The following is a 72,089-nucleotide window of genomic DNA, read 5'->3' as shown; positions in this document are numbered from 1 at the left end:
ATTAAATTTAGAATGAAGTGCAACACTGGAAAGATAAAAAACAGAAATACATTTTCTTTTACACTGAACACAATACACAGACATCAACCATGAATATTTCCCATAGCTATCTGAAATGTAACCAATAGAATCTTCTTTTTAGGTCATCAGATGTGCTTTCTGTATCTTAATCACTTTTAATCAATAAAAACATGTGCATAGCTTAGGCAACAATTTCAAAATTTTAATTGTTACTTAGCACTCTTCATTGATTTGGGTGCTCTATTCATACGCTTTGGTTATATGCTTTATTCATATGCTTTATTCAGTGGCGTACCTAGGGTATGTGGCACCCGGGGCCCATCATTTTTTGACACCCCCCCCATGAAATGGAATAAATGGTCAGAATAGAAACAGGCAGTGAAAATTTTCTTTTATTGAACCTCATTTATGTAACCATTATTCCAAACATAACATAACATAAATTATGTCGGAATTGTCATGACATCAGAAGTACATATGGAGTAGTTGCAGGTGATGCTTGGGACAGTTCTGATTATGTTAGTTTGGTTTTATGTGTTTTTTGAATAGAAGGGTTTTTATTTCTTTTTTTAAGGTTTTGTAGTTTGTGGTCGAGGTCAATAGGTTGTAGAGTTGGGGGTCAAGTGTTGCAGCTCGAATGGCTAGGAGGTTGTCGAACAGTTTTTTTCTTTTGACGTTTTTGGTTGGAGGGTGTGTGAATGGTGCGTGAGTTCTCCTATGTTTGTTTGAAGTGGATTGAATTATTTAGCTGAAGAAATTAGTTACCCCCCCATTCCACACACATTAATTCTCTTCCATTTTTGTTCCCATTATAAAAAAACACTGATAAGTTCCCAGGAAAAAATACATTAAAATAAGAAGTGAAAACAAAGGCCCCTACAGATGAGAACATAACATAAGAATAGCCTAACTGGGTCACACCAATGGTCCATCATGCCCAGTAGCCCATTCTCATGGTAGCCAATAGTGCTGCCCGATTCAGAGAAAAATATTTCATTCGATTCGATTCACCCTGTTGAATCGATTTTTCGATTAGATTCACTGTTAATGACACCGCTTTTTAAGTTTAAACAAAGTATAACAATAAATTTCACAACAACAATAAATTTCACAAAGTACTTAAAAAAAAAATCACATTTTTCCATTAAAGCAGTTCTGGAGACATTTGCTTGAACAGTCTTTTTTCCCAGTCCATAAGCAAGCAATATGAAAAAGATTTCCTTAATTATCTACTCAAACATTTTTGCTATTTACTTTCATTGTACCTAGACTATTATTCAGTAGAAAAAATTTAGTTTGTTCAATCAAGCAGAACATTCACTCATAGAAGTCCAATGTCCACACAGGATTTGATTGAACAAACCATATTTTTTCTACTGAATAATAGTTTAGGTATACTGAATAGCAAAAATGTTAAAGCCACACAGAAAAGCAGTAAAAGTCAATAGGTTCTCCAAGTGGGAATAACCTGATGTCTCAGCACTTGAGGAAAAGACCACGTAATAATGTTTATAAGATAAATCATATAAATGATTATACTGAAGCAGGGTGTCCTCAGCGTGAGAGGTAAGCGAGAGGAGAGAATTCTCCAGTGCTTTACACAATAAGGCTCCTCTGCCTGCAGTGCACACCATCATAGGACACCTCAGGTGTGCTCAAATTAATCAATGTGATAAATTAAACAGTGATAAACAATTGGTCAATCACAAGAGTGCAAGATCAAACAGGTTGTTCCCACTCAGAGAACCTATTGACTTTACTGCTTTTCTGTGTGAGCAGATAATTAAGCAAATTTCTGATAGCCTACAGAACTGATTCTCACCTTCCATCCCCAGCCCCCCAGACTTACCAGACCCCCCCTGCCGATGCATTTACTTACTGCCTGAACTGGATATTAAATCGTGGGGAAGAGAGGAGAAATGCGGGGAAAGAGCCAGCCAAAACTAGTATTTGTTGCTGCTGAGTGCACCAATCCAGGGCAAGCAGACGCTTCCCCCATGTCTTAATAACAGACAATGGACTTTTCCTCCAGGAATTTGTCCAAACCTTTCTTAAAACCAGCTACGCTATCTACTTTTAACATAACTTCTGGCCACTTCATTTTTAAGCTTAGATCTTTCCTTCCAAACAGAGACCTTGCTAGATGTCAAATACAGCACAAGGTAACTTCACATGGACTTAACTGTGCAGGAAATGAATCTCCTCATACACCCACCATATAGTGCAAAAATGTGCAAAGGTCTGTTTTTTTCTTTCGATCACTACATAGCCTAATGCCACACAAGCAGCGCTGTTACAAACATATTCTGAAGGTCAATGCTAAGGTTGACAAAGTTTCCTTCCTTGGACCAGAAGGAGATACTGACAAACCACTGGAAGAGATTCTAAAACAACTACCCAGAAATAACACCCAAAGACCCACTCAGTGTGTGAACCAGTTGAGTGGAGTGGACTAACTGGGGGTGGAAATGGGCCCAGAGTTTGCTCAGCAGAATTTCCCAGACTACCTCTTCCTCTCAACACACTGACATGCTACCACCACCACCAACACTAGGAACACCTCACCGAGTATGCCAGCAATGCTTATAAACTTTATAAAACACATTATTATATTTTCTTATAAAGCATATATTTTAACTGAACTCAGCCTTGCCATTCACAAAAATAGAAAAGTTCCCATTTCAAGCTGTCTCATGTACACTTTTCAAATCTAACATATTGTAATCACAAAACAGAAAATAAAATTATTTTTTCTACCTTTTGTTCTCTGATCAATATTCAAATCTTGTTGGTCCCAGGCTCTTGTTGTCTTGCTTGCCAGGGTCTCCTTTCTCCGTGCTAACCATCCGTCTGCCATCTCTGTTCTCCCCTTCCGTTTCCCTTCCCTCTCCCGGAGATCTGGCATCTTTCCTTTTTTTTGTCTCCATCCACAGATTCACCTTTTCTCAACTCCCCACCACCCCAGGATCCACCATCTCTCCCTTTCTGTTCCCAACTATCCTCCTATCCAGTATCTCTATCCCCCCTCCACACCATCCCCTGTTTCCAAGTTCTCTCCCTTTCTGTTCCTTCCCTCCCTAAATCCCATTATGCACCATCTCTCTCCCACTCCTCTGTTTTTAGACCCATTATTTCTAACCCCCAAAGTCTGGCATATGCACGTATCTTTGAACCCCCCCTTCCCTCTCTCCCTCTGTGTACTTTTACACCAGGACCCCCCCCCCCGAAGGTCTGTCCCCCCTCAGAAGGGCTACACCCCACCCCTGAAGACCTGCACCCCCCGAAGGACTTTACCTCCCACCCGAAGGTCTGTCCCCCTCTGAACGCCTAAACCCCACCCCTGAAGGCCTGCACCCTCCCCGAAGGATTGTACCCCCCACCCGAAGGTCTGTCCCCCCCCTGAAGGCCTGCACCCATCCCGAAGGCCTGCACCCACCCCGAATGCCTGCACCCACCCCGAAGGCCTGCACCCACCCCGAAGGCCTGCACCCCCGAAGGCCTGTCCCCCCCCCCTTGAAGGCCTGACCCCCCCTTGAAGGCCTGCCTGCTTGTCCCCCCTTGAAGGCCTATCCCCCCTTAAAGGTCTGCCTGTCCCACCCCCTTGTAGGCCTGTCCCCCCTTAAAGGTCTGCCTGTCCCACCCCCTTGTAGGCCTGTCCCCCCCTTGAAGGCCTGACCCCCCCTTGAAGGCCTGCCTGCTTGTCCCCCCTTGAAGGCCTGTCCCCCCCTTGAAGGTTGGCACCCCCCCAAAGGCCTGCACCCCCTTGAAGGCCTGTCCCACCCCCTTGTAGGCCTGTCCCCCCCTTGAAGGCCTGCCTGCTTGTCCCCCCTTGAAGGCCTGTCCCCCCCCCCTTGAAGGCCTGCACCCCCCCTTGAAGGTTGGCACCCCCCCCAAAGGCCTGCACCCCCTTGAAGGCCTGTCCCACCCCCTTGAAGGCCTGCCTGCCTGTCCCCCCCTTGAAGGCCTGCACCCCCTTGAAGGTCTGCACCCCCCCCGAAGGCCTGCACCCCCCCGAAGGCCTGTCCCCCCACTTGAAGGCCTGCCTGCCTGTCCCCCCTTGAAGGCCTGCACCCCCTTGAAGGTCGGCACCCCCCCTGAAGGCATGCACCCCCCCTGAAGGCCTGTCCCCCCTTGAAGGCCTGTCCCCCTCCTTGTAGGCCTGCACCCCCTTGTAGGCCTGTCCCCCCCCCCCTTGTAGGCCTGTCCCCCCCTTGAAGGCCTGCCTGCCTGTCCCCCCCTTGAAGGCCTGCACCCCCTTGAAGGTCTGCACCCCCCCCGAAGACCTGCACCCCCCCTTGAAGGCCTGCCTGCCTGCCTGTCACCCCCCCTCCCCCTTGAAAGTCTGCCTGCCCGCCCGCCCGCCCCACCCTGAAGGCCTGATGCCCCGACCCACCCCGAAGGACCATTCGCCCCCCTGGCCTCCCCGCACTACCTATGAAGCAGCCGCAGCAGGATCGCGACGTCAGCTATCTTTGCGCTGCTTAGGAGCTGCTTCCTGCGCCGGGCTACCTTAAGCTACTGCCCCCCCCACGCCCGAAGGACCGCTCGCCCCACTGACCTTCCAGCACACCTATGAAGCAGCCCGCAGCAGGATCGCGCCGTCAGCAATCCCTCAGCTGCTTGGGCGCTACTTCCTGCGCCGCGGTCCCGCCCCCTCCTCTGACGTCAGAGGAGGGACGGGACCGCGGCGCAGGAAGCAGCGCCCAAGCAGCTGAGGGATTGCTGACGGCGCGATCCTGCTGCGGGCTGCTTCATAGGTGTGCTGGAAGGTCAGTGGGGCGAGCGGTCCTTCGGGCGTGGGGGGGGACTGAGCGGCAAGGCCGGGAACACCCCCTCAGGGCTGGTACCCGGGGCGGCCCGCCCCCCCCGCCCCCCCCCTAGGTACGCCACTGGCTTTATTTATGTGGTTTAATTAAATATTATCATAAATTTCAATTTTTAAATATGCTTATAAAGCACTCATCTGTGTGCTCTGTTCTGCTATGCTGACTGGGGACTATCTTCACCTGATATGTTTGACCCAATGGTTGTTTCAAGAATGCCCCCTGTGAACACTGTTCGTTCTACTTCTCTCCGCATTCCTAGAAAGGTTTCTAATCCCTCATACTCCCACAAAATCCTTAAGATCTGAACAAAAATCTTTCCTTTTAGTCCCTTCATTAAAATTCATTTATTCAAGAAGGGTTTTCTGTTAAGGCTCCTCAAATTTGGAACTCACTCCCGATTAATATAAGAGAAGAAAAATTACTTTGTAAGTTTAAAAGTCTTCTGAAAGGCTGGCTTTTTAAGGACACCTTTAACTGTCATTCAAATTCTATTAAATTAGGATACTTTACAGTGGACTAATAGTACTGGTAAGCGAAAATTAAGCAGGTAACCTTTCCTAACCTCTTGTTTCACTACTTATCCCTTTTTTATTTGTTTATGAATTAAATGTAATCCTTTCATTTCCCCCCCTTTTTCTCATGTATTGTTTTGTTAAAACTGTACCAATTGTCTGGTTTAATTAATGTGACTTTTTTTTTTACCCTGATTTTATAGCTATGTGTAAATCACATTGGATTTGGATGTTGCGATTAAATCAGATTTTTAAATAAACTTGAAAACTTGAAACTTGATATTGAACATCATTTCCCATAAATAACATATCCCAGTTAGAAAATTCAAAATTAAACATTTTCTAACTTTATTTGGATATTTCATTTTTTTCATTACGTTTCTCTTTTTTATTTCCCTGCCTTCTGCTAACTCTCTGCCTCTTCTTTTCTCTCCTGTTTCTTCCTGTCTTGTTCTATTCCCTCACTACAGTACACCTGTCTCAGACATAATGATTTTTTTTCCCCTTTTAACTCTTTTCAGTCTTGTTTTTTTTCTTCTTTCTACTCTTTCTGGGCTAGATGCACAAAACTCTCCGATCATGTACCAATGGCTGCTAAACCAGTTTGGGCACATATATCTTCACTGGCAGATACAACAATTTCCTCCCATTGCTGCCTGGTGGACCCTGAAGACTGACACGTTTCACACATGCAGAGGGAAGGTTCCAGGATTTACTGGACAGAGATATTGGTGAATTGTTATTTCTGTCAGCATCCCCTATAATGAAGACATGTGCTAAAATAGATGGGGGGGAGGGGCAGTTTGAGAAAGAAGGAAGATGTATAGAGTGAGGGATATAGAGTAAGGGATATGTCAAACCACAACAGTCATTTGCCCCAAGTGCTGGCCTTTGACAAAGGTACACTAATACTGAGCCCAAAGTGAGTGGGACCTTGCTTGTGAGCAGGGCCATCCTTGGCTAAAACAATACTACAGATGTAGCTTCCCATTTTTAAGCACAAATACAAATGCTTTAACTCCCATTAGCCTTGTCTTCATTCTCAGCTTCTGTCTCACTATCAACAAATCCCCACAAAAACTTACTGGAGGCTTGTTTTATTTCCTTTCAATTCATAGACCTCATTAATTTATTGTCCCCAAACAACAAACTCTCCTCATTTAATGGTCCTTTAAAAAAAATACTGCTGTAATAATTGGACTTAGTGCACGCTTTTCTTGGTCTTTTTCATACTAAGCTCATTTTCATACAGCCATAAAACTCCTTATTTTCTCTTAATTTGTTTTTATGGCCATGCATTAATTAAATATTTTTATTTATTAAAAAATATATATAACCCACATATCCTACATAGCACAGACCCCTATGATAGAATAATCGCAACACCAAAAAAGTGGGGAAAAAGAGACCACAGAATAAGTTGACGCACATAATTCAGCACAACAAATCATGCACAGTGGGGCTCAGCACAATCACTGGTCTCTTAAAAAAACCTCTAGAGTCTAATGTTCATAACTTCATTCATTCATCATTACAGAATAATCTTCTTAACCATAAAGAAGAACACTGGATTCATCTGGTGTGATATAGCATTAGCTGAGTTGAGTTCACCTGTTGGTAATATTGTTTGGATTGTGGGGTGGGGTGAAAGAAGGGGGGTAGATGATATGAGGGATATACAGTATATTAGGTGATGTTAAGGGTCTGCAGAATAAATATTTAGGACTCCAAATTTCTATCTTGGCATGTGTTTATTTTGGATGTGGGAATATTGACATTTCTGTGGTTGGGGTTGTGTAATAGTTATAACAAACTGATTAGGGACAAAAAAAAAAAAAAAGGAGTGTAGAAGAGAAGGTTAGAAAGGGTTAAAAGATAGAGCTTTTAAGAAATAAAGGGATTTGAGGTTATAGAGACGGGGTAGAACAATTATGTGACTGGTTGGATGTTTGTGGCAGGCTGGAGGAAGTTCTGTGAGTTATCTCTTCAGGGAGGAATTATCCCTCCCTCCCATACACATGTATAGTGGTAGTATGTTTTGTGTCAGTGTTTGGGGTGTGTGATTTTCAATCTAATCTAATCTAATCCTTAGGTTTGTATACCGCATCATCTCCACGTTCGTAGAGCTCAGCGCGGTTTATATTGGAAGAAATAGGAAGGAACTACAACAGAGGGTTAGAGTTAGAAGTGTGAAGAAAATTTAGAGGACTTGGGAAGCCAAGTTATAAGAGTTTCCTTGATTCCTAAAATTGGAGGGAGATTTACATTTTTGTGAAAAGCCAGGTTTTCAAATGTTTGCGGAAAACTTGGAGGGAGCTCAAGTTCCGAAAGGGGAGGTAAGGTTGTTCCAGAGCTCAGTGATTTTGAAGTGGAGGGAGGTCCCTAGCTTTCCTGTGTGGGATATGCCTTTTAGCGAGGGGAAGGATAGTTTTAATTTGTGGGAAGATCTGGTGGTATTAGGGTTTGAGGAATTCCAAGAAAGAGGGATAAGGGGAGGGAGGATACCATGTAGGATTTTGAAAGCTAAACAGGCGCATTTAGAGTGGACCCTGGTGATAATCAGAAGCCAGTGGAGTTTGGCCAGGAGCGGGGTGACATGGTCAAATTTACTTTTAGTGAAGATGAGCTTGGCCGCGGCATTCTGAATCCAGGTTTTTATGTGGATTTGGGTGGGTTTGGTTGAGCTTTGGAGTTGTGGCATTGGCCCAGTTGGATCTGGGAGATATAGGGGTGGTTCCTTCCTCACACACCTGAAGGTTAGCTCTCTCCCTTATGTCATAAAGCCTGAATAATCTTTCCAGCATGAACCATTGTCTGCAATAAATCTTTCCAGCATGAACCATGCAAGAAGAGAAAAAGAAGAAATCATCTTTGCTGCCTGCCAGATGCATTCTGGGTATGTTCAACAGAACTGTGTGTTTCTCTAGTCAAGGACATCTGACTATGCCTATATGCCCGTGTGAAGCTGATGGAGTCATCAACTTCTATGCTGTTCTTATCTAAGAAGGCGCCTCTCTCCCAAGGCCTGTATATGACTTTACACAGAAAGGCTATTGATTCAAGTTCTGTTTCTAGATTGGTTCTGAGAGGTCATCTGATGAAAACTAAGGAGAAGGTGCTTAATTAATTAATATTCTGTGCTGAGGTGTAAGGGAGCTTGGATCTTAGCATAGTTTTCTCTGCACACCTTCTATAATAATTAAGACCTGAGAAGTTACCTCTTGTGATTAGTAAAGGAACAGGACTTTAATCCAGACCTGGTTTCGTATCACTTAAGGAACTATTGCTGACAGAAGTTTACAGCTCACTTCAGTAAATAACGGACCCTAGCTGACCGAGAGAAATTCTACATCATGCCATGCCATGTCACGTGTTTCTATCTCCCTGAGGCTTGACCTGCAGAATGGTGAGCAAGGAATCATATTTTCCTTATCAGCTGGGCTAGGTAGATCTCTGATTGGCTACAGTAAAGGAGTTAATTGTTATTAATTACTCTGGGTGATAAACTGTAATAGATTGCTGCTAATCAGGAATTATTATAAGGAATTATTTATTGTGTAAGAAGTAGTTCTATTTACTCATTTATTTAGCATGTATTGTGTGACAATATGTACTGAGTTTCATATATGTATTCGGACATTGTGTGAACAAAAATTAGTTATTATTTACTGCTGGCTTATGAATTATATTTTTATATCTATAATAAAATTATTTCATAAAGCCCTGGTCTCTATTTTTGTATAATTGGCAAAGAGTATAGAACCTTGGGATAAGGAGTTTATGGTTCCCTAGCAACTAAGATACACGTGACTAGTTTATGTTACGCTAATTAGTATATAAACTAAATCCAAAATACCCAAGTGGTCCAAATTATAAATAATCATATAAAGAATATAACCCACTAAATATGGAAAGTGCAACACAAACTTAAATCCTAATCCATGAAAAGGCCTCAGAATTGGAGCCTACGCGTAGTCCTATCATGGACTGAACTGTCAGCGTAGTAAAACACTCTACGCTCCAGTCATAGGCCAAAAAACCTGGAGTCTATAAAGTTTTTTAACTAAATGTTAATTTTTTGTAAACTTTTTTCTTTTTTTCTAAGTTAAACCCTAAAAGTCCATATTAAAATATTCATATCAAAAATGTTCAATTAAATAATGTTTTAAATAAACCTTCAGGGTGTATATTCTGCAGTTACTTTATTCACATAGCCTCACTCTAACTAAATGTAGACGTTGCAGTTTCTTAAGGTTAGAGAAATGAAAGGCAACATAGTAGCAAATGGTCAAAAAGTCTCATAATGATTTTACAATTCACTTATCTTAAACGGTGTTCATTTGTAGCTTTAGGAGACAAGTCGCAGTCTAATGCCTGTGCACTGGCTATGCCGCCGACGCGGCAGCGTTTCGTGGACAATAATGTAAGTCCACTGCTTCAGGGCTAATAGCCAAAGTACATTAAGGCATTGCATACATGTCACCTACCAAACTGACATGTACGCAATTGGGAGATGATAAAGGGCTCCTTTTATAAAGGTGTGTTAGGGCCTTAACGCGCGGAATAGCGCATGCTAAATTGCCGCATGCACTAGAACTTAACACCAGCATTGAGCTGGTGTTAATTCTCAAAAATATAGCGTGGGTTTAGCGCGCTAAAATGCTGCATGCGCTAAAAACGCTAGCGTACCTTAGTAAAAGGAGCCCAAAGTGTGAATGCTAATGTTAATGTTAAGGTACTTCAGGACTAAATAAATCCAAACACGTGAAAAATGAGCCTAAAACAGGACATTTTGTAGTAGACTTTTTTTTTTCAATGTGGTGCAATGATTCAGAGAGGGATGTGGGCCAGTATTCTTGAAACAGCTGGTGAAATTGTTTGTGTAGATGAGTGTTTATTCATCTGTTAACTAAATCATTTTTTTACGTGCTTGGATTTATTTAATTCTGAAGTACCTTTATATTTAAGAAGATTATTCTGCAATTTTGAATTAACAAAGTTGTGAACATTAGACTCTGTGGAGTATTTTCAGAGACCAGTAATTGTGCACAATTACTTGTGGTGTTATGAGGGTGAACTTATTCTGAGGTCTCTTTTTCTTCACTTTTTTGTTGTTGCAGTTATTCTATCATAAGGGTCTATGCTATATGAGGCTCATAATCGAAAGAGAAAAACGTCCAAAAACCAGCCTAAGTCGGCACATAGACGAACATTTCTCAAAAACGTCCAAGCATCGATAATAAAAATGGGGTTTGGACGTATTTCTAAACGACCTAGGCCTTCATAGTGCCGCTCAACATTCAAAGGTAAACGGGACATTTTGGGAGGCGTGTTGAGGGCGGGAGTTGGGCAGGACGTGGGCTGGCTTAGACTTAGTCGTACAGCATGTATAACCGAAAGTTTAACAACAGAGCCTAGACGGAACTTGGTCTAAGTCACAAACACCCACCTAAACTCACCAGATAAGCACTGAAAACACATAACACAGACCCCCCCACACTACCCCAGTGATCACCCCCCACACACACCCCCATAAAAATTGTATTCACAAGTTTAAATTTCAGCCTCCAGACCATCATTACCTGGCCGCCTGGCATAGGAAAGCCCAGACATCCAGCCCAGAGGCAGCTGAAGTCATCTTGGGGGTGGGTTAGGGACCCATAGAGAGGAGGGCCCATGCCCATAAGCCCCTGTAATCACTGCATTGATACTTAAACATGTGCACTGCCCTATACACCCCCAAAACCCTTTTTTACTGGCCATAAGAGCTATTGGGGTGGTAGATAAGTGGGTCTAGGGGATTTGGGAGGTGGTTTGGGGAGCTCACCATCACTTATAAGGGAGCTGTAGTGAGGAGAAGCCATGACACCCTGTGAGGAGTTCACAGCAGTGCCCTGTAAGGTACCCCACTATTTAGGTGGCATGTCTGGGTGTGCAGTCCATCACTTTGCAACCCCTCCCACATCCAGCAGGGCTTGCTCTAGGCGCTTTGGACTTGGACAGAAGGTTGGATGGAAATGTGGTATAAAGATAGACGATTTAGTGGCTTGGACGATCAGATCGGCAGGACGTATAATTAGACAATTTTCGAAAGTAAAAAAAAGTTGGACGTATCTTTCGAAAATATGTCTTAGGCTCTTTTTAACTTTGGACGACTTGCGAGATGGATGTAAACGGACTTAGACGTCCCTTTCAATTATGCCCCCTCTACATATTTTGATTTGGTTGATTAGATATAGGGCTCCTTTTACAAATCCATGCTAGCGGTTTTAATGCATGCACCGGATTAGCGCGTGATGTAGTGTGCGCTAGCCGCAAATCTACCGCCTGCTCCAAAGGAGGTGGTAGCAGAAAGCGCATATGGTAATTTAGCATGCGCTATCCCGCGAATTAAGGACCTAGCGCGGTTTTGTAAAAGGAGCCCATAGTATAGTCTGTGTCTGTGTATGGCCATTTGGTGGAGGATGGGCAGGGGAGGGCTTCAATGGCTGGGAGGGTGTAGATGGGCTGGAGTAAGTCTTAACAGAGATTTTGGCAGTTGGAACCCAAGCACAGTACCGGGTAAAGCTTTGGATTCTTGCCCAGAAATAGCTAAGAAGAAAAATTAAAAAAAAATAAAATAAAATAAAAAAAATTTAAATTGAATCAGGTTGGCCAGACTGGATGGACCATTCGGGTCTTTATCTGCCGTCATCTACTATGTTACTATGTCATGCATTCATGTTACCATTAGTGTATGGCCTTTAAAAAAATTGCCACATCGGCACTATCTGCTACCTCTTTAGGAGGCAGTAAGGGCTCCTGAATTAACCCTAAACTGGAGGTGGTTTGGAGAGTTCTTCTGGTTCAGAAGTCACTCTGAGCCTGAAATCCTTATTGTCCTCTGCTGCTACCGCAGGTGGCTGGCAACCCTGTTTGTTAAGATTGATACTTCTGACTAGATAATGCAGGAGTTTCTGTGCAGCAGGGTCAAAAGCCAGCTCACCACAAACCTTAATGTATCTCTAAAGAACAGTGTTGAGAAACAATGGCAACAACTTCAGCATTTGAGGTGCAGTGCCATAATGGGGAAGATTTTTCTGTGATGGATTCTGGAACTGAAGATATGTCAGTGGTGCAAGGAGTGTACTTTCATTTTAAAATATCCCTTTAATTCTTCCCAATAAACCTAAAGATATGACAATAGAAACAACATGGATTTTTCTATCAGATCTAGTTAAAACGTTGTTCCCTGCTGTTAACAAATTTGTTCCAGTAATTAAAACATTAGATAACAGAATATCACAGCATGATACAGATTTAAAGCAATTAAAGTTTTCTGTTGAAAATCTACAACTATCAGAGCAATCCTTTGCACAGTTGCAAACAGCTCAGGCAACTTATATTTCAGATTTATCAAATATAAAGTTTAAGTTGGAGTCTCTGGAAAATTCATTGAGAAATATGAATTTAAGTTTGTTTGTTTTTTATTTTCCACACTCTCAAAAAATTACAACTATGGACTAGTTTAAAAGAAACTGTGTGGAAGTGTTGCATCTAATACAGGAAGAAGTTTCAGTTGTGCCCCCATATAGCTTAAGATAAATATTATTCAATACTCATACATAAGTACATAACAACTTTTCAAATTCAAAGTGATTACTCAGATAATGGCAAAAACTCTAGGGAGATATTTCAAATAATGTTTCAAATAATTAAATATTTTAGAATCCTGCACACTTGATTAACCTTTTGGCTTCAGTAGGGTAAATCTATCTTTAAAAAAAAAATTTTTTACCCTGAAGGATCTGCAGATGAGTGCTGTCACGGACAGACCTTGTACTGTGACTGAGCTTGGATATTGTTGTCATACCTGCTGGAATACTGGAGCTCACTGACAAGGTTTGTAGCTCTGAAGAGAAATTCTTCCCATCGGTTGCTGACAAGAAGCTGAACCACATTCAAATGGAATTTCATCTTGAACAATTTAAAATTATTTTAAAAACATTTTTATTCATGGATGTTTTCAGCTGACAGACCAATGACTCTGATCAGTACAGGCCTTGTAAGGATCAATCTGAATTTAGGAGCACACAATCAGTTTTAAATATTTTCTTTATTTACCTTTCTGTCAATTATGTAGTTCTATTTTCTGATTTTATTTAATTTTTACTAAATGTAAACCACATCGATGTTTTTATAAACTTGGAAACTTGGGGCTCCTTATACTAAGCTGCGTTAGAGCTTTAACGCGCGAAATAGCGCGCTCTACAATGCTGCATGCACTAGACACTAACGCCAGCATTGAGCTGGCGTTAGTTCTAGCCGTGTACCGCGGGGTTATCACGCGCTAATCTGCTGCATGCAATAATTATGCGAGTTCACCTTAGAAAAAGGAGCCCTTGGATTTTTCAGCAGTCATTTAGACCAGTGTTCTTCAGCCGCCGGTCCACAGAAATTTCTTGCCGGTCCACAGGGCCAGCACATGCATCAGGCCCAAAACAGTGTTCTTCAACCACCGGTCCAAGGTGCGATCGATGCGGCGTTATCTTCGAGCCAGCTCCCTCTTCCTAACTGATTCAATGCACAAAGCCACAATGCACAAAGCCACAATGCACAAAGCCATGCCTGAACCGGAAGCCTTCTCTCTGACATTGCAACGTCAGAGGGAAGGCTTTCAGATGAGGCACCGGATGTGCAAGGTGCAATTAGTACTATTATGGGGGCGGGGTCTAGGGTGGAGATTGGGTAGAGATGGGCGGGGGCTGGCCCACGACTTAGCCCCGTGTTCTTCAACCGCCTGTACACGGACCGATGCCGGTCCACAGAATAATTCTTTTATTTCTGCCGGTCCATAGGTGTAAAAAGGTTGAAAAACACTGACTTAGACAATAGTGTAGCCTTTAAAGGCTCTATTAGGGTTCTATAAATATGTTTTAGCCTAGGTTAATGCTTTAGGTTGCAGAGTGCATTCTTTTGCAAAGGCTTTGCATTGAAGAAGTTAGAAACTGCTTTTGTTCAGTTGCTTTTCACTTAAACAATAGTGCCTGATTAAAGGGAAAAGCTAAAAATACAGGGTGACTTATCTAGGAGGTATAGCTGACATCACTTTCAGTTTAGAGACACTTCTACAAAAAGGTGACCCAGAACTCAGCTGCTCCTTGTCCTAAAGAGGTGCTGAGTGAGTATGTGGTAGGGGTGGGGTACTCCACTGGAATATCCTACCTGCTAGCATTAAGACTTTGAAAAGGTAAACTTGATCTTCAGTAGGTTATATCATTGTGTTTCTTTATAGATTTTTTAATTCAGTACTCTATTTTTTTTTCAACAGTCAGTTTAGACAATAGTGTAGCCTTTAAAGGCTCTGTTAACACTTTGTTCAGATGGGGGATTAGGTCAAAGAATTGTTATCTGGTTAGTAAACAGAAAAATATCCCCAATGTTAATCTCTCGCTTTGCTAAAATGTTTTTTTGTATTTCTCCCCTTGAACCCTAATTTTATGTATTATGCATGTTCTTTTATACTGTATTGTTATTTTATTATGTTTTAAATTCTAAGCTGTCCTGAAGGTTCTCCCTATGGCGGGATATAAAATTTTAAATAAACTTGGAAACATCTGGAAGAAGTAGGAAAGCAGTGATCAAAACTGAAAGGAGCTATTGTAAGGGCAACAATCCATTTTGTAAGAACAGTAAATAAAAGTAAGAGGAAAAGAAGGCCACTTTGGGTCTCAAAAATAGTAGCTGAGAAGGTAAGATAAAAGAGATTAGCTTTCATAAACTACAAAAGATCACAGAAAGAAGGCACGCAAAAATAAAAATCTGGAGAAGTTAAAAGAGGCTGGTTGAATAGTTAGGAAAGCAAATGGAAGAAAAATAGCAAACTTGGAAAACAGGGTGGGAAGGTGGGTTAGATATATTAGAGATGCAAAAGTGCAAAATTGGCATTGTGAGACTCAAATGTGAAGGGGAGAAATTGATTAACAAATATATCTATTCTGTGTTCACAGCTGAACCCCTGGGAGTGGGACCACAGAAAACAAAATCAAATAGGGCTGGAGGTGTAGTAGACCCTGATCAATTTCCAGAGGATTGTGTTTATGAGGAGGATTAGACAAGGGCAGATGTGGCTCCTTTCCACAAAAGTGGAAGTAAGGAAGAAGTAGGGAATTATAGACGGGTAAGTCTGATCTCTGTGGTAAGTAAATTAATGGAAACACTTTTTAAAAAAGAGAATAGTGACAATTCTGGAATCCAGTGAATTAGAGGACCTGAGGCAACATGGATTCACTGAATTCAGGTCTTGTCAGCAAAATCTAATCAATTTCTTTGACTGGGTGACCAGATAATTGAATAGAGGGACAGTGCTAGATGTATTGAAATTAGATTTTAGCAAAGCCTTTGACAGTGTTACACACACAAGTCTAATAAATAAACCGAGTGCCCTCAATATTCACACCATCCAGGATGTCTACTCTATTACAGATTTTAGTATCATCTACAAAGAAGCAAATCTTACCTGACATCCCTTCAGCAATATTGCTTATAATAATGTTAAAAAAAACAGGCCCAAGAACAGAACCTTGAGGCTGTTAATTAAGCAAGGTTCTTTTTTCCTTTTTTGAATAGCTTTTGATTTTTTTAAGCTTCTGACTTATCCTCCTTAGTTGTATTGGATCCCTCAAATTATTATGAACATGAGATGGATATATTTGCTTTTTTTTTCTTTATATATTTTGTTTTTTGAAAAAAATATTGTGCTTCTTAATCATCTTTTCTGTTCAAGTGGAATTCTTGGTTGTTATAATTAAAATTTTTAAACAACAAAAAAATGTTTTGAAATAGAAATATTGGGCTCCTTTTACTAAGCTGTGATAGCAGTTTTAGCGTGCGCTTAGCGCATGCAGAATTGCCGCACACGCTGGACGCTAACACCAGCATTGAGCTGGCGTTAGTTCTAGCCACATAGCATGGGTTTAGCGTGCGCTAAAATTCTGCATGCGCTAAAAACGCTATTGCAGCTTAGTAAAAGGAGCCCATAACATAAATAAGATATGAATTAATGGAACCTTATCAAACTTTGTCATATCTAAGTTCTAGCATGCTCAACCAACATAATTTTAAAAGTAGAGAAAATGGTCAAAATTTAACTTCCTGGATTTCAGGAGTCTGAAAACACTTCTCTAGAAACCTTTGCCCTTCAATTCAATAGCTGAAAAGTACAATGGTCTTGAAAATCTCATTAATAAATCTGCAATAGCTGAAGTCTCCAAGATCCTATATTTTCCGAGGTTTGATCTTCCAGAGCATGGCAGTTAATTGCACACAAAAGTCCATAACTCTGCTGTAAGAGATTTATAAGGTAGTCACACTAACTACTCCACATTCTTGTTAAACAATATTGAACAGACACTTCTCTCATGTGGGAAATGTGTCTTCAAGAGCATAAATCTTTTCTGTAGTTTTCAATTATCTTAAGCCCTATTCAGAGATTCACTGGTTTTCTTTTTCCATACAAGTTTCTCCTTTCTCTACATAACCATCCTAATCTGTCTCTTGGGGTGTGCTCTGTCAGACAGTACTGCCAGAAAGAAGCTATAAGTAGTCAAGAAAAGCATGAAACACACTTTTTACTACCTCATTCTCCATTAGTCATTATTTTCCAGTACAGAGTTTTTACCAAGTGATTTTGCCTCTGTGGAATATGTCTTCTCAAATATTTTTTGGACTATCTTTCTAATGCTTAAACAACTAATTTTCTCAAACCTTATGCTGTTTCCTAATTTCTATTCTGGTCTATATTCCTATTTTTCAAGGTACTCGAAATACAAGTAGGCACATATGAGGGTAGTTTCCAGTTTTTTCATGTGTAGGAGTCAAGCTATTAAATGGCCTTGTTGACCAGATTCGAAAATGTGGAGAGAGGAACTAATTTAGGAAAATGTTAAAGACTCAACTATTTGTAGATACATTTCTTTGAACAATTGACTTTATGTAAGATTGAATCTGCCTGCTTTGGTTCTTATTTTGTATTGACTTTTAATATTTTATGTATATAACTCCTTGTAAACCATTTTGGAAAAAACGGTACAGAAATTTTTCAAATAAATAAATAAATTAAATAATAGGAAACATAGCTTACAAAAAACCTAGAAACTCACCGGACTATGGGCTAGATTCTGTAAAGGACATGATTTAGACATCCAGTTGAGCGTGATTCTATAGTACATAGATGCTCAGTGATTCCAAATGCGTCTAAATAGTTAGACGCCTTTTACAGAATCTAGGCCTAAGTGTATAGTTCTTGATAAAGATGATGTTGTTTAATTTGCACTTTTTTTTAACCAAACTATACAAACTACCCTTGTAGTTTTGCTTAATTATTGTTCTGGAAAAAAAAGATCCAGAGGGTTTTCTGTCTGCTCATTCTGTATCTAATTGTCCCTTGAAAAAAAAAAAAGAGTACATCTACGCTTCCCCCTCCCCATTCACGGTTCCTGCACTCGCGGTTTCATATAATCACAATTTTTTCTGGGGAGGGGGAAAATAAAAAAAACAGGCTTAATGTAAAAAAAATCCATCTTTTTTTCCTCCCTGCCGCCTTCCTGGCCTTACCTGGTGGTTTAGAGGGCTTTCGGGGCAGGAGCGATCTTCCTACGCTCCTGCCCCATGCAGATCGCCATGAGGAAATGGCTGCTGGGAGTTCCCGTAGTCTCTCGAGACTACGTCGGGAACTCCCTACAACCATTTCCTGATGGCGATCTGCACGGGGCAGGAGCGTAGGAAGATCGCTCCTGCCCCGAAAGCCCTCTAGACCACCAGGCAAGGCTGGGAAGGCGGCAGGGAGGTGGGGGTGGGTAAGAGCCGGATAATTGAGGTTTTTTGGCTTTTGCGGTCTGGCTCTGCCCATATCCCCTGCGAATGATGATGAAAATGCCACCTAACATTTTCTGCCTTAATTTGAAAATGCCACCTAATATTTGCTTCCGCAATTTGAAAATACCTTTGAGAATACCCCTTGTCATTAAACAAATGGTTTCAAATATTGCAGTCTATATAATGCAATGCACTTCATGTTTTACAATAGTTGTATTAAAAAAATAATTGTATGGATCTACCTAAATTCCAACTGTTTCACAAGAATAGGCCTATAATGTGAAGTATCAAATCAAACTAAGAGAAACAGAGAAACAGACCATAAAGCCTATATAGTCTGCTTAACCATGCTATCTACTACCCCTTTCTCTCCCTTAAATATCCAACATGCTTTTCCCAAGCTTTCTTGAATTCAGGTACACTTTTTGAACCGGATTCTATAAACGGCATCCCGATTTTAGGCAGCCAACTTTTGCCTAACTAGCCAATCGAAACGCACATTCATTAAAAAAAACCTCCCGAGGCAGGCTGCCTACACTGGAGGTGCCTACAGGAGCCTAGAGAGGCGTGCAAGCCTGCCTAAGCTTGCCTAAGGCTAGGCATGGGCATGGTTTGGCCCAGAAGTAGCCTTAGGCAGACCTAGGTGGCCGTACACATCTCCCTAGGCCAGCGGAAGACACCTACAAAGAATTTCTGGGTTACAATGTTATACAGAACTCAAACAGAATAACTAACAGCTCCTTTTACTAAGGTGTGCTAGCGTTTTTAGCGCATGCTAAAGATCAGTGCGCGCTAACCACTCGCTAAAGGAAAAATACTAATGCAAGCTCTATGGAGGTGTTAGCATTTAGTGCATGCTGTATTGTAGTGTGCGCTAAGTGCACGCTAAAAGTGCTAGCGCACCTTAGTAAAAGGAGCCCTAAATGTTTGAATGTCACATGGCTGATTGGACTTGTTGGGGCAAGTATGACATCAACAGCTGATATGCTGCCTGAGAATTGCATGAGAGCACGCCTACCTTTACTCAAACATCAGTTAGTTCTAGGCATGTTCTGAGCTTATGAGGGCAAGAATGACTTCCAACATCTAGCAAAATGCTGGCCTACATTGTAAGTACATGCTGCCGCTAAGCTTATCTTGGCAAGGGATGAGGGTTAGGAGGGATTTGGGTGGGGGGTCCAGGAAGGGTGGAAGTTCTGGCAGGAGGGATTGGGCACCCTCCTGCCGATTATGATTAGGTGGGGGGTTTGTGGGGGTTGGGGCTTCCGGCAGGAGAGATTGGGTACCTTTCTGCCGGTTTCATTTGGGTAGGGGGAGGGGCCTGTGGTTGAGTGGAGAGTTTCTGACAGGAGGGATTGGGCACCCTCCAGCTGGTTTCATTCGGGGGGTAGGGGGTTTCTGGTAAGAGGGATTGGGCACCCTCCTGCTGGTGATCTACATGGGGGTGTTCCATGCTGGAGGGACTGGGCTTCCCTCCTGCCAGGGGATGTCTGGGGGTTAGGGGGTTCCAGCAGGAGGGACTGGGCATTCCTCCTGCCAGGGGATGTCTTGGGGGATGGGGGGTTCCAGCAGGAGGGAGTGGGCATCCCTCCTTCCAGGGGATATCTGGAGGGTGGGGGGTTTCAGCAGGAGAAAGTGGGCACCCCTCCTGCTGGGGGAAGTCTTGGGGGGGTGGCAGGAGGAATTGGGCACTCCTCCTGCTGTGGACATTTGGGGATGGGGCAGATGTTCGGGGGCTCTGGCAGGAAGGACTGGGCATCCCTCATGCTAGTAGTCTTTGTGTATGTGGGAGGGGGGGGAAGGTTTCCCTGCCACGGCCGCTAAACTGATTGCGTCAGGGAGATTTCCTTGCTGCAATCAATTTAGCGGCCACATCTATTTGAAACTGTTGGCCTAAATTTCAGGTGCCTATCACGGCCTTAGGGAGACACCTAGGGCCACCTAAGCTCTCCCAAGGCTACTTCCGGGTGAAATACACCCTTGCCTAGCCTTGAGTGAGCTTAGGTGGCCCTACATATCTCCTTAGGCTCGCAAAATTGCCTACAGTATAGGTAACCTGCCTCAGGATGTTTTATTTTAAAATGGACATACAGATTGGATGGTTAGAGAGTGGTATGATGCCTACGGTCACCTATAATCGGGATGCTATTTATAGAATTTGCCCCACACTATTTTTGTACAATTTTTTAGGTCCATCCTGTGATCAATGAAAGCCAATTAATATAAGCACCACTAAAATCCATTTTTCTCTTAATATCAGATGATAATTTTGCACTGAACAGGTGATAATGCTATCATTATGCTATGGCCATAGATTAAACGTATAACTATAACTAAATCTACCACACTTTAACCATAACATATATTCTTCCAAAGACTTCTTAATTTACAGCAAATGACCTTCTAAGTGTACCTTTAAATTGTTTTGACTGTATAGCCAGCTTTTAAAGGATTAGCATCTTCATTAGATCATGAAAATATATTTTTTCATGCTTTCTTTAGAAATATTTCATTTTAAATTCATAAATTCAGAAGTAGATAAACGTATCTTTTTTATGAAGGTCCAGAACTTTGTTTCTCCTATTTACATATTATGAATTTCTGGAAATCAATTTGGGACCAAATTAATTGTTTATTAGATAACCCAGTGGCATTATCATATGATACTGTGCTATTTGGTATGGCAATGAGAGCAAAAAGTCAGATTTCTACAAACAATAATAAATTATTACTCATAATGACTGGTGTTGTCATTCAACAAATTACGTATAATTGGAAAGATTGGAGTAGATTAAATTATAATTTCTGGTGGAATTCTTTATGTCATGTTTATAAAATGGAGAGATTTATTGCAATACAGCGGGATGTTTCAGGAAATTTCAAAATGTGTGGGAGCCATTAACAAAATATTGTACTGTTTAGATGAAATTGTTTCCCTTAAATTTACAAGTTCAATAGTGAGGGGGGGAGGGGGGTTATTTTACTATTACATATTCTATAAGATATTTGATTATATGGTAGGAAAGGGTGGGAGGGGGGGTGATAAGAGTTTATGTTTTGTACCAATGATGATTATTAAGTGATGTATTTATTGTTAATTTGTTTGAACATATGTCACACTTATTGTAAGTTTGAAAATGAATAAAGAATTAAAAATAATAAAAAAAGACATATGTGAAAGAATTTCTAGGTTACAATGTTATACAGAACTCAAACAGAAATTCATAGAATAACTAAATGTTTGAATGTCACATGGCTTATTGGACTTCTCTGGGCAAGTATGACATCAACTGCTGATATGCTGTCTGAGAATTGCTTGTGAGCGCGCCTACCTTTACTCAAACATCAGTTAGTTCTAGTTCTAGGCATGTTCTGAGCTTGTGTGGGCAAGAATGACTTCCAACATCTAGTACCTGCACCTAAAGACACCTAATATCAGATAAATGTAACTTTACTTTATTCAAAGCAGTGTTTGAGTTTTGCTGTAGTACTATGGTATATTTTTAAGCTTCTAAATGCAGTAGCACGTTCATTAGGAACTGAGCATGGTAAACTAGAAGTAGAAAAACCTATGAAGTTCATCAACTGAGAAATCTACAAGGCCTGTTACCAGAGCAGTGAATGAATTTTGGCTCATTGGGCACGCATCATTTTTGATTACAAGGTCTAAGTTGCCTAACTGCAGAAAAATCATGAAGTATTTTTTGCATCTACACCATGATCAGGAAATGATCAAAAAGAGCATTTCAAATGAAGAAAATGTTTATAGTGTTGCTGACACTGTCACTGTATTTTAGCAAAAGGCCCACATCAAAACAAATCCCTGGCAGAACTGTATGCAGGATGTTATGGGGTTCATAATCAAAAGAGAAAAACGTCCAAAAACTGGCCTATTGGCACTTGGACAATCATCCAAGTGCCGATAATAAAACCGGATTTTGGATGTATTTATAAATGACCTAGGCCTTCTTAGTGCCACTGAATGACCATAGCTAAATGGGGCATGTCAGGAGGAGTGTCGAGGGTGGGACGTGGGCAGGCTTAGACTTAGTCGTACTGCATGTATAACCAAAAGTTATACAGCACAGGATCGATAGAACTTGGATGTTGTGACTTAGACCATTTAAAACATGGTCTAAAATCCCACCTAAAGTGACCAAACAAGCACTGCAAACACATAATACAGACACCCCCCCACACACACACCGCCAAAGTGATCACTGCCCCCCCTCTCCATAAAAATATTAATCACAACTTAAAAATTGTGCCTCCAGAACATCATCACCTAGCAGCCTGGCATAGGAAAGCCTAGTCGTGCTGCACAGAGGCATCTTAAGCCATCTTGGGGGTGGGTTAGGGACCCATAGAGAGGAGGACTCATACCCATAAGCCCCTGTAATCACTGCATTGATATTGAAACATGTGCACTCCTCTATACACTCCCAAAACCCTTTTTTTTACTAGCATATAAGTGGCTATTGGGCTGATAGATAAGTGGGTCTAGGGGATTCTGGAGGAGGTTTGGTAGGCTCACCATGACCTATAAGGGACCTGTAGTGAGATGAAGACACGGCACCCCTTTTGTAAAGTTCACAGCAGTGCCCTGTAAGGTACCCCACTATATAGGTGCCATGTCTGGGTGTTCAGTCCATCACTTTGCAGACCCCTCCCATGTCCAACAGGGCTTGTTCTAGGTGTTTTTGACTTGGGCGAAAAGTTGGATGAAAATGTGGTATAAAGATGTACGATTTAGCGACTTGAAAGATCAGATCGGCAGGACGTATACTTGGACGATTTTTGAAATGAAAAAATATTTGGACGTATTTTTCAAAAATGAGTCCTAAGCTGTTTTTTATACTTTGGACGACTTGGACGAAAACGGACTTAGACGTTCCTTTCGATTATGCCTCTCCATGTCTCTCTGGCATGAATGCAGTTTTTCAAAAACTAAAGGACATGAAAGTAATCCAGGAGGAAAAAAAAAAGGAAACTTTATTAAAAAGCTGGACACACTTTTGATAGTGGTGCTCCAGATGCCATTGAAACTATAGTGAATTCTCGACTGCTGTCAAGTAAAGACAAGAAAGCTGACATGTACTCCTACCTTGACCAAAGAGGTAAAAGACAGGCAACCATGTCAGGACATAACAAGATATTTGCAGCAAAAGCAGTGATGCAAACGTTTAGACAGAAAAATGAAAAGTGAAAGACTGGAAAAGAAAAGGCAAGGCTGCTTATGTGACAGTGGTGAGATGGATATTGAAGCAGGAAATACTGAAGAAAGTGACAGTATCATACCTTGAGAAAAGACCAAGGCAGCCGATCTCATAACAATTCAATTCCCATGGAAAATAATGCAATGCAATGAAATAACTGCTGCAGCTGACAGAATTAAACTATTCGACAATCAAACCACTCTCATTGTCTCAGCGGTCATTAAGTCTAGCAATGGTGACCTCAGCGTCTTTGAAATCTTGAGACAAACTAGAGAATGACATGGTGGATGTTACCTGCGGCTAGCCGCGAGTAGCCGAGGGTAACCCACCTAAATGGTACAGGGGGGAAAGGTGCTCACCGCAGGTATGGGGACAAGGCCATCCACCGCCCCGTGGAGCAGTTAATGGCCTTGTCCCCACAGTAAAGGGAGGGAATGTGCACAGTCACCGATCGCACGCAGCCCCCTCCCTCCTTTCTACCTTCCTATGAATCAATCTCTCTCCCTCCCTCCTCCTTACCTTTGCGGCGCATTTTAAGGTTTCAGAGTACTTGTTGAAAGCAGTCGGAGCGTACGTGCATCGTGTGCGTGTGTGGGCAGAAGCTTCTCTGATGCAACTTCATCGAACTTCACTCTAGTCTTTGTGAAACTTAATGCAGTAAAAAAAATCAATCCACTTGTATCCATTCTACACCACTCAGGACTTTGTAGACTTCAAACATATTTCCCCTCAGCCATCTCTTTTCCAAGCTGAAAAGCCTTAACCTCTTTAGTCTTTCCTCATACGAGTTGATCATGAAGTCACTGACATTTGAATTATATCTAACCACTGATGGTACCTGACAGAAGACGTCGTACCATTAAAACTGTTCAGCAATCATGCCGGTGCCTGAACAGTTTCATTGGGGAAAGCCGGTTTTCAAGCAGGTAAATCAAAGTACTTCACTGGGAGTCTTGGTTGGACCTGAATCACATTCCAGTGGACAGGTGGTCTGAAGATCCAAACTTCCTTACTGCTCCAAACAGTTTATCAACGCAGTAAAGGTGGTTAATGATACAGCTGAGTGAGGTGTTAAACTGATAACTTACTTTGCCTATCTTTGGGCACTATTTACTGAATTCAGCCCTTTGTGCCAGTTTAGGGAAGGTAGGAGAAGGGGAGGGAGGATGGGTAGATTGGGTTAGAAGACGTTGTTCTGGTTGAAGTATGTTTTCTTTGGATTCTGTCAACTTATTGTCACTTGTACACTGGGTTTTAATATGCCAATAAAAATGATTTAAATATAAGTGCCAGACACAAATGATGCATCTTAAATAAGTCCCATATGCTAAACAAAAAGATATCTTTATGCCAAATTAATCCAGGCATCCTGTTCTAAGATTAACCTCAAGAAGCATGGCAAAAGTATTTATACAATACCTTTTTTCCCTTGACTTGTACACTAAGCAGTTTGTGTTGTGCTTCTGTGAAACAGAATATATTTTGTACCTCAAATATAAATGAAATATTTTTATGCACAAAAGTTCTATACCGGTGACGGTATTTACGTATTCCTAACCGGAGCACCATTACTCCTTTCCGCAAAGCTAGCCACTTGTTGAAAAATGCTAATAGGTTTAGGTTGTTTGCCCATGTATTATATTACAAAAAAAATGTATACTTGTGAGATGTTGAACCTCATTTATCAGGAGAAACTCTGCTTTGTGGACATGACATCAATAAGGAAACACAGCAATATCCTGCACATCCTGCCAGAGACAGCAGCTCATATAGTGCATATTACAAATGGGCTCTCACAAAATAAGAAGCAGTGTTTACCTAAAGATGAATGGTGAGGCAGGAGAAATTGAATTGTCAAATCTTTTTTTCTCTCTCAATTAGAGGAAAAATATTCTTATGAGAACTCCAGCAATATAACTTGACCCACAAAAAAAAAACCCAAAGAATTCTGCTAAAAGGATATGATCAGCAAATATTTTATATTAATGGGCAATGGTTGGAATTGGAACCAGACAGATTGATTTATTAGGTATGTTTATTCAGGTTCAACCTCTGCTCTTGCATGCTCTTTTCAAGACAACCCTGTGCTCATGCTGTGAAAACAATAGAAATATTCTGCTTACTGCTGCTAAGGTTGGAATCTGATATTTATGTTGAGGGCACACATTCTTGTATCTTTAATTAAATAATGACATTGCTGATCTTATCCTGAAATTTTCAGCACAGAAGCTGAAACTCGGTATGCCAAATCTAGTACTTTTAATGAAAAGAACCGTTTATTTGTTCCTAGTCTGTGTTTCATGGTTCAATGTTATGAACAATTCAAGAAAAATATAGAAAAAAAACCCAGTTGCATAAAATCATGTGTTGTGGCAGCTGGCCACGACTGAATCAGAATATTCTCTTCAACAAGTGTAGGGGAAAGCAGATACAGTGGCCAAAGGAGTCTAGGCAAATATTATTTTTTCATCTAGTTTCCCTGCCATTCAAGGGAAAGGGGATGGAATTTGATGTACTTCCTTTCTGTGGTTATAATCTGAGCAGTTTACATATTAAACAGAGTTACTTGTTTTGTACCTGAAACAATAGAAGGTTAAGTGAAGTGTATTTTGAGCTAAGTACTATTTTTGATACTGATTTTTGAGATTTAGGTTGGAGCTTATTGGATATATATACATTTAAGTTAAAATTCACTTGAGAGCACTTTTGTGTTAAATTCACTACACACACGCGTATGCCTATGATGGTGTGGGCGTGGCTTGGAATATAGCCTGCCAATTTATTCAAGCCTTGACTTCAGCTTTGTGCGGTTGTCTTCATAGCTTTAAAATCACACTGAGGATACACAACACTATTATAAATTAAGTAGTCTATATTTTTACATATTTTATTGTTTTATATATTACTTTCTATATATGTCCTATTTGCTCCAACTATCTTCAGGTGCAAAGGTACAAAAGTTGTTATGAGAGGTACTTGATTGGGTATTTAAGAGTTGCCACATTTTCTGTTAGCACAGGTTATTGATGCATTAAGAGTTAATATAACTTAGTAAATATGTCCCAAAATGCTCATATGTAGCAATTTATCAATTTAGGGGTAATTATCAGACTTGAAGTTTATTTGAACACCAAGAAAAGAGAACGCTTCTTTAAATACTTGATTGATTTTTTTTTTTTTTTTGTCACATGTTTTTGAAGTACTTTTTTTAAGTTGTTGGAGAGTTTTTAGAATAATTTGGTGAACGTATTTGATGATTACAATTTTTGAGATCCGAGTGTCCTTTTTGAAACATTTCTTTTCAAAAAAGTTGTGAAATTATACTTTTTAATTAGTTATTTTACATATCTATATATTGTTTGGACTGGTGAAATTTTTCATATTTTAAGTCATTTTAGAAGCTATTTACTTTATAAAAGATACTTATGTGCAAAAAAGACTTCTTTTGATATTGCCTGCACTACAATGGTGTAAGAAAGCTTTGTAAATTCCCGTGTTTCTATGGATTTTATAAGTTTTTACCAAAACTCAGTGTTTTCACATGTACTAAAATGGCTTAAATTAAACCATTCAGTGTTTTATGTGAGACAAAATAAGGTACTGAATAGGATCAATAAGACTAATTCAGAATCAGTGTGTGAATTAATAAGTTAACCCCCTAGTGTCTTTTAATTGATTAATTAAAATCAGGTGCTTAAATAATTGAGTAACAAGTAAATCACCCTGCAGAGTAAATCATCATGTCTGAGCTTTAGGCATCCTGTCCTATGGTCCATAGAAATGTCAAAAGTGATTCTTCAAAACATGAATATATAATCATACAAAAAAAAACCCCAAGATGCTGGCAAACTTCAAAGGCATAAATATTAACTATTTAAATGTACAAGGGCTGTTCTACTATATTTCCACACATATATATTAGCAGATGTTTCATAAGTGTGGAAAATGTATAATCATATACCTCTTAATTCAAAATTGAATGCAACATTGCAAGACCATCAACAGCCTTTTGAGTACCCTCAAGCCCCCTCATTTCCTTGCCCATGACCTTAAGTACCTTGCTCCCTCCCCCAGCCCCCCTACAACTCCTCAGACCTACTTTCAATCCCTGATGGTCTAATGGAGGTGATAAGGGAAGGAGCAAACCCCCTCACTCCTGCCCCTAGTGGTAGCATTATCTTATGGCAGTTATTTTTTAGATCCTGCAACTAGGGACATTAAACATTGGAATGGGGGGCACAGGGGCCATGGATCCCCCAAATTGTCATGATCATCATCCAGAGCAGGGGCAATCCTACCTTAATTTGAAGCCCTAAGGGTATCGCTGGCAGCAGCCAATCACATATTCTGCCCTGCTGCCAGCATTGGCATCTTCTCACTACTGTGATCTGTGCTCTGTGCCATAATTTCCATTTCTGTATTACACAACAAAAAGGAAAATACATCCCCACGTATAGTAATGCAAGACACAAAAGAGAGTAGGGAAGGGACACAGTACATCAGCCACAAGGACAATCAACACTGATATCCCTCGTTCTATATCTGACCATGCCATGTTTTGTCATATAATGTTCCACCACACTCTGTCATACTGTTCACCATCCTTGTCCTACTATACACCATATTTACCATACTATGCCAACCATGCTTCAATCTCTCATGCCTTGTCTAGCACACAATGTGTGCCATGCCATACCTTGTCTACCATACAATGTGTGCTATGCTTCATCATGCATGCTTGCCTAATCATTTTTTCTAGTCATGTCTTACTATCTTATCCATGCCTGTAATACTATGTTTATCATACTATGTTTTGCTAAACTATACTCGCCATGCTACATATCACCATTCCATGTTTGCTATATTATATTTTTACCATGCTTTGTTAACTCTTGTTTGCCATCTTTGTCAGACAACACTTACCATGCTATCTTTTACCATACTAACGTCTGAAAATGTGGTGCAGAGGCTAAAACTCCCTGGGAGAATGATATAGAAAATTGAATAATTAAATAAATAGATATGAACTATTGTTACTGGAGAAAGAAAAGGCTTTGAATTGAACACAGAGGTAAAAAGAATGATAGGCTTATTCAGTCACCTGACTGTGGATGTCCTAGGAGATATAGAATGCTGAGAGCCAAAATAAGAAGGAGTCATCTCTGACAGACATACTTAGATCTATAGATATAGGTCTACAAATATTGATATCTTGAACAAATAGAAACACTGAAAAGGTACCCAAATAGCTTTATCTACATCTATAGATCTATTTATATCTATCATATCTTCCCCTATATCAAAAATTATGCATATACAATAGTACCTCAGAATCCTAATTTAATCCATTCCAGAACCCCATATGAATTCCAAAATGTTTGAGTTCCATGACAATTTTTCTCATTGAAAATAATAGAAACTGGATTAATCCATTCCTTGGTCCCACAAACTCAGATTTTCAAATAAATTTAACAGTAAACACACTGGCATAGACAGCAAGATCGGCAATGGCAACTGCAAGCGGTGCTCAGACCAAAGCTTCCCTCTGATGCGAACCGCCCAGGCTATGTCAGAGGGGAAGCTTTGGGCTGAGCAATGCTTGCAGTTCCCATACGTTCGGATTCCAAAGCAACGTTCAGATTCCGGGGCAAAAATTAATTTAAAAAATAGTTTGGATTCCAAGTTGTTCGAGTTCTGGGTGTTTGGATTCAAAGGTACTACTGTATATTATAAATATATGTTTAGTCCTTGAGAAAACTATACTATTCATTTTTCAAGGGTTTTCAAGCAACATTAAAGTTCATACAATAAACAGATTGAGGGGCATAATAAAAACAAAAACGTCTAAGTCCCCTTTTGTCCTAAGGCCCTAAATGTTGAAAGCAGAAGCAGGGAAAATGTCCATTCCTAAAAAAAGTCCAAAAGGAGGTTTTTTTTTATAATGGCCTGCCTCTACGTTCAGCTGTTTAAATGCCCAAACCACCACTACGTCTAAACTTATACCATATAATCAACTTAAAAAAGCCTAAGTCCCAAATGCCCAAAACAAGGGCTTTTAGGCAAAGGAGTTGCCAGTCCTTCACCTAAAAGCTGGATTCTGTAACCGGTGTCTGTCAAAAAGAACACTGGTTACGGAACCCCCAGCAACAATCGGGGCAGGAGGGAGCCCAAGTCCTCCTGCCCCGGCGACTACCTAAACCCCCACCCCGACAAGGATTGGGGCAGGAGGGAGCCCAAGCCCTCCTGCCCCGGCGACTACCTAAACCCCCACCACAACAACAATCGGGGCAGGAGGGAGCCCAAGCCCTCCTGCCCCAGCAAAACCCCCTACACCCCACCCCTACTAAGATACAGCAGGAGGGATCCCAGGCCCTCCTGGCCTCGTCGCACCCCTCCCCCATGATCGCCCTCAAATCCCCAATCGGTCCCCCACCCGTTGACCCCGTGACCCCCTGCCGACCCCTCGACCCCCCTACACCTCCCGTACCTTCTGAAAGTTGGCCGGGGTTTGAGGCACCTGGGCCAATCAGGCCCTAAGGCCCACCTTTCAACAGATGGCAGGCCTGCCAGACGCACGGACTTGGGATCTGTCTGTCTGGCCAACTTTCTGAAGGTACAGGGAGGGAGGGTCGAGGAGTCGGTAGGGGGTCACGCGGTCAGTGGGTGGGGGGACGATCGGCGGTTCAGGTGGGCAGTTGTGTATGGGGGTGCACCGAGGGCAGGAGGGCCTGGGATCCCTCCTGCCCATATCTTAGTGGGAGTGGGGGTAGGGGGATTTTACTGGGGCAGGAAGACTTGGGCTCCCTTCTGCCCTGATCACTTTCAGGGGTGTCGGCCTTCATCGGGGAAGGAGGGCTTGGGCTCCCTTCTACCCCAATCATTGTTGGAGGTATCGGCCTTCACCAGGGCAGGAGGGCTTGGGCTCCCTCCTGCCATAATCGTTGTCAGAGTGCCGGGGCAGGAGGGCTTGGACTCCCTCTTACCCCAATCATTGTCGGGGTGGGGGTTTAGGTAGTCATCGGGGCAGGAGGGCTTGGACTCCCTCCTGCCACGATCATTAGTGGTGGTGATAGGTAGGTTGGCGGGGCCGCTGAGCTCATCGCGACAGCGTGATCAGCTTAGTGGCCCCTTTTTCGGCAATTATATTTGTTTTGACTTGGTCTAAGTCAAAACGTATAAGTGCCAACTAGGCAACCTGCCTAAATCTTTGGTTATATCTGCTGTACGACTAAGTGTAGGTAAGCCCACCTCCTGCCCTTTCCCCTCCTCTAAAAATGCCTCTTTTTGCTCTATGCATTTAGAGGCAGGGGAAAGGCCTAAGCTGTTTTTAGATATGTCTAAAACCAGCTTTGGTTATGGGTACTTGGACTATCAAGCTTTTTGATCATCCAAGTACCCATTTAGGCCACTTTTTAGACTTTTTTTGTTTATGAGCCCCATTATGTATATCGATGTAGATATCAAAGTAGATGCAGATATTTAGATTGCAAGCAAAATCTGCATACATATACTAGCAGAATTTTAATAAATAAAACAAAAGCTCCACCAAGAGTATGATTTCAGTAATATAAAAATTCAGGCAGCGAGCCCTTTGATTTTTTATTAGTATTATTAATTGAAAGTATTCAAAATACATCACTCAAAGTGACAATAAGATAGAAGAAAAAAGAGGATAATATAAACATTAAAGGAAATAGATTCAATTCACCCACTAAATCAGGAAAATAGAAAATAGGAATCCAAGATTTATATCTAGCATTACAAGAAAGTGAAAACAAAAAGTAGGGCATTGCAAGTTTTGATGAATTCTGCTGCAAGGCCGATTGTGGTTGCTTCATGGATAGCCCATATTATGCCAATTCTGAAGCAGGTACATTGGCTTCCCATACAATACGAGAGTCCAATATAAAGTATTCTTGATTGTACATCAGGTTTTATATCATACAGCCCCTGGATGTTTTTGAGATTTGTTGGAGTTGTATTGTCTAAGAAGAGAATTAAGATCTGTACAGGATATGTGATTGTCATTGATGAAAGAAAGAAATGTAATACATACCAGGGTCAGGAATTCTATGTTTTCAATAGTAGGGGTAAAATTTTGGAACTCATTAACAGGTCAGTTACGATTATATAAACCCAGGGATACTTTTAAGAAACTTTTGAAGACACTTTATTTTTGTTCACATAAATACATTGACAAATAACTGTAAGTATTTATGTGATACTTTTAAAAACTCGTAAAGATTTAGTTATAGTACTGAAGTAAACGCTGCTTTGTTTACCTCATTGGAATAACTACAAGACGGCATTGTATCTTCCAAAACAGACAATATTCGTTTATTGTTAGTAAAAAAACTTACAGTATTACAGCAGCAGAGACATATCAGAAAAATATATTGTCAGTTCAGAATATGCAATGGAGAGAAGAACTTGCACCCATATGCTTAGCAGGGGGCTAGCAGATCCCCGTAGCATAAGTAAGTGAATCTCTCTGGCTTTACCTAGAATGCACGTGTTTTTTATACAGAGCAATTCTTCCTTTGTTCCAAAAAAAAGTCCATCCCCGAATTCTGGTTATGTAATTCCCTATTGGTACATAAAATAATGTATATCTAACTCCTCCTCTCAGTCCACGCCTCTCTCACCTCCACCACCCCCCCTCCCCAGTAGGGGGGGGGTCTTGCAGAAACAGAGAACTCTTGATGAACTTTCTTTCTGCAGCGCTGAGATATGTAGATGCTAATTAGTGGTTTTACAATTCTGTGCATCTTCGGGATGGTGTCCTTGTATGCTGAAAGTTGGCAAAGGTGATCTTTCGACAATCCAGCTGCTTGGTTCTCATAACTTGGTTCAGAGACAGGGAGCAAATGTTTTGGTACCAAGTTCTCTCATCTCGCTACACCCACATCGTCCTGCAGAGATCCTTGCTCATTATAAAAGTTTTATGGCTTTCCAGGTGCCTGGCATATGAAGTCATATAGCACTGATAACAGTTCAGCAGAACTTTGGAGAAATAGCCTCCCAGCAGGGAATGGAGACAAAAACGTTAGCATTGCAAAGGCTGCAGGTGTTTACAGATAGCAAGGTACAGGCTGGGCCTGGCTATGGGAAAATATAGGTCTGTAGTGTCCAGCATACACAAGTGAGGCCAGTATGTCCAGTTGAATCATCTGTATGTCCAGGTTATCCATGTCAGTACAATGCATTTATGTGAACAAAATGAGTATGTTCATAGTGGAGGACGTAGGAGAGTCTATAGTATATTGCTATTATTATATATTTTGTATGTTGTTTTGTAAACTGCCTAGATTTTAGGCGGTACATACATTTTTTAAATAAATAAAAAAGGAACAAATCTGCTGTTCTTGGGGAAAGCAGCCAACCTTAAACAGTAAAATTCTACAGGATTAGATCAGGATCTTTGGTTCTCTTGCCTCCAAAAACTCAACCAATTGTTTAGGGTCAAAAAATTTGAAATATTTTACTATTATATAATAGTTCACAAATGCAAAGGAAACATAAAACAAAATCAGCACCTAGGGCACAATTATATATATGGTGCCAAAAATTAGGCATCCACTAGTGTGTTGCTAAGTACAATTCTATAAAAGTTAGGCACACTTTGTAGAATCATGCCTAGTGTTGCTTAAACTGTCCTAGATGGTACTAGGCATCCTAACTTTTAGGTGACCATATTTATGCCAGTGTTGTCTATGTCTAAATGCCTGCATGTAAGTTAGATGGCTACCGGTGCCTAAGTCCAGAACAGGCACCTACAAATAAAATACACCCACAATATTTCCCCTAACCATGTCTTTATGGTACGCACCTTGGACTAGGTACCTACTTTAAAGTGGTAGGTACCTATCAAGTTAAGCACCTAAATCCCCAATTAAGTGTAATTTACATCAATTATGAGGTGTCAGTTGTCAATTATCAGTGCCAATTAAGTCTATAAAACAATTGTGTTAGGCATCTACATTGGCTAGGTGTGCCAATGTAGGTGCCTAACTTTACCAAAACACAAAAATAGTCCCAGATATAAAAGTACTCTTTCCACAATATCTGTATCCACAGATTTGAAAGATAATATATGCTCAGAGACCCAGAGACCTATTGAAGGAACAAATTTAGTCAGATTTTATAGAATTCCTGTACTAGAACCAAAACCCTGGCCCATAGAAACTGGAACTCCTAATGCCTCTTCTGTGTTACCTTAGACAAATTAAGGAAAAAAAAAATCTAATTTTGGAAACCAAAATAAATAAAGTCTTAGGATGTTGTTTTAGATTCCATGGCTAATTTACCCTTTAGAGTGGTTCTCTGGATAATACATGACCCTGCTAGAGAACGGGTAAGGGATCAGCGATATTAAGCAAATGTTTCACTTGCCCATGAGGGGTAATTAGGGGATAAATGCTGCGCTGCTGATGGGTGTGTGTGTGTATGGGGGGGGGGAAATGCTGCTTCTGCTGCACTCAATTGGGGAAAGAGAGGGAAGGATAGAGAAGGAAAAGGGAGAGGAATGAGAGATGTCAAGTCCATTGGAGGGAGAGATGCTAGGGCATGGAAGGGGAGGAGAGGGAAGGAGACAGATGCCAGGCTAGGGGGAAGGAAGGAAGGAGAAAAATGAATGAGAGGGGATGGCAGATAATGGAGGGGGAGGGGAAGGGGGAGTTGGAAGGAGAGGAGAGAGGCCAGGGGATGGGGGGAGGGAAGGGAAACTAAGGAGACAAATGCCAGACCAGAAGGAGAAGAGGTGCTAGAGAGGAGGTACCAGAGCTTGGGGGGAGGGAAGGAAAGGAGAAAAAAGAGATGTCACAATATAGGGGAGGGGTGGAGACAGAAAAATGGAGAGGGGTGAAGCTGAAATGAATCATATACAAAGGAGAGAAGGGGCACAGGATAGACAGTTTATGGAAGGAGCATAGAAAGAGGGAAAATATCATATGGAATGGGGAGAGAGCAGACAGAGAAATGGAAGGGGCAGAGAGAGAGGGCAGACAGTGGATAGAAGGGGCTGATGCTGCATGGAAGACAGAGAGAGGACAGATGCTGTCTAGAAAGAAGAGAGTGAGGATAAGATGATTAAATCAAGGGGGATTTGTTCAGAGATGGGTTTTTTTTGGGTGGAAGGTATTAAAAGAAGTGCCAGATTGGGCTTGGGGGGAAAACTTATGGGACCAGAAACAGAGGACAGAGAGAGATGGTAGGCAATGGTCTGATGGGAGAGAAGTTAGACCTGGGGTAGTGTGGAGGAAGAGGGAAAGAGATACTTGAAGGGAGAACTGTTGGGAAGAGAAAGAAAGAAATGGTGGACCTGGAGAAGGGAGGCAGGCAGGCAGGGGGAGAGATGGGATGGGGGACAGTTGGGAAGAGAAAGGGAGAGAAGTTGTATCTGGGGATGGGAGGGAGGGAGAAATGTTAGGCCTGTGGATGGAAGGCAGAGAGATGCAGCATCTCTTTCTTTTTTTTCTCCATTTCATTGTTCAGCATCAAGGAAGGAGGGAAGAAGAAAAACAGAAAAGAGAGGGAGCAAATTGTTAGACCATGGAGATAGATGAAGAGAGATCGAACCATGGGAGAGCAGGAAGGAAGAGAGCTGGGATAAGATGATGCTAGGGGATGGAAAGAAAGGGATGACATTATAGCCTGACCAGTGGAGAGAGGGAGGGGGATTCTGAAATTGGTGAGCCATGTGGATGTGGTCAAAATGGAGATGACAAGATGAGTGAGAGAGCAGTGAGTACAGTGGTAGAAATGTGGTAATGGGGAATAGATAGAAGGGAATAGGAGGCTGGGAAAGGAGGGAGATGGAAAATGGGAGAGCTAGAGACACAGAAGATGGAGAATTGAGAGATAGCTGAACATTTAAAAAGAAGAAGGGTGAGAAAGAAGGCAAGATTTGAGTAGACAGAGGCAAACAAGAAAAAATTAAGAAAGCTGAAAAGGAAAAATCAATACGTTGGAGATGGCATAAGAAGGAAATGGAACTAGAGAAGAGGAGAAAAAATGGACAGCAGACAATGGAAAGAGAATTAGTTGAAGATAGAGAAAAAACAGAAAGAGACACTGGGACCAAGATGATGGAAAAACAAAACATCCAGTCAACAAGGTAGAAAAAATGATTTTATTTTGAATTTATTAACTGGAATATGTTAGCTTTGGGATATGTGCATCACAATTATTGTTGTATTCAGTGGCTTAGTCATATACAGCTGATTTGGGGGAGGGACGAGCCCAAAATTAGTGGATGGGCACCAAAGTTTCTCCCTGCCTGAGTGCAGTTTATAAATACTTGAGCTAGTGGGGATTCCCAAGCCCTGCCAACTGAAGACATCTTCCTCCAGTCTGGCAACTCAAAATCTCCAAGCTTTGCAGCCAATGGCAATATCCTCAAGCTGTTCCTGCTTTCATGCATGCATGAAAGCCAAAGGGGGGCAGGGAGGAGGGAAAGCAGCAGCTCTGCAACATTGCTGCCAGCTGCAGAACTTGGGAAGTTGGAGGGAGAGGAGATGGCTGTCAGTTGGTGAGGCTTGAGGATACCTACTAGCTATAACAGGGAAGATGTTCATTTTGAGGGAACCTAAGCTCAAAGTGGGAGGCCCAAAAAAGCAGTAATATTTACCCTGATTAAACGATCCTCCACATGCGTTCCTGACAGCTGATTCAGCATCCCTGCTCTGATGAGGCTCACCTCTGAAGAGGCTCACCGTAGCTGTAATAGAAGTGAATGGGAGAACCAGGAGCGCGCATCCCTGCTTATCAGAGTGGGGATGTGGAAGCCTGTGGCTGCTCCCACTGTCAGCGGTGCACATGGAGGATCACTCAGTCAGGGTATTACTGCTTTTTTGGGTTCCTCTCCATGGTGTCCCTTTAATGAAGATTTATTATTAGATACGTACATCTTCTATATTAGTGATTGCAAATTTGGGACCTGCTCAACCTATTTTGGGCTCATTGGCTAGTGTTAGTGTTTGTGCGGTCCCAGAAAATTTTTTTGGGGCCAATGTGGCCCAAGGAAGCCAAAAGGTTGGACACCTCTGAGCTACGCCATGTAAAATATTTAAAAAAATACACATAGATTATATATTTGAGACTGGGAACAACTGTACTACAGAATAGTATGGATGGTAGAAGCCTCTCTTTATTGATTTATTCATTCAATTTTCTTTAACGTTCTCCCAGGGGAGCTCAGAATGGTTTACTTTATTCAGGTACTCAGTATTTTTCCCTAGCTGTCCTAGTGGGCTCACAATCTATCTAATATACCTAGGACAATGGAGGACTAAGTGGCTTGCTCAGGGTCACAGGGGGATGTCTCAGTGGGATAGCAGCAGGAGGAATTGGGCACTCCTCCTGCATGGGCCAAGGTCACAGCCGCTAAACTGATTGCAGCAGGGAGGATCCCTTGCTGCCATCAATTCAGCAGCAATGCGATTCTCTAACTGGCGCCTAAAATATGGGCGCTGGTTAGAATGGTGGTTAGGCAGCTTATGGTGATTATGTATAGGGCACCCATGTGCGATTCTCAAAAGCCATACCCCCTCTTTTACTAAGGTGTGCTATACTTTTTAGCACATGGTAAATAGCGCACACTAAATGTGCGTTAAATGCTTACGCATGCATGTTATCCCATGGACGTGTTAGCAGTTAGCGCATGCGTTGATTTAGCGTGTGCTAAAATGCTTAGCGCACCTTTGTAAAAGAGGGCCATAGTGTTTGAGCATTGAGGGTCGGGGCACTTTGTCAGAAGATTAGGGGAACTTGGATTGGCACACTCTCAAAGAGGGTCAGGGGAAGAGGTGAGTTTTTATTGCCTTCATGAAGCTCAGTAGACCTAATGATCTTATGTGGATAGGTAGTTTATTCCAGAAGCATGGTAAATAGTGCGAGTAAGATCTTTTCTTTACATATAGTACATCTCTTCACATAACTAAATATATTGTATCTACAAATGTGTGACTTTTTTGTAATATATTTTTTAAACAGAGTTTAATTCATTTAGAAACAATGCTTCCTTGAATTAAAAGCCAGTACTTACATACACCTAATATGAACTCAAAAATAATCTTAATGAGAAACTCAATGTTAAAGATGGAAAAGGAAAATACAGGTCTATACAGTACCTACCTTAAAGGAACCTCGTCCTGCATAATGTATAATATTTTTCACTTAGCTCTGTCATTTGCATCAATACTGTGTCCACACATCTCAAGGCACTATAAAAAATACATGACATCCTGAGATCAATTGGCTGCTTCAATGATATCAAAAATCTACTCTCTGCTTATAACTTATTGTCAGTGAAAAGTGAGTAATTGCAGGTGATACATTAAAGCCTACCTCTGCTGTCGGTAGAGACATACACACATAAAATGTTGGCAACTGAACAAGTGGAAAAATAAATTTTTTACTAATCTGAGAGAAGTTTATTGACAGTGATAAACTGAGCTACAGAGCAGACTTATTGTCTCTGCTTTGTAAATCCAAAAACAATTGGGAAGCTGCCACTCAGACTAAGATAGATACCTACATGCATATTGCTTTCTGTCCTCCCCCTCCTCAAATCAGGAAAAAAAAGGTTTCAATAACTATTGCAACTTATTTTCTAAAATGAAAACAATTTCCTCTGCAGCTAAAATGTTCTAGCTCCACCTTCAAATGTATTTCTAACAGACTGGCAGAGGGCAGGAAGCACAACATGATATGAATGGTGTCTGGGGCTTAGGAGAGGGGATTCTGAATATAATCCTTGAGAAGAAGGGTGGGGAAATGTCTTTAAATATGCAATGAATCTACTTAGGAGGTATGAGAGATGGGTGAGCTTAGCCTACAGGGGAGGAGCACTGACCAAGGTAGAGTGAGAGGAAGCCTAATGGGGGAAGGAATTAGTAGGGATCAAGGGAAGCCAGGTCAGGAGGAAGTAGAGAGCAGAGAATTATAGAATGGAAGAGTAGAATAGGTAGGGGGATATTAGTCATATCCAATATCCCCATAACAAAAGTCAAACAGCATTGGGAGATAAAAGTGAGGGGAAAACAGAAGATGAAAGGAAAAAGAAGACATCAAGGCAGAGAGGGACTGAGAAAGAATGAGTATAGTATATATGGGCTAGGAATAGGATGATAAACCATTGTAATGAGTTGAAGTTGGAGAGGAGTAGAGACTGATGGGAATTGTAGTGCTATCCCTAACATTTATTTTAGCCATAAGTCCTCCCTATGTGGCACCATTGTGCTCTTCATTTAAGGAAAGCCTGGCCAGTTGTGCTGACAATCCTTCATGTTTTAATTTCTTTTATATGGGCTTGTAATTTGTGGCAAGTTGAGCACCCTTAATCATTTTGAGAAGTTGGTTCCTATGGTAGATGCTAATTAATATCCCTTCCCCACCCCCACACACACTTTTTATAAAACCGCACAAGAGGTTTTAGCATTGGCCAGCACGCTGAATTCTCTGAGCTGCTCCAACGGTCATAGAATTTTTATGAATGTCAAAGCAGCGCAGAACATTTAGCACGCCTGCCAGTGGTAAAAACCTCTTGCACAGTTTTATAAAAGGGGGATAATAATTAATAAATGGAAACTGTATTTTGGCTTTTTAATATTTTGAACAAATAGGATTCTCAGTGATCAAAATGTATTTTTTTGCATATAAAATTAAAGTACTATACCATACAAAAAAATCAAGTGATTATTGTAATTATCCTAATTAGCATAAGACAACATACCCCTCTATTACTAAGATGCGCTAACTGATTAGTGCACACTAAATGCTAATGCGTCCATAAACTAACATGCATGCATTAGCGTTTAGTGTGCACTAATCGGTTACGCACCTTAGTAAAAGAGGACCATAATGTATTATTGTAATATACATTTACTAGTATGATAAAAGTGCTAACCTTATATTTCTGTATTATACTGCAAACAATATTCTTGCTTATGAGAGAACGAGCTCATTGCTTGAAAAAATATTTTTAATTATCTTTAGCGGACAATACTTGTAATAATATGTGCTCACTATATTTTATTACATACACAGATCTAAAACAAAAATCTTGAAAATGTAGGCTACCATACTTAATGGGAGAGTTGAGTTTAATTAGTTAGAATATAGTGATCCAAAATTCTCTTTTACTTCTACAGCAGGGATCTCAAAGTCCCTCCTTGAGGGCCGCAATTCAGTCGGGTTTTCAGGATTTCCCCAATGAATATGCATTGAAAGCACTGCATGCACATAGAACTCATGCATATTCATTGGGGAAATCCTGAAAACCAGACTGGATCGCGGCCCTCAGGGAGGGACTTTGAGACCCCTGTTCTACAGTGTTTTAGCTCAATGTTTTACTTCTATAGTATCTTTCATCATATCAAACCTTTTTCTATTTCATAAGGAACATCATAAATGGAACATCTATTCGCTAAGCCTGTTAATGGGCTTAATACTCATTGTTCTATCCACTATTATTTGCATTTGTCACAATTTAATTTCATCTGTTTAATTCTTATCAATAACTGGTACTGATGCTGGCTATCTCTTACATGCTACAATCATCTAACATGGGTATTTATTTTTGTTTTGCTTAGAGCAATGGTTCCCACCAGGCCAATCGGGTTTTCGGGCATGAGAGAGATTTGCATATAATGGAAGTGACAGGCATGCAAATCTGCTTCATGCATATTCATTAGGGCTATCCTGAAAACATGATTGGCCTGGTGGTCCTCCAGGACAGGGTTGGGAACTGCCTTAGAGTATCGCTCATTCAGCAGGCACAGTATATTTCATCCATAAAATAAACACATATATTTATAGGGCTTTGAGTAAGACCAATAGAGTTGAAACTTGGAAGGCTTAAATGAGATACTAATAATTATGGCACCCTAGTCAAAAAATACAAAGATGCTGGCCGTGTATATACAGCTAGGTCAAACTCTTTCTCTATATAATTTGGTTTTGTAGTCATCAGTACGATGTGAAAGATTTTTCTCATCAATGTAGTAAATATAAATATAATTTCATATTTTTAAGCTGTTTTTGTTAGAAATATATATAGTTAAAAAAAAATTATGTGCTTGCTATAGAAAAATCTACTAGAAATCTTGACAACCTTACTTATTAAAGAAAAGCAGGGATGCTAATAACAACCTTTACTGTAATACTGTAATAGTATTGAAATGCATCTCCCTTGCAAGAAATTTCATACTAGAATTTTCAAAAGCTAATGAAGTATAAGGAAAATTCTATATGAGGTGCCTAAAGATATGCACCTAAATAAATAAACCCTCCTTTTACAAAACTGCTAAAGCATTTTTTTTACCTCAGGCGGGCACACTGAGGCTCGGATTCTGCAAAGTGCGTCCCGATTTTAGGCAGCTGTAGGCGTCCTACAGATGTCTAGTCAGCCAATCAAGGTCCACATTAAAAAAAAAAATGCTCCCCAGGCATACTCTACCGTCTCCCTAATAGAGGGAGAGACACTTACAATATAGGCCAGCAAAATGCTAGCCTACATTGTAAGTAGACACTGCCGCTATACTTATTGTGGCAAGAGATCTCCCTGCCACAATAAGTAGAGCGGCCGTTGCTGCCTGACTCTCCCTGATCACCGGCAGGAGGGTGCCCAACCCCTCCTGCCAGAAGGCGGCCCACCCAACACCACGATCACTAGCAGGAGTATGTCCAACACCTCCTGCTGGAGGACGCCCCTCTCCAGAACCCCCCCCACTCTAATACCACCCTACGCTAACACCGCCCCCCGCACTAACACCTCCACCCCGATGACCCTCTTTAACCTTCCCCCCAACTAACCTCTAAATTGTTTGCCGGCCGGCTGGCCGGGTCTTGCTGCTGTCCGGCTCTCTGGCCTACCTCATCAAAATGGTGTGCCCATCTCTTTCCGGCCCATCCCCGCTAAGCCTAAGGCCTGATTGGTCCAGGTTTCTAGAGCCTGGGCCAATCAGGCCTTAGGCTTAGTGGGATTGGGCCGGGAAGGGACGGGCCTGCCTCATTTCGATGAGACGGGCCTTCCGGCCAGCCGTCAGCAAGACCCATCTGTCCGGCCAACAATTTAGAGGTTAGTTGGGGGGGAAATTAGGAGGGTCATCAGGGGTGTTAGTACGGGGGGCGGTGTTAGCGTAGGAGGGCATTAGTGCAGGGGGGTTGGAGGGGAGGCGTCCTCTGGCAGGAGGGGTTGGGCACCCTCCTGCCGGCGATCGGGGTGCTGGGTGGGTGGCCTTCTGGCAGGATGGGTTGGATACCCTTCTGCCGGCGATCGGGGGAAGACAGGCAGCCGTGGCCGTTATACTTATCACAGCATTTGCTGGTCTACATTGTAAGCATCTCTCCCTCTACTAGGGAGATGCATAGGGTCGCCTAGGTTCGCCTAAGACCCTTAGGTGAGCTTACGCGGTCTTGCCGGCCTCCCTAGGCTCCCGGAGGCGCCTTCAATATTGGCGGCCTGCCTGGAGAGCATTAAAAAAAAAACATGCATCCCAATTGGCTGATTAGACAGCTGTAGGATGCCAAAAGCTGCCTAAAATGAGGACGCACTTTGCAGACTTCGGGCCTGAATGCTCTGCGCTGCTCCCGATACTCATAGAAACTCTATGAGCATTGGAAGCAGCACGGAGCATTCAGAACACCAGTTGGTGCTAAAAACTGCTTTTGTGGTTTTGTAAAAGGGGTGTAAATGCCTAAAGTTAGGTTCCTAACTTACTCTTCCTTTTATTAAGCCATGGTAGAGGTTTCTGCTATGGCCCAGAGCGCTAAATGCTCCAATGCTGCTCTGATGATCATAGAATTCCTATGAGTGTTGGAGCAGTGTTGGAGCATTTAGCACCCCGGGCTGCAGTAGAAACCTCTACCTCGGCTTAGTAAAAGTGGGCCTTAATTAGTAAACATGCTTCAGTTATGAGCTTTAACAAGCTCATAATTGGAAAACAAATGAATTGGGAGATAGGCGTGGGTGGGATACAACTATACCAGGATACAACCTGATTCGACAAGACAGGGAGGGTAAGCTAGGAGGAGGGGTAGCACTTTACATCAAAAAGAACATCAAGATAACCAGGATCACAGATGTTAAGTACACCGGGGAATCCATCTGGGTTAACCTGGCCAGAGGTGGAGAAAAGTGCCTGTACCTTGGTGTGGTATACAGACCTCCAAGACAAACAGAGGACAAGGATAACGAATTGACTGAAGACATTGAAAATATTACTCTACGGGGGGACACTGTTCTGCTAGGGGACTTCAACATGCCCGATGTAGACTGGAACACACTCTCAGCAACAACTTGTGGTAGCAGGAGGATTTTGACGTCCATGATGGGAGTACAGCTCAAACAAATGGTACTAGAGCCCACTAGGGCCGAAGCCATCCTAGACCTCGTACTTACAAATGGCGAGAGTGTCTCGGAGGTCTCAGTGGGAGAAAAGCTAGCTACCAGTGACCATAACATGGTATGGTTCAACCTCAGGAAAGGTTTCCCTAAATCACAAACTAAAACGAGGGTACTCAATTTCCGGGGAACTGATTTCGCACGTATGGGAAATTTCGTCCAGCAGACGCTGCAGGATCAAGAAGCAACTGATAATGTGGAAACCATGTGGTCAAACCTGAAATTGACCTTACACGAGGCAACTATCCGCTACATAAAATTGGTACATAAACAACACAGACACAAAAAACCCCAATGGTTCACTGAAGATGTCTCGTACCTCGTCAGGGAGAAAAAAAGAGCATTTCTTTCATACAAACGCACGGGAACAGATGAAGCTAACATTAAATATAGGACCAGGTCTGCAGCAGTCAAAACAGCAGTCAGGGAGGCCAAGCTCGCAATGGAAGAAACTCTAGCAAAGAACATTAAGAAAGGGGACAAATCCTTCTTCAGGTACATTAGTGACAGGAAAAAAAACACAAACGGGATAGTACGCCTCAAAACTCTGGATGGGAATTACACGGAAACAGATCCCGATAAAGCCAAACTAATGAATGAATACTTCTGCTCGGTTTTTACCTGCGAGGCTCCAGGGAATGGGCCACATCTGGAAGCAACGTCAAGCATGGAAGACCCATTTCAGAATTTTGAGTTCACACCAGCTGATGTCTACAGCGAATTGTCAAGACTCCAGGTGAGCAAAGCCATGGGTCCAGACGAATTGCACCCAAGAGTGCTCAGAGAGCTGTGCGAGGTCCTGGCGGAACCATTAGCCATGCTCTTCAATCTCTCCCTAGAGAAGGGGAGAGTCCCCCTGGATTGGAAAACAGCGAACGTTGTTCCTCTGCATAAAAAGGGATGTAGGGCAGAGGCAGCAAATTACCGACCAGTGAGTCTCACATCGATCGTATGTAAACTCATGGAAACACTAATTAAACGTAAGTTGGACACTATCTTGGATGAGGGGAATCTTAGGGATCCTAGTCAACATGGATTCACTAAGGGTAGGTCGTGTCAATCCAACCTCATCAGCTTCTTTGATTGGGTAACAGGAAAGTTGGACTCAGGAGAGTCTCTGGACATAGTATATTTGGATTTCAGCAAAGCTTTTGACAGCGTCCCACACCGCAGGTTACTAAACAAGATGAAATCAATGGGGTTGGGTGAGACGATAACTGCATGGGTCAATGATTGGCTGAGTGGTAGACTTCAGAGGGTGATGGTCAACGGTACCCTCTCTGAAACATCAGAGGTGACCAGCGGAGTGCCACAGGGCTCGGTCTTGGGTCCTCTCCTTTTTAATATATTCATAAGGGACTTGACACGAGGGCTGCAGGGTAAAGTGACATTATTTGCCGACGACGCAAAACTGTGCAACATAGTAAGTGATGGCGTTTTACATGATAGTATGACACAGGACCTTCGTACGTTGGAAATCTGGTCCTCGACATGGCAGCTAGGCTTCAATGCTACGAAGTGTAAGGTCATGCACCTCGGTAGCAGAAATCCGTGCAGAACTTACACCTTAAATGGAGTAACATTAGCTAGAACCTCAGTAGAAAGAGATTTAGGAGTAGTCATCAGTGCAGACATGAAGGCTGCCAAGCAGGTAGAGAAGGCCACATCCAAGGCAAGGCAAATGATGGGATGTATCAATAGAAGTTTCGTCAGTCGGAAACCAGGAGTCATAATGCCGCTGTACAAGACCATGGTGAGACCTCATCTGGAATACTGTGTGCAATTCTGGAGACCACATTACCGTAAGGACGTGCTTAGAGTCGAGTCGGTTCAGAGGATGGCCACTAGGACGATCTTGGGATTCAAGGGTCTCTCGTACGAAGAGAGACTGAGCAGACTGCGGCTCTACACTCTTGAGGAGCGCAGGGAGAGGGGGGACATGATTGAGACATTTAAATACATCACAGGACGTGTCGAGGTGGAAGATGATATCCTCTTCCCCAGGGGACCCTCGACCACAAGAGGGCATCTGCTTAAACTCAAAGGGGGGAAATTTAGGGGTGACACCAGGAAGTATTTTTTCACGGAAAGGGTGGTAGATCACTGGAATAAGCTTCCGGTGCAGGTAGTCAAGGCCACAGGCGTGCTTGACTTTAAGAGCAAATGGGACATGTACGTGGGATCCCTACGTAAGACGATTCACTAGCATCTAGACTTATTGGGGTGGGTCAGTAGTGTGGGCAGACTTGATGGGCTATGGCCCTTTTCTGCCGTCATCTTTCTATGTTTCTATGTTTCTATGTCTATCCTCTAAGGCGCAATTCTACAAAAGATAGGTGCTTATCATATGACTCCTAGCAATGCCTTACACCAAAATTGGTATGTTTAGGGGTGAAGAAAGACTTAGGCGCCACTAGATGCAATTCTTTAAAGGACTTGTGTGCCTATAATGTAGGCCTATTAAGCCCTGGCCTATATTACAGGTGCCTAAGTTTTAGTTAGGCACAGCTAAGCATGATTCTTAGGTGCATATCTTTTATTAGGTGTCAGTTACAGAATCCAGCCTTAAACATGCAAGAAATGCTTGAAAGAGCTTACAATCTAATTATGAAAGACACAAAGGACACAGGACAAAGGATGAATCAATATATGCTGTTCGCGAAAGGAAATAGAAAGAGATAAAGAGGTAGAGAGATTAGGAGATACAGAGGGAATGAGAAACAGATATAGGCCCGGATTCTTTAACTGGCACCTTTGATGGCCACCTTAAAAGCAGCCGCCAATCACGTGTCAATCACACAATGGTGCCAGTTAGAGAATTGAGCCTCTGGCAAAGGTAGGCACCAAAAACGTAGGCCATGGTTTACCTTTGATGTGAATTGGACCTCCATCTGTGCTTTACTTCGCCTAATGCCACTTCCAGCATTAGCCAAGCCTACAGTGCATTAAGCAGCATAAAGTACCTTCAAAGGTGTGATTTTGGTGCCAATTTTATAGGCACTGGTAGGTGCCTTGAAAATCAGTTTAAACATTGTTTAAATGGCATTTTTCACTGAGCTTGGGTGCCTAACGGCGCCATTTAGAGAATTCAGGCCATAATGCATTACAAGTTTTGCTGTTGGCTTCAAAAGCTGTGGATTTAAAAATCATTTGTGTTTCTAGTTACACTTTTTATACAGTTCTTACCTCAAAGGATATTTGAGGATAAACAGGAAAGCAGAAGTGCTAAATCTAGTGATGATCAATGGGAAGAAATGTTCTCTTTCCTTTTTTATGTAACTTCCCATTTCTCTTCTACTTACATATTCAGGATTCTGCTACCTGATACATGATAGGCTACTGTACTCCAGGTCTCTTAACGTTCATTTAATTATTTCATTTTCTCAACTGTGCTATTCCTATCTTTATTACTTTTTTTTGTTTTTATTTCTAAAGACTGATGCTTAACTTTTTTTCTTACTCCACAAAGATGTGAAGATTTACAAAAGGAAAGCGTTATAACTAGAGTAAGTTTGATGGCAGTTTCAGAGGTTGGAAAGTATGACTAATGCCAGGCAGACTTCTTTGGTCTGGGTCCTGCAAATGGCAAAAGTAGATCAGGATTAAGGCTAACGTGAGCTTTGATGGCAACTCCAGTAGTTGGAAAGTAGGATCAGTGCCAGGCAGGTTTATACAATTTGTGCCCCAAAATTGGCAGGGAGAGACAGAGATTAAGTATACCTGTGTTAAATCATGAAGAAGTGAAACCTGTGCAGAGTACCAAATTCAACTATGGCCTCCTTGTTGGACAGACTGGATGGAGCATGTAAATCTTTATATGCATAGGTGTACTATAGAGAATCACGCTAAGCAGTGTTGAGCAAATCTAAACACATCTATATTGTTAGATGTCCTTTGCAGAATTGCTTTTTAGACATTGTATAGATCCCCCCTGCCACAGCACATATTTTTTAGTGACATTCTGTCATCTAGGTGCATATTGATTATGTCACAATGATGTCAAGATTGTGCTTCAGAAACGTCCACTTGCTCTGAACCACAGCCATTGTGAGTAGGATATCTCTTTTTATTGTTTTAACTTTTTGGAAATCAGGTTTAGTATGATATATTTCATGTGTTTTGCTTGAGTAATGAATTATTAAACATCTTTTTTCTATTATTAGCAAAGAGGAGTCCTCTTTATCTCCAAAATAGAAGGTTTAGTATGCAATATATATATATTTTTTCATGTGCTTTGCTTAAGTAATTCATTATTAAACATATTTTGACCCTTACATCAAACTAGAGTCTTCTTTAGCCCAAAAAATAAAGCCCCATTCACCTATATGCAGACGCCTCTGGCACACCTAAGTGACACCTAAGTCAAATTCACCTAACTCGTATCTACCTAGCGCCCAGCTCAAGCTCAAAAGTAGGCCTGTTTTTGCAACACCTACATTTTAGGCATTAAGAAGATGTGTTAACATGCTCAGCAGCATACGATTCAGTAAATGGATGTCTATTTCAAAGCCACGTCCATGCCTAAACTGTTAGGCACAGCTTTTTATGATGGTTGTCCATGAAATTGTGCACATCTATTTTGAGAATCACGTCCAGCGTTTGGACATCTAACTTCCAATTATTGCTTGCTAAAGTCATTAACTGGGCTTATTATTTGCTTTATTTGACACCTAGGGGCTCCTTTTATCAAGCCGCGCTAGCGGGCTTAGCACGTTGGACATTTCATCACGCGCTAACCCCCACGGCAAGCAAAAAAACTAACGCCTGGTCAATGGAGGAGTTAGCGACTAGCGTGGCAGGCAGTTTAACACGCGGTATTCCGCATTAAACTCCTACCGCGCTTTGATAAAAGGACCCCTAAGTCAATGGATATCCACATTTGTGTCTACTGTATATTTTGTTAAAGTCCAAAATAGGCACTTGGTCTCTCTGTCTATGAGACTGTATTAAATTACTCTGCACTTTTATTTGATCTGTTAAAGAACACATTCACACCACTTGCATCTTTTGAAACAATTAACAGTCTAGCACCTGCATGCATGTTAACTGAATACTAATTAAATCTCTATATATACTAACTTAAAGATCAAAACATTATATGCTGAAATCAAACAATCCATTTCCAGGACGATGAATCAAGTTGCTGCATTCTTTGGGGGGACTTTTATCAAGATGGGCTACTGCTAAGATGTGCTATTTTACTGTTAACTCAAGTTATTATTAACTTACCCCCCTCCTTTAGTGAGCTCCCTAGCATTTTTAATGCCGCCGCCGCCATTGGCGGCGGTAAGAACTCTGATCTTCATAGAATTCCTATGAGCGTCATGGCCTGCGCTAAAAATGCAAGCACAACTGTGTAAAGGAGGGCCTAAGCCTCACTTAGGACTTGTGCTAAAATAGGATTAGTTATGGACATAATTATCAATGTGGGCTACCATTAAGACATTATTTTATCATGTCCTGTTCTATTTATTTGATTTTTTTTTAGTCCATCCTCCCGAAGGAGCTCAGAACGGGTTACAAATCAAGTACCTAAGCATTTTCCCTCTCTTTCCTCGTGGGCTCACAGTCTATCTAGCATGCCTGGGGTAGGGCAGGATGAAGTGACTTACCCAGGGTCACAAGGAACAACATGGGGTTTGAACCCATGACCTCAGGATGTTGAGGCTGTAAATCTAACAACTATTCCACACTCTCCTTCTATGCAATAAGATCTAGTTGCAAAATAACACGTCTTAATAGTAGTCTAGGTTGATAACCCCCTCCCCCAAGTAGTAAAATAATACATCTCAACAGTAGTTCATGGGGATAACTATGCTCCTTTACCAGCCCAGTGTCACTACAGAAATGAGAAATAGTAGTAGTAGTAGTTAAGAAGCAGAGTCACCTTTAGAGCCCTCATCTCTCTATCCCTTCTTAACAATCATGACAGCCTGAACCCATTCCCAACACCCAAGTCCCTCAAGCATATACTGGGAGTCTCTGGGATTCAGTGGGAGGTACACCTCTTACTCTTGCCCCAGTGATTTCCTAAGGATCCCTGAGAACCTATCAGTAGTCTCTCGTAATACGTTTACGGTTAAAGAACTTTTAAGAGCTTGCTGGGAGAAGACTAAGGGGCATGGAGACACAGGGGGACTGGGTGGCACGAGGGCGAAAGCTGAGGGCAATATAGAGGTACCACAAGGCGAGGGGGATCAAACAGAGGCTCAAGGGATGATAGCCCAGGAGGGGGCCGATAGGGCTAGAAAACCCAGAGGAAAAGCGGGGAAGTGGGGTGGCGGGAATGTGGGGAAGCTGAAAGCAAAGAGGGTAAAGGCTGAGGGCAAAGCAGAAGCACAGGGAACGGGAGAACTGCCCGAAATCCAAGGGCAGGCGGCCCAGGTAAATGCAGAGGTGGAGGAAAAACGACGGGACCTACGGGACCTGCGGTGCTTATACGCAAATGCAAGAAGCCTCATGGCCAAGATGGGTGAACTAGAAGTCGTGGCCAAGGGGGAGGACGTAGATATAATTGGAATTGCAGAAACCTGGTGGACAGAGGAAAATCAATGGGATGTGGTGCTGCCGGGGTACAAGCTCTACAGGAGGGACAGGACCCACAAGAAGGGGGGAGGCATAGCACTATATATAAAGGACTCTATCCACTCGGTGGGGATGGATATGGCAACGAAGGCAGAGGGGCTGGAATCGCTATGGGTCAAATTGCCGGGAAACAAGGGTGTAGGCATAAAACTGGGGCTGTACTATCGCCCACCTGGTACACCAGAAGGAGTCGGACACGACTTGGAAGCGGAATTGAGACAGGAATGCAGGACTGGAAGTGTAACAGTGATGGGGGACTTCAACTACCCGGGAACAGACTGGAGTACGGGTCAATCCAACTGCACTAGGGAAACAGGATTTGTAGAAGCTGTGAAGGACTGCTTCATGGAGCAACTAGTCAAATAACAGACGCGAGAGGGTGCTACTCTTGACCTCATCCTAAACGGATTAGGGGGGCCTGCAAGAGGGGTAGAAGTGGGAGGACCACTAGGCAACAGTGATCACAACGCGATCAGATTCACATTAGAAAGGGGGACACCCATAGTAAGGAGGACCGCAACAACTGCACTCAACTTCAAGAAAGGGAACTATGTTGCTATGAGGGAAATGGTGGGGAGGAAGCTCAGAAACATCTTTAGGATAGAGACTGTGGGAAGCGCCTGGACCCTATTCAGGGACACCCTGCAGGAAGCACAAAGAATGTACGTCCCCAGTTTCAGGAAAGGCTGCAAGAACAAGCGATCAAAGGACCCGGTTTGGATGTCAACTGAAGTAAAGAGGGCAATAAATGACAAAAAAGTATCCTTCTGGAGATGGAAAAAGGACCCAACGGAGGAAAATCACCAGGCGCACAGGAAATGCCAAAAGGAATGCCACCGAGAGGTTAGAAAAGCGAAAGGGGAATACGAAGAGGGGCTGGCCAGGGAGGCGAAAAACTTCAAGGCATTCTTCAGTTACGTAAAGGGGAAGCGACCAGCGAGAGGGGAGGTGGGGCCGTTGGACGATGGGGATAGGAAGGGAGTGATTAAGGAGGATAAAGAGGTAGCTGAGAGGTTGAACACGTTCTTCTCGTCGGTTTTCACGAACGAAGACACATCTAATATACCGGACTCAGAGGAGCTCATGAGTGGGGAACAGGCCGAAAAATTGGAGCACATAGAGGTAAGTAAGGAGGATGTCCTCAAATAGATAGACAGGTTAAAATGCGGTAAATCACCGGGCCCGGACGGGATCCACCCAAGGGTTCTGAAGGAACTAAGACAAGAAATAGCGGGCACAATCCAGCATGTTTGCAACCTATCCTTGAAAACTGGTGAGGTACCAGAGGACTGGAAATTGGCGAATGTCACACCTATCTTCAAGAAGGGATCGAGGGGTGACCCTGGGAACTACAGGCCGGTGAGCCTGACTTCAATTATAGGGAAGATGGTGGAAGCTATGATCAAGGACGGCATTTGTGAGCACATCGAGAGGAATGGCCTACTGAGAACAAGCCAGCACGGATTCTGTAAGGGAAGGTCGTGCCTAACGAACCTTCTGCATTTCTTTAAGGGAATAAGCAGTCGGGTGGACAATGGGGAACCCATAGACATCATTTACCTCGATTTTCAAAAGGCTTTCGACAAGGTGCCACATGAAAGGCTGCTTAGGAAGCTGTGGAACCACGGGGTGGGAGGGGATGTGCACAGATGGATCAAGCACTGGTTGTCGGGTAGACTGCAGAGGGTCGGAGTGAAGGGCCAATATTCTGACTGGCGGGGAGTCACAAGCGGTGTGCCACAGGGATCGGTGCTGGGGCCGTTACTCTTCAACATATTTATCAATGACCTGGAAAAGGAGGCAAAGTGCGAGGTTATAAAATTTGCAGACGATACCAAACTGTGCGGCAGAGTTAGGTCCAGGGAGGAGTGTGAGGACCTGCAAAGGGACCTGGACAAGCTGGAAGACTGGGCAAACAAATGGCAAATGCGCTTTAACGTGGAAAAATGCAAGGTCATGCATATAGGGAAAAAGAACCCATTGTTCAACTACAAATTGGGGGGGGGGCATTGTTGGGAGACAGCAGATTTGAGAGAGACTTGGGTGTGCTGGTGGATGCATCACTGAAGCCATCTGCACAGTGCGCAGCAGCCTCGAAAAAAGCCAATAGGATGCTAGGCATCATAAAGAGGGGCATAACAACCAGGACGCGGGAAGTCATCATGCCATTGTATCGAGCGATGGTGTGTCCACATCTGGAATACTGCGTTAAGTATTGGTCGCTGCACCTCAAGAAAGACATGGCGGTACTTGAGAGAGTCCAAAGGAGAGCAACGAAACTGGTAAAAGGGCTGGAACACTGCCCATATGCCGAGAGGTTGGATAGGCTGGGGCTCTTCTCTCTGGAAAAAAGGAGGCTCAGGGGAGATATGATAGAGACCTTCAAGATCATGAGGGGCATAGAGAGGGTGGATAGGGACAGATTCTTCAGACTGAAGGGGACAACAAGTACGAGGGGGCATTCGGAGAAACTGAAGGGAGTTAGGTTCAAAACAAATGCAAGGAAGTTTTTTTTCACCCAAAGGGTCGTGGACACTTGGAATGCGCTACCGGAGGAAGTGATCAGGCAGAGTACGGTACAGGGATTCAAACAGGGATTGGATGGATTCCTGAGGGATAAAGGGATCGTGGGATACTGAGGGAGGAGCTGGGATGTAACACAAGTATAGAAAGCTAACCAGGTAATAAGTATAGAAACCCAACAGGTCGTGCATGTGCAAGACCGGAGGGTTAGGACTTCGATGGGAAGATAGGACTTCAATGAGAAACCAAGGTGGCAAGGGAGCCCCTTCTGGTGATTCAGACAGGTCGTGACCTGTTTGGGCCGCCGCGGGAGCGGACTGCCAGGCAGGATGGACCTATGGTCTGACCCGGCGGAGGCACTGCTTATGTTCTTATGTTCTTAAGAGCAAGGAATGAAAAGTGAACTGCTACAAAAAACAAGAAGATTAACAAAGGAAAGCATCAGGTAGATATATAGCTGCTGCTAAGTTATGGACATTGTTATGCACTTTCACTATTTATTGAAGCTAATGAGAGTTATTGAACAGTCCCAACAGGATAGTAATAATACCACTAGGGATTAGACTGCTAAATAAGGCTTCCTTGTTTAGCAGCTTGATTTCTAACTCTAGTACTGTGAAAATGACGTATGTACCTTCTTGTAATGGACCTTATGCTTGGATTGGATTATAGGGGAGGATGCAAATCCATAATCCTACCTAGTAAACAGAGCCTTAATATTGTATCTGAGGCACTGGGGCATGAAAAAAATTTCCCAGGTTTATAAGGGCTATTTTAGTGTGCTTCATACTCTGGCTTTCTTGGTTCTCAGCTTTCAGATCCAACTACTGGACTACTCTACCATTCCTTTTTGTTATAAAAGATGGCGTAGAATCAATAAAGACTGAAAAGTCTTGGTGAAGGGGATGGTGGATATTCAAGTTTTAAGTGCAAATATGTTCTTTCATAAAATCTCAGGGCCCCCTTTTATAGAGCTGTCATAGCAGGTCCTGCGCAGCACATGCACCACAACCCATTATATTCCTACTGACTTCACTGCATTTGCCATACCATGGCTTTGTAAAAAGGGCCATTATTTAGGAAAGATAATTGATGTTTGACTTGGCCCTTGTTCAACTCAATGATGCATGCAGAAACTTCAGTACTTCTCAAGCAAGATAAAGCCTTTACGGAATGTAAATCACAAAGATTGATATTATTAAATACTGGCCACAAAAATATTGCTCATTTATGTTAAATTCTATATGATGTGGCTTGTCTTACAAGAACAATACATTGGTGCTCACTGGATTGTGGTACACATAAATTAAAAGGCCCTCGCTCTTGATTAATTAAATACTTTAGCATAACTTTGAACTTCAATCAATTGTGACATCCATTAATTAGCTTTGATACAACAGTGAATTAGATTTATCACTTTATTCAATGTTTTAAAACTGGAACACATAATTTTCTATCCATGTTCCCCTCATTTTTTGTTCTCTTTTGCTAGTAAAACTCCTCTTTTATTAAGCTATGGTAGAGATTTCTACTGCGACCCAGAGCCCTAAATGCTCTGATGTTCATAGCGTCAAAGCATTTAGCACTCTGGGTAGGGCTGCCAGATTTTACATTTATAAAATACGGAACCTTAGATCCATCTCCAGGCTCAGCCATCTCTACCCCATTATACCCCAGTCCTGCCCCTAATCCCACCCTAGCCACACCCACGCTGCTTTCTCTGGTTGGGCAGGAGGGCATCCGTGCAGGCGCGGAATGTGACAAGATGATGTCACACACATACGCGCATGTGACATCATCATGTGGCAACTGGGCATGTGCAGATGCCCTCTTGCAGGACACAATTTCAGGAGAAGCTTTTCAAAACCCGGAGAAAAGGCTAGGTTTTGAAAAGCCGTCCAGACCCCCGGACATGTCTTCAAAAGGAAGGACATGAAATCTGGACGTCTGGTAACCCTAACTCTGGGCCACGGTAGAAACGTCTACCATGGCTTAGTAGAAGAGGGCCAAAATGTTTGGATACTATTGACCCCTATTACAAAGCTGCAGAAGAAGTTTTTTTTACTGCAGGCTGGTGAGCTATATGCTCCCATGCTCACAGAATTCCTATGAGTGTCAGAGTATTTACCTCACCGGCTCATGGTAGAAACCTCTACCATGGCTTTGTAAAAGGAGCCCTATATATTTAATGTTATATTCTAACATAAAGTTAGGACCTATTCTCTATGCTACATTAGCAGTCATTGGGATATTAACTTGAGATAGGCAGCTATTTTGAATGACTATTGTTCACTGATAAGAGTGCACTGTAGATATACACAATGAATACTTTTCTTAAAGAAGGCACTTGTAGATTTGGTTTGTGTTAGTGAATGGCCATTAATAAAATACATGAAAAATCAGGCATTTTACATCCACAAGAAAAATGGGCTTAGCATACGAGAATAAAATGTGAAAGAAGTGGAAGAGTAGCCTAGTGGTTAGAGCCACAGTCTCAGCACCCTGAGGTTGTGATTTCAATTTCTACAACAGATCCCTGTGACTCTGCGCAAATCACTTAACACTTACTTGCCCCAGGTATAAAATAAGTAAACCACTTTGATTGTACAACCACACAGAAAAAGCAGTGTATCAAATCCCATCCCCTTAAGGGCAAAGTAAGGCCATTTGTTATTACAAATTAGTAAAAGGATCCTTAAGGAGGTCCTTTTAGTAAACTGTGGTATGCACTAGTATGACATTAGCACATGGCCATTAATGTGATAAATAGAAAATTGACAATTTTACTGTTGTAAAAATAGCCTTAGTGCATAGGAAACACCTGCAAAAGGTCATGCTAAGGTCACTTTATTCTACAGCTTAGGAAAAAGACTCCTAGGGGGATCTACTTTTAGGGCCTTTTCTATCAAACTGCGCTACCAGTTTGTAGCACAGAGAGCTGCACTGAATGGCTTGTGCTGTTCCCGATACTGAGCATCGCGGGCCATTCAGTGCGGCTCACTGCACTACAAACTGCTAGCACAGTTTGATAAAAGAGTCCCTTAATCACTGCAGCCTCATTTAGTACTTATGAGTAAAACACACTGCACTGCATGACAAATTCATATATTAATAAAGTATTATTTTTTCAAGTATCAGTAATTTATTTTAGAAACAAGTAAAGTAGCATATTTTTCCATGTGGACAATTTTGATATCTTTATAAGTAATTTTGAATATCTTATATTACCTATAATCTATTCATTAACAGAATATCTTTCTATTGTTTTGGATAAAGCTATGATCCAGTGATTAATGATATTCCTTGAGCAGAAAACTCTGTGACATTGAGCAGAAAACTCTGTGACATTGAGGGGCTTGTAGCAATTCCCTGCTTTGCAGTTCATTACATCACGTCTTTTTAATTTGTTAGAATATTTTTTTTTTGTAGTATCTATGAGTTCAATGAAATCATTCAGTTATTATGCTGTTGTCAAACTTGTTAGATTCCCTAATTTTTGTTAATATTTCATAATCTCTATCCATTCTGGTCTGGTGGTTGGTAGTAGAGCCCCACAAGCATTCTTTCTTCCATCAAACATAGAATTTCTGTCCATAAGGATTCCACATTGCTATCTCTTACTTGCTGAATGTTTATTTTGTTAGACGCATTTCCTTCTTCAATATATGAAGAGTATTGTACAATAATCTGATAAGTCACAAAAATCAGTTCTTGTATTTAAACGTACTTTGAACATGAGGGAACTTAGATGGATGTTTGAACTCCAGACTATGGCCCCAAATGGTCTTAATGAAATCTCGGATTGGATGGCCCAAGTTGACAGTTAATTTGATCCCCGGCTTCGTCAACAGTTTGTTTAGATTAGTAGGTAGTACGGTGATTTCATGATGTCACTTTGAGGAAGGGTGTATATTAATGGTGGTTCAGAACGCCGCGGCCATTTTTTATACCGCAGGCGGCTGATAATAGGAGAAGCTGATTTTCAATGTTCACGTAAAATACAAGAAAAGGGTTGACTTTTTTATGGTATAAATAGGATTTTGTTATTAATCTCTAATTCTTATCTTGTTTTTGATTTATAGTTCCCCTGACCTTGAAAAAGCTAGGCGAAATGTGTCGGAAAGGGGAATGAACTCCTAACAAAAGAAAAGCTAAATTATACTATTTATATATTTATTAAACAAACAGTTATATAAAAATACAAAATAAGAAATAAATAAGTGCATATGAAAAACAGATGAGGTACTAGGAACGGTGAAGAACCCCACCACCAATATCTGTGTGATAAGGATGGAAATCTAAATTCCCAAGAAGTACTCTCTGTGTTGAATTTAACTGAGAATGAGTAAAGAATAATACAGATGACATATCTAGCATTATTGTGTTTTGGTTTTAGTTTTTTCAAAAAAAGCGAGGTTTCCCTTTGAAAGTCATTATTCGCAGGTTATATTATTGGTGTTAACTTTGTTACATGTCATCTGCTTCTGTTTACCACATTGGATCTTGCAGATCAGCTTCCCTGTTGTTTCTTTAATACAAGGACTTAACAAGTTTTTCAGCAAAAAAAATAAGTAAAATAAGTAGATAATGAACAGTTCTATGAAAAAAAATACATCAGTAAGAAAATCTAATTTTGACCCTAAAGAGAACTTAGGTTCTTGTACAACATTCTTATATAGTATTACCCTCCCTAATTGTCTTCCTTCTAATAAGTTTCAGATTTGCCTATCATATCTACCTCTATATTTAGTGCTATATACTCCAACTCTCCTATTATATTTTGTAGGTTTCTAGCATTTGTATACAGACATTTCAAATTGTATTTTTTGTTTGTATCTACAAGCTGCTTAGAAATTGAAAGGGATAATTGGAAATCTTTACTCTGCTCTCCCCATAAAGAACACCAGAGTCATCTGGTGTGATATATTATTAGGGGAGCCGAGGTAATCCATTGGTAATAATTAATGAATAGATAGGGTGGGTAAAGGAGGGGGCAGATGGTGATGGCAAGGGTCTGTAGAAGCAGGAGCCCGACCCTGCAGGCAAGCGATTTGATCTGCCCATCCCCCGAACCAGCAGGAAAACTCAAAAACCAGCACCGATACCAGTGGGGAAACTTATAAATCAGCATCAATACCAGTGGGCAGGAGAGAGAGAGGCAGAAGCCCAATCCTGCAGGCAAGCGATCCGCTCCTCCACTGAACCAGCGGGAAACTTAAAATCAGCTACCTGATTCACTGCTAATTAATTATCCTAGGAACAGGAAGTAACAGAAACACCAAACAGCCATTAGGACAAAAAGGAGTCAATCTAACCTACAAGCATGCATCTCCTATTGCTCCTATTAATCTATTTAGTATGCAATAACATTAAAGATGTTAAGTCACTCTATCCACAGCTACACTCAATCCACTACCCTGCTTTACCCATTAGGTTTATAATCAACCAACAGGAAGACAGAGAAAATCATATCAAGGTAATCTCAAGCAACAGAAGACAACAACATACTCCAAAAAATAAAAGGATAAGGGAAGTAAAACCTATCAGAACCACTACACCCTCCAATCCAATCACATCTACTTCTGTTCCCTGTGCATATCTTAACACCAGATCTGTTAGGAACAAAGCATTCTTAATTAAAGATTGGATCATCAACACGCAAATAGCCTGTCTATTTCTAATGGAAACATGGCTTCTTTCTGAAGCTAACCCAATAATAAATGACCTTATACCAGATAACTTTAAAATCCACACACTAAATCATGAATAAAGAAAAGGGGGAGGACTATCAATTGTCGCCAAAGAAGGATTTGTAGTTGAACTATTGAACTCCAAAATGACCAATCAACTAGAGATATTAACCTGTAAAATTAGCAATAAGGAACTAGAAGACTCCCTTTCCTGTATATTATTTTATGTTCCGCCGAAAAGCTGGCCAAAAGCCAGAGAGGACTTCTGCAAATTAATCCTATACAACTTAATCATTTCATCACATAACCTAATCGCAGGAGACATAAACTTACATCTAGATGAAATAGACAATCCAGAATCGAAAGACTTTAAAAACTTTCTCTCTTTGCTCAATTACAATCTCCCTTCACCCACTCAAATGCATGAAAAAGGCCATCATCTAGATATGGTAGCGATATCCATAAAGGAAATCATAACTCCCCATCTCTCTCTCGAACGGTACTTGTTGTCATGATATCTGATCCGACCATTTCACATATTATTTCAATCTAATTTGGACCCGGCTAAAATCTAAGACGTGCCCATGGACAAAAAAAGAATACCTTACTAGGGGCTAATATCAATCCAGAGGAATATTGGTCACAATATGATCTATAGGTGAAGATAGAAGAAGAAGAAGGAGTTGACTTCTATGCTCACTGGATGAAAACTAGCACATCCATCTTAGATAAAATTGCCCCAATACGAAAGAGCAAAAGCTGCTCAAACAAATACAACAAATGGTTTGACGTTGAACTACTAACAATGAAACAATCAGTAAGACGATTAGAGAGAATCTGGAAAAAAACGGAAAAACCGTCAGACCGAAACATCTGGAGATCCAACATAAATCTTTACAAACAATAGATAAAAGAAAAACGTAAAACTTCTTACTCGACCAAAATTAACTCATCTAATACTAGCTCAATAGGAGCCAATACAAAAGAACTGTTCAACATAGTTACAAATTTATTCGACACCACACGCCACACTCAACCCATGCATAATATCAAATTACCCTCAGCAAACGAACTGGCACAACATATTGACTCAAAAATCAAAAACCTCCTCTCAGAAACTGCCCGCAAACGATCCTACAGCTACTTCATTCCACATCTCTGGAACCAACTCCCCCCTCAACTCAGACTACAGAACTCATTAATGACATTCCATAAAATGGTAAAGACTATCCTCTTCAACTAAAGGTCACCCTCAGTCTACACCCCCCCTTAAGCCCACCTCTCTCTTCTCTTTCCTGTCTATCTTCTCCCTAAATTTCAGTATAGTCCTCTCTCAGTCTGTACTCTGATAAATTGTATCTAAACTAAAATAACTTGTATTTAAACTAAACTACTTATACTTAAACTCTACTCTTAATTTGCTGTATACTCACTGTATTTAAACTACTGCACAGTCTTGTATGTCCAAACATTTAAACCTATTGTATATCTTATATGTCCAATTACACTCCATTGTATATGTTCACTTGTAGACCGTTCTGAGCTACTGGGAGGACGGGATAAAAATCTAAATAAATAAATAAATAAATAAATAAAATAAAAACCTAAGAACTAACTACTTGATAATTGCTGCATACGAACATCAGTCAACTGATATACCAAGAAATGAAATACCAGCGGACATGATCTGGTGCTCTTTCCACAACTCAGATTGGAATAACTACATCAAATTATATAACAAATACTCTAAATCTTACTGTGTCCTGAACTCATATTCCCCAGAGATTATGAAAGCAGCTCCACTAGGCTTTAAACTATCCCTGTTGAATTATCTAACCAATAACTTAAACAATGGAAAATTCCTCACCAACAATGGTCATATTATAATAACCCCAATTCCAAAAAAATTGTAAAGAATCAGCAATATCAATAACCAACTATAGACCAGTACCATCCATTCCATTTATGGTAAAAATCATGGAAGGATTGGTACACACCAAACTAATGGAATATCTCGACTAATTCTCTCTTCTGCACAAAACTCAATCTGGTTTTAGGCCTCTATTTAGCACTGAAACAGTAATTGCGGCCATTCTGGACAACTTGCGTTACTTATTCAGTAAGGGCCTCAACACCCTAATCATGCAATTTGACATGAGTTCTGCCTTTGATTTGGTGGACCATGGAAAACTGTTACAATGCCTAGATGCAATCGAAATCAGAGGAGAAGTTCTGAACTGGCTCAGGGGAGATATGATAGAGACCTTCAAGATCATGAGGGGCATAGAGAGTGTGGATAGGGACAGATTCTTCAGACTGAAGGGGACAACAAGTACGAGGGGGCATTCGGAGAAACTGAAGGGAGATAGGTTCAAAACAAATGCAAGGAAGTTTTTTTTCACCCAAAAGGTCATGGACACTTGGAATGCACTACCGGAGGAAGTGATCAGGCAGAGTACGGTACAGGGATTCAAACAGGGATTGGACGGATTCCTGAGGGATAAAGGGATCGTGGGATACTGAGGGAGGAGCTGGGATGTAACACAAGTATAGAAAGCTAACCAGGTAATAAGTATAGAAACCCAACCAGGTCGTGCATGTGCAAGACCGGAGGGTTAGGACTTCGATGGGAAGATAGGACTTCAGTGAGAAACCAAGGTGGCAAGGGAGCCCCTTCTGGTGATTCAGACAGGTCGTGACCTGTTTGGGCCGCCGCGGGAGCGGACTGCCGGGCAGGATGGACCTATGGTCTGACCCGGCGGAGGCACTGCTTATGTTCTTATGTTCTTATGGTTCCGAGGTTTCCTTATATCACGCACCTACCAAGTCCATTTTAATCACAATCTCTCAGATACATGAAGCAATCCATCTGGCATGCCACAAGGATCACCACTATCCCCTTTGCTCTTCAATGTTTACATGTCCTCATTGGGTGCACAACTGTCCCAGTTGGGGATAAAACTATTTAGCTACGCTGACGACTTCACGATAATTATCCCATTCACCAACTCTGCCTCAGAAGTCACCTACAAAGCAACAGAAGTACTAAATCTGATGGAGCAATGGATGATTGAATTCAGACTAAAACTAAACTCAGAGAAAACAAAATTTTTCATAGCATCACCATACCCACTCGACACTAAAGCCCCAATATGCATCAATAACCTTAGTTAACCCATTCAAACCACTATGAAGATATTGGGAGTAGCACTGGACCAGAACCTGACCATGAAAGACCAGGTAGACTCCTTGATCAGAAAATTCTTTCTCACCCTCTGGAAGCTTCGGTCCATCAGAGCTTACTTCGATGCCTCATCATTTCAAATTCTAGTACAATCCCTTATACTGAGTCAACTCGATTACTGTAACATCGCCTACTTGGCACTCCCCCAGAAGTATATGCGGCAATTGCAACTAGTTCAAAATACAGCAGTTAGACTACTTTGTGGACTGAAGAAGTTTGATCACGTGACATCTTCCTATCGACTCTTACACTGGCTGCCGATGGAGGCACGTGTGAAATTCAATTTTGGTTGTTTTTGCTTCAAGGTACTCTATGGCTTAGCCCCTAAATACATAACAGACCTTTTCTCTTTCACAACCAACAAACACAAGCGAAGCTCACACCCAAACTTTGTATCTCCAATGGTTAGAGGCTGTAAATTTAAAAGTCATCACCAACATCTTCTCAAACATCAAGCAGCATTATGGGGGTAAAGACCTTGAACAATTACTCGTGCCTACTACCTATGGAGAATTCAGGAAATGCCTAAAAATACATCTATTCCTGAAATACTTAGGAAACCAACCTAATCAATCTTAGTCCTCAACAAATGATCGCAAGAACTATCAATCACTAAGTCTGTACTTTGTTTATTCACTCAATCTATAAGATTTCTAATCATTGTAAACCGCATAGAACTTCACGGTCCTGCGGTATATAAACTGTTATTATTATTATTAGAATAAAGATTGACAAGTATAGAAGAGGAAGTAAGAAAGGGTTAATAGAACTTATAAGAACGAAAGGGATTGGGGAGGTTTTGAGGAGCTAGTGGTGGGATTGGTTGGATGTTTGTGGAGGGTTGGAGGGAACTCTGTGAGGAAAGATGAAGAGTAGAGTAGTCTCTTCAGGGGAAAAAGTATCCCTCCCTCCCGTTGTGGAGGTGTCTGTTTTGTGTAAGTGTTGAATGATTGTTTTATGAGGTTTATGTGGATTTGGGAGGGTTTAGTTGAATTTTTTGGGTTGGGGGACAGTGGTCAAAGTTTTTAGCAGTGTGGAAAATGGAGTATTGACCCAGTTGGAGCTGGGAGATCAGCAGTTAAATAAATGTAACACTTGTAGGTGACACTGCTGTGAGGGGAAGCATGGCCTGTTGTTATCATGGTCATGTGTGGAGGATATTATAGAGTTTAAAGATTAATTGAACCTAGTTTCAGCATTGAATAGCTCCCTGGGGGTGTGTGAAATATGCAGTTGTTGGTTTTGGACATGGGTTGTATTGTAAGTGGAGATAATATCAGGATAGTTAATAAAGCTGCTGCCAACTACTTATTCCAATAAAATTGAGTGTTGCGATTATTGGTTGATGGGTGAAGCTGTCAGGAGCGGATGACAGTGCAAATGTTAATGTTAAGGTTCCTGGCTTTCTTTCACCTTTGTTGTAACCTCTCTGTTGAGATACTCTAACTTCCTTGTTTTGATAGTATTTTTCAAGGATGCCTCCCTCTGAATCTTGTGCTTCTGAGCAACTGTTAGCTCCCCTACCCCCATTCTAGTTTAGAAGCTGTTCTATCTCCTTTTTAAATGCTAGCACCATAGAAGACAGCTCTTTGGTGCTTGAGCAGTATTCATGAGAAAATAATTTCCATTGGGTTTAGCACCCCTAATAATTTAGAAAAGTTGACTCCTATAGTTAGCACCATACATCTGGTTCCATCTTGGTTAAAGTGGAGTCCATCCCTTTCGATAAAAAGAGGAGTCCATCCTCTTTTTCCAAAAATGTTTCTCACTTCCTAACAAACCTAAATCTGTCATCCCTGCACCATTATTTAATTATTTCACTTAAACTCCAGAACTCTGCCTGCCTCTTGAGTCCCACATGTTGAAAAAGGGGCATTCCAAACAATGCTACCTTGGAGGATCTGGATTTCAACTTTCTACTTATGAGCCTAATTTTATATTCCAGAGCAACCATCCCAGATTTTCCTGTCATTGGTACCCACATGTAACTAGACAACCAGCTCCTCCCCATTACTGCCTAAAATTTTATCTAGGTGATGCATCTACAGTATAGGAGTTCTTTGTTTAGGTCTGCATGACTTGGATTTTATTGGGTGATCTGCTTTTGTATATAAAAAAGAAACCAAGTGGGGAGTGGAACTGTGCACATCAACCTTGGAAATAATAACTATAGATTCAAATAAAAGCTGAGCACATGATATTTTGTTGTTTGTGTTTTAACTATCGATGTTGTTAAATATATAAATACATAAATTCAGGGAAAAAATATCCTTAGTCTTTAGGGACCCAACATGGTCTGTGTTTCAGCCTCCAATAGGAGGCCTGCCTCAGGGGTGATGAAGTCAGTACCTGGCAGTTCTGCTAGATATACCAATTTTCCCACTCACATTTTCACTGCTGCCTGCTGTATCTATTCCAAGCATTCATAAATTTGGTCACATGCTTACTGTTTACCGCTGTAGCTATACAACAGAAGTTTCCACTCTAGTATTGCATGTGTAAGTGCACAAGATACAAGTTTAGAGTTTGCGTTTTAAGTGCCACAGTGACATCTAGTGGACCGACTTCATCACCCCTGAGGCAGGACTCCGATTGGAGGCCGAAACATGGACTGTCTCAGGTCCCTAAAGACTAAAGACATTTTATCACTGTATTTATGTATTTATATATGTGCTCAGTTTTTATTTAAATCTACATTAATAAAAATTATTTCCATGGTTGATGAACACAGTCCCACTCCCCACTTGGTTTCTTTTTCTGCTTTTGTAAATACATTACAATTTATTTTCCTCTTTTCTATACTGGTATATTGGTTGAGATTAGAGCTAAATTAAATATTTCCTCTTTGTGATTTTTTTTTTTCTTATAAGATCTTTTTATTTTTTGGGAGTGGGAGAGAAGGGGGTTTGGTTTAGTTATTAGTCTTTTATAGAAGATTTGTAAAGAGATGGATAATTATATAATTGAACTGTTATCCTAAATCAGATCTTGCAAGGGCAGTAGATTTCCCTGTTGGATTTTATAATCTATACAATAAATACTTTTTAACAAGGGAGGGAATCACCCACCAGTTTGAAGCGGTGGGCCTATAGGCAGAATGTACTGAGCTTCCATCCTGCTCTAACATGTCTAAAAAGGTATGGGGTGTGTGTGAGGGAGGTGGTGGGGGATGGCGGAGGACCTCCAGTGGCAGGAGGAAGTGAGTATTTCTTCTGCCATTTTTTTCAGGGGGTGAGGGTAGGAGATGTTTGGGAGGTGTAGGAGTGAGCCTTCCCATATTGCTGCCGTGGGGTGGGGGGAGGGAGGCACATTGGCAGGAGGGAGTGGGCTAATTTTATTTCACAGTGGGGTTGATTCGGCATGGCAGGAGGATGTGGCCATTCCTCTTGCCATTTTCGCTAGTGAGTGAGGGGGGTGGTGGTTCATGGTGCCTTCATTGGCATCTGTGCCCATTTTTTTAAAAAAGGTTTGACAGGTAAACAACTGCACTTTTTTTTGTGCATCGGGAAGCCATGTTGGAGCATAAATCACTTTACTGGTCTAGCCCCTAAATACATAACAGCCCTCTTCTCATTCCCAAACAACAGACATGAAAGAAGTGCACACCTGAAATTCGTCTCCCCACCGGCTAGAGGATGCAAATATAAGAGATACCATCAACAACTTCTATCGTATCAAGCAGCCTTATGGGGCAAAGACTTAGAAAAACTAATCACACTCACAAACAATTATGGAGAATTTAGGAAACACCTAAAAACATTCCTGTTCTCGAAATACCTAGGTAACGAACAAGAACAATAGCCCCCTTCGCAATCCCACCCAAATCTGATCTTGTAAACTGCTAACCCCTAATCACTAACAATGAATGCTCTATTCAATTTATGGAATTTTTCTAATTCATTGTAAACCGCATGGTACTTCATGGTCCTGCAGTATACAACCTGTTGTTATTATTGTTAATGCTGTTACTACCAGATGAACATTGCCATACTCTGTAAGTAGCTGTCTGTACAGTTTCTCTTTATTGTAAACCGCCTAGAAGTCGCAAGATTGTTGGCGGTATATAAGAATAAAGTTATTATTATTATTATTATTACTAGTTTATAAAACATTTTAATATTAATTAACTTATTTGCATATTCGGATTGGGGAATGAGTGATCATGCAGAAAACCAGGCGGTGAGCCCTAACTCATTTAATCTCTTTTTGTGAGATTCAGTCTATTGTTCTGTGTTTGTTGCTTTTCTCTGTTACTTTTCTAATTATATTGTATCCATCCAGGGGGGGGGAGGGAGCAGGAGGGGGGCATATCTTTTGTTTTGGTATTATTCCTGATGGTAATGATGGATGCGGGAGGGAATTTTTATATTTTGTATAGATACTGATTGATTATAAGTGCTTGGTTGATTATCATTATTTGTATATAAATTGTATTACACTTTTTGTTGGCATTAAAAACTAAAGAAAGTTTAAAAAAAAGAAAGAAATGAGGTGACTAGAATTTCGTACAGTACTCAAGGAGCTGTCACATCATTGACCTATGCAGGTGGAGGGACATAATCAAAAGGGTCTAAGTCCGTTTACGTCCATCTTGCAAGTCGTCCAAAATAAAAAAACAGCTTAATACACATTTTCGAAAGATACGTCCAACTTTTTTTTAGTTTTGAAAATCATCTAATTATACATCCTGTCGATCTGATCGTCCAAGCCACTAAATCTTCCATCTTTATACCAAATTTTTGTCCAACTTTCCGTCCAAGTCCAAAACGCCTAGAACAAGCCCTGTTGGATGTGGGAGGGGTCTGCAAAGTGATGAACTGCACACCCAGACATGCCACCTAAATAGTGGGGTACCTTACAGGGCACTGCTGTGAACTTCACAAAAAGGGTGCCATGTCTTCTCCTCCCTACAGCTCCCTTATAGGTAAAGGTGAGCCCCCCAAACCACCTCCAGAATCCCCTAGACCAGCGGTCTGAAACACGCGGCCCGCGGGCAGCATGTGGCTCTCCAGGTAAGACATGGAAACGTAGATTTTGAAAAGAAAGCAGAAAAATTGAACATTAAGTTAATGCCAAAGATGGATGCAAGGCAGAAAGTGAAGACGGAGAGAAAAACAGTCAAAGGACAAGAAGACCCTGGAAACATAGTTGAAAGCACACAAAAATAAAGTCACCAGTCAACAAAGGTAGGGAAAATGATTTTATTTTCAATATAGTGATTGAAATGTGCCAGTTTTGAGAAAGAAAGTTTTGACTCTCTCTTAGGGAGCATAACCAACCGCGTTCTGCCATCCCCTGTTTTCCCCATTGGGGGTCGCCTCCATCACTTTTTCCATCGATGGACGGCTATCACCTCCGACCTCTGGGTCCTTACCATCATCAAGGAAGGGTACTCTCTTCAATTCCATCGGGTCCCCCCGGACCACCGTCCAAGAGAGTATCCTTCCAACTTGACCCAGACCGCCCTTCTTCTTCAGGAAGCTCAGGCTTTGCTCCGGCTTCGGGCCGTCAAGCCGGTCCCGTGGACCAACACAACCGGGGATTTTACTCCCGGTACTTCCTCGTTCCAAAGAACACGGGCGACCTGCAACCTACGACTAAGTCTAAGCAAGCCCACATCCTGCCCAACTCCCTCCCTTGACACTCCTCCTGAAACGCCCCGTTTAGCTTTGGCCATTCAGCGGCACTATGAAGGCCTAGGTCATTTAGAAATACATCCAAAACCCATTTTTATTATCGGCAATTGGACATCTTTGGGAAATATTCGTTCAAGTGCCGACTTAGGCCAGTTTTTGGACGTTTTTCTCTTTCGATTATGAGCCCCATATTCTTGTTCTCCATTCCTTTTATGGATAATACCTAGCATTCTATTTGCTGTTTTGGCAGTCACAGCAAATTAGAGGGCAATATTTCTACATGAAACTGGCATCTTACTACCCTGCCAGTTTATGTCAACCTAAGATTGTTTTCAGTTTCAACATGTTCTATATTTTTAACAGTAGCAGTATGTTTATTGTGTCTAGTTGAAAATCATTTAATAATATATATTGTACATCATACTAGTTATTGCTTGCAACTTTACTTCATTCTTATACAGTTATCATGGACTTGGTCATTGTTGATAGAACAAAAATATATAGCTATTTAGAAATGCATAAGCATGCCATTGTATAAATGATACCACTTTTTAAAATAATAGCTCAGCCAAATCCATAAACATTTCTTTTTGACATAGAAATAACAAGTTTTATGATGCAATGGGAATTTCATTAATCCTTTTACCTACAACGATTGGAAAAGAAATGGTTTTAGGAAAGAGCTTCCTGCATGCTGTGATAATTTGTTTCAATGATGTTTATTACCTCATTACTTTAGAACAAAGTATATCATCAGAGTGCTTGTTAAAAAGTATTTATTGTATAGATTATAAAATCCAACAGGGAAATCTACTGCCCTTGCAAGATCTGATTTAGGATAACAGTTCAATTATATAATTATCCATCTCTTTACAAATCTTCTATAAAAGACTAATAACTAAACCAAACCCCCTTCTCTCCCACTCCCAAAAAATAAAAAGATCTTATAAGAAAAAAAAAATCACAAAGAGGAAATATTTAATTTAGCTCTAATCTCAACCAATATAGTATAGAAAAGAGGAAAATAAATTGTAATGTATTTACAAAAGCAGAAAAGAAACCAAGTGGGGAGTGGGACTGTGTACATCAACCATGGAAATAATTTTTATTAATGTAGATTTAGTGCATCATGTGATCTACAGGGAGGAGCCTAAGGCCCTGATTGGCTCAGATGCCAATCAGGGTCATAGGCTCGTCCCTCCATATGCCGTAATACAAGGGGGAGGAGTCTAAGGCCCTGATTGGGTGAAAGCTATTGGTATAACTTTACTACAGTTGAAAGTATTGGCATAAAGTAAAGAAAGCCAGTTAAACTAAAGAAAGTCAGTAAAAAAAGAACTTTTGGGGGTGATGCTGAAATACTTTCTAGAACCTTTAGGTCACTAGGTGGTATAACAAATAAAGGTGACCATTAATCTAATTATCTAAGTTATAAGTAACACATTATAGTTTATTACACAATAGAGCAGTGGTTTCCAACCCTATCCTGGAGGACCACCAGGCCAATCGGGTTTTCAGGCTAACCCTAATGAATATGCATTGAGCAGATTTCAATGCCTGTCACTTCCATTATATGCAAAACTCTCTCATGCATATTCATTTGAGCTAGCCTGAAAAACCCGATTGGCCTGGTGGTCCTCCAGGACAGGGTTGGGAACCACTGCAATAGAGGGTATAGAGTATATAAGATGAATTGCTATTTAGGGAGACAACATTTCTGGGAAATCAATCAGTCCGGAGGAAATGCCTTAGAAAACTAATATATCTTTAGGGCTTGCTTGATGTTTTTGAAAATAGTCTCCAGATATCAAGAGAAAAGTGACTCCACAAGTAAAAGTGAGGAGCATAAGAACATAAGCAGTGCCTCCTCTGGGTCAGACCCAAGGTCCATCATGCTCAGCAGTCCGCTCACGCGGCGACCCATCAGGTCCAGGACCTGCATAGTATCCTCTATCTGTACCCTTCAATCCCCTTTTCCTTCAGGAAACCATCCCATCCTCTATCTATACCCTTCAATCCCCTTTTCCTTCAGGAAATCATCCAATCCCTTCTTGAAACCCAGTAGCGTACTCTGTCGTATCACACTTTCTGGAAGCGCATTCCAGGTGTCCACCAGTCTTTGGGTGAAGAAGAACTTCCTAGCATTGGTTCTGAATCTAGATTCTCAAAACTTACTGTGCCTTTAATGATGGTTGCTAAACCAGCTCCAGCTGGTTTACTAAGGCAGGATTTACTGGCCGATTTTCAAAATGGCTCACTGTAATCTTTTCCGAGCTCCCTGACAGACTCTGACTCTGCCATGCAAATGCATTACAACAAGGTCATTAATATTAAAGTGGCAGTGAAATGAGTTCATCAATATTTGAACAAGCACTCTGGGCAATTCTCTATCATTACCGGGTGATTCTCCAAGTGTGGCGCTGGCTTTTGACTATCAAAAATTACCGGCTGGTCCAGGGGTGCCAGTACTGCAAAAAGCATGTCTCAGGTGTGTATTTCTGGCTATGGCTCGTCATAAAATAAATACACCATTCACATAAATTATAGGGCTCCTTTTACAAAGGTGCACTAGCGTTTATAGTGCATGCAACGGATTAGTGCGCTCTATAGCACACGCTACCTGAAAACTACCGCCTGCTCAAGAGGAGGCAGTAGCGGCTAGCACGTGCGCCATTTTAGCATGCGCTATTCCATGCGTTAAGGCCCTAACCCACCTTTGCAAAAGGAGCCCATAGTAGCTACAGCCACACGTGACATGTACCTATGATGTGTGCTCCAATTAGGCATGTGCATAATATGTGTGCCTGGGTGTGCCTGTGTGGTGTAGCTTTTCCTGGGACATACACACATTTACACCTCTTTCCGTGGTCTATTCTGCACATGTGCTGATCACTATCACCAGCGACTCATCTCATCTAAATTTGGCAACCCTCCATGAACCTTATTTGCATGTGCAGTTTTTTTGAGAATCACTCATCTTTTTGAAATCGGTACATTTATGGCCATGATAGCGGCACTTCAGATTTTACTGGTGATATTAGAGAATCTTCTTCTAAGGTTGGAAGATCAGTTCCTGGTGGAGTAATGCCCATTAGTTTCTGATCCAGTAATGTAACACCTTCATAATGTTCCTCTTAATGTTTTCCTTCTCTTTTGGTAGAAGTGTGGATTTTGGAGCTGGAAGAATACTCTTAATGACTTTTCCCCATTAGGCTATTGAATTTTATTTTGAAAATCTAAGTGGAAACCAGCTTCCTCTTTTACTAAGGTTCACTATGCTTTTTAGCACGCAATAAATATTATCATACGCTAAACAAACGCTAAACACTAACACATGCATGTTATCCTATGGATGCATTAGCGGTTAGTGTACACGTTGATTTAGCGTGTGCTAAACATGCATTAAAACACAGAGCACCTTTGTAAAAGAGGGCTCTAGTGTTTCTGTTCCTTTGCTAAAGATCCAGTACAGCCCTTCTGCTGAGGAAGGGTACGGGGTGAATGTTGTTGCAGTGCAATGAACAAAGCCAGAAAATATCACTCCCTTATATATCAGAAGCCTGGTTGGTGGTGTGGAATGACAGTTATTAGACCTAAAACCTGATCATAATAACTACAGCTAGGCTGGAATCCTGCCTGTTATTTAGCAATCATTGTCTTAGAAAATAAATTGAATTTCTGGAGCATGGTCTATTAAAAAGCTCAAAAAATATTTGTCGGTAGTTTCCAGAATCATTGGCTGATTTTCCTGGTTCAGATATTGTCGCAACCACTAGGTCCTGTTATATTTTTGGAGTGCATCCACATTCCATTATTGTATTAACCAGCTTCATCAGTCAATTGCATTCATTTATGCCAAGTTGCTGGAGGAATTCTGAAGGAGTGCCATCTTACAAGCTGTCCTCCATTTCTTCTTTGCAAATAAATGACCCCTTACTTTCTAATAGCAGGTGTTTTTTTTTTAACCCTTTATTTGGCATTGTTGCTCAGAAGCAACATGTGTTTTCTGTGGCTCTTATGTGAGGTCTGCATCTCCAAATGCCTGTCACTTGGCACTGTTGCTCTCATTCAGCATCAAGTTATGTAAAGCAGCCGTTTCACCATCTGCCAATTAAAGGGTTAAACAGGCATGGAAGTAATTGTGTGAAATGATTGCTAATGAACCTTTTGGGTTTCTAGCAATTTACAGTCTGGGAATATTGGCCTGAATGAGTGGCATCCAAACTTTTAACTCAATCAATCTTTCAGTATAATCAAATGGAATATAAAGACGCCAGAAGAACCTTTTCATCTTTTGGTGCTATTCTCCTGCTGAATAATGTTTAAAACTCTGTTTTAAACTAATGAAGTAGTTCTTTACAAAAAGGGGAGGAAAATGAATAGAACAGCCTCCTACTGCAGGTGGTGGAGAAAACAACAGTATTTGAAGTCAAGGCAACCATCATAGAGGACCTCTATTAAGCTTACGTTGAACAAATCAAAAACTAAAGTATTATGGTTTCATAATTCACTTCAATCTGGAAGGAATGTCCTAGTTGTCAGAGCTACAGCCTCAGCACCCTGAAGTTGTGGGTTCAAATCCACTGCTGCTCCTTGTGATCCTGGGCAAGTCACTCACCCATTGCTCAAAGTACATTAAATAGATTGTGAGCCACCAGGACAGATAGGGACAAATTACTGAGTACCTCAATGTAAACCACATTAACATATAGTTTATAAATAACTAAAATTAATATTTCATTAATTTCTGGGATAATTTGGATATAGGTACATCATCTAAGGTCCTTGGAATTATATTAGATTGTACTCTTATGAATCTCAAGTAACTAGTTTATGGAACAAACATTTGTTCAGTCTGAAACAACTAAGGGCTAAATTCACTAAGCAAACTGATCGTGTACCGATTGGTTTGCAACCCGATTTCCCTCCGACCTGATTCACTAACCTCTGTCCCGATTATCCTCCGATCAGCGCATGCAAATGAGGGGGAACAGCATTGAAATGTAGGCAGGCAGCGATTCACTAACAAAAACCCTGCAACACCAACTGGGCTGGCCGATCACAGACAAGTGACTGCTGGGAACCAGTCATTCACTGCTTTCTGACTGCCATCTCCTGACCTCTGCCTGCTGTCTACCCTGACTTTCCAGCTCTCTGCCCCCAACTCTCCTGCTCTCTGCTGCAATTTTCTCCTGCCGGCCTGCTCTGCCCCGAATCTCCTCTCCTGCTCCCTTCCCCGACTCTCTGCCAATTTGCTCTTGCCAGCCTGCTCTGCTCCCGACTCTTGCTCTCTGCCCCAAGCGCTGCCCTGGTCTTCCACAGCAGTGCGAGCCCATGGTTTTAATCCACAGGTTTAAAGCAGGTTAAAACAACAGGCTCGCTGGACTAAAGTTAAAAAAAAGTTGCTGCTCATTGACGCATGCACAGACCATCTACAGATGGTCTGCACATGTGTCGGGATTGCTACAGAGCGATAAGGGCACTCGGTTGGGGGCATGATTCCGATTGCCCTCATTTGCATGAGGGCGATTCATGAATTAGCCCCCTGGACACGGATTGGATCGGATCCTTCATGG

Source organism: Geotrypetes seraphini, chromosome 6 (assembly GCF_902459505.1).
Source record: "Geotrypetes seraphini chromosome 6, aGeoSer1.1, whole genome shotgun sequence".
Taxonomy (NCBI): domain Eukaryota; kingdom Metazoa; phylum Chordata; class Amphibia; order Gymnophiona; family Dermophiidae; genus Geotrypetes; species Geotrypetes seraphini.
The sequence above is the reverse complement of the archived record's forward strand: the minus strand, read 5'-3'. Positions refer to the sequence as shown.